At 52.8% G+C, this 66,126-nt stretch overlaps 2 protein-coding genes across 7 annotated transcripts; one reads left to right on the forward strand and one right to left on the reverse strand.

Moving 5' to 3' along the window:
* Positions 1-2,019: 2,019 nt before the first annotated feature.
* Positions 2,020-20,022, reverse strand: DCAKD (dephospho-CoA kinase domain containing). 6 transcript variants are annotated; one of them, XM_044999320.1, is made up of 7 exons: positions 18,725-19,112; positions 16,511-16,609; positions 16,247-16,307; positions 13,726-13,843; positions 10,401-10,604; positions 3,849-3,936; positions 2,020-2,947 (listed from the first exon to the last, which is right to left on the reverse strand). In XM_044999320.1, exons 4-7 carry the CDS (start codon positions 13,835-13,837, stop codon positions 2,662-2,664), a joined length of 690 nt encoding a protein of 229 aa, XP_044855255.1. In that variant the 5' UTR covers positions 13,838-13,843; positions 16,247-16,307; positions 16,511-16,609; positions 18,725-19,112; the 3' UTR covers positions 2,020-2,661. The 6 variants fall into 6 exon arrangements, with proteins under 6 accessions (XP_044855255.1, XP_044855254.1, XP_044855257.1 ...); XM_044999319.1 differs by lacking the exon at positions 16,511-16,609; XM_044999322.1 differs by lacking the exons at positions 16,247-16,307; positions 16,511-16,609; positions 18,725-19,112 and adding an exon at positions 20,000-20,022.
* Positions 20,023-22,041: 2,019 nt separating this feature from the next.
* On the forward strand, positions 22,042-58,128 carry NMT1 (N-myristoyltransferase 1). Its single transcript, XM_044999318.1, has 12 exons — positions 22,042-22,231; positions 35,811-35,925; positions 37,712-37,853; positions 41,727-41,845; positions 43,281-43,372; positions 50,416-50,532; positions 51,408-51,578; positions 52,489-52,597; positions 54,111-54,281; positions 54,722-54,889; positions 55,345-55,482; positions 57,790-58,128. The coding sequence occupies exons 1-12, from the start codon at positions 22,104-22,106 to the stop codon at positions 57,808-57,810; spliced, it is 1,491 nt and encodes a 496-aa protein (XP_044855253.1). The 5' UTR covers positions 22,042-22,103; the 3' UTR covers positions 57,811-58,128.
* The last annotated feature ends 7,998 nt before the right edge of the window (positions 58,129-66,126 follow it).

Here is a 66,126-nt window from a genome sequence, read left to right on the forward strand (position 1 = left end):
TAAAGGGACTAGTAAGAAAGTCAGGAAAATGGAGCAGTACAAATAAAAGCCTTGCCGAGTTTCCTTAAGGAGACTAGACTGACTGAAAGGACATTTTAAAAACTGGTTAAAAAGGACTGAGGGAAGTGGCAGTGATAACCTCACAGCATGAGGCTGCTGTGCCAACAAACAAACAAAGACAAAGCTGGCTGCAGGGAGGGAGTTTGCAGTCACTCTTCGGGAAAGGGGGGCCGGGGGGAGAACCTAGGAGGGAGAATAAAGCCTGGAATCCTAGTCTATAAGGCCAGAAGGGACCATCATTATCTAGTCTGACCTGAAAGAAGGGTCAACCCAGGGGAGTTGTGGGGAAAAAAGCCTGAGAGCAGGCTGGGTAGGAAGAAGCCCAGATAAACAGCAGCAAGGAGTAGGATGGTGCAGACCGTGACCGCAGGGTACAGGGTCTGTAGGCTGGAGCCAGTGTGGACAAAGGGCCTGAGTTCCCCTACCAGCCACTGAAAAGCCCCCCTGACACAAGGGGATTAGGATAATTCAAAGCCTGCAGGGCCACAATGACCACTGGGCCCAGAGACCTGACACAAGGTCTTCGAATTATTAATTGGACTTTTGTTTGAACACTGTTACCCCAAAAGGGATGGACCTGAATATTGTGACCTGGCTGGAGGGCCAAGTTACAAAGACAGCCATGTAGTGACAGTCGGCAGAGGGCCCCGAGTGAGAGACCACTGCTACGCCTCGCCACGAGGCTCTCTCCTGCTGCGAGTGAACCCCTTTCCACATCCAGACACTGCCATGCTCAGGAACATAACACCGTTCATAAACTCTGCCTCTGAGCAGCCAGCTTTATAGCACAGCCATGCACTGGGGTAAAAAGGACCAGACGGCAGCGTGTGCAGCAACAGCTCTTCCTGTACAAAGAACAAAAGAACTACAGGAGGTGTTCAGCTTTTTATCACTTATTGAAAGAAATACCAGCCACCCCACGTTCTCCTTGCCTCCACCTCTCTGCTCTGGGGCCACTTGGTTAACTTTGGTAAAGGTGGAGCTAAATATTAAGGAATCCATTTCATAACGTAGCATCGTGTGTCTCCCCTCCTAGATCCCCCACATACATGTTGGTGCCATGAAGATTCCTCAGTGTTGCCCACAACTTGTGTCACCAGCATCAACCTCTGTGCCTGAGAAAGACGCAGGCTGGGAAGCAGAGCTCACGGGACAAGGAACTGACCCTGGAGCTGTGCAGTGTCACTACAGTCTTTAGGCCAGCCCTGGCACACTGTCTCTCCTCTGCAAATCCTGCTGAAGAGGGTATCTAGCTCCTGGAAATGCTCTGAAGCTAGCGTGGGACTGCAATACTGATGAGGCAATGTTAAAACAGGAGTAAGGAACCTTTTGCCTCGGGGATCACTGTGGGAGTGTGGTAGAGAGACCCCGGAATAAATCCGAGAACTGCACAAGCACGTGGGTGCACAGAGATTTTTCTGAGGTGTCAGTTACTGGCCACTCCACAAGGCAGGACACAGTCCAAAGATCCAACCTGGTTCAATACATCCTCTGGGCATGTAAATCGTGCCCTGCTGATTTGCCAGGCCTGTCTCAAGCTGGAGGATTATGAATTCTTGTGGAATTAGGGACCCTGCACTAAACCTGAACAGACAGATTTGGGGCAGGGAGAATGTTCCTGCTCAGGCCATAGAACTACAGGAGAGCCCCTCTGCAGACGCTATTATAACCCTGAAGCTGCAGGAGCTCCTGCTGCTGTGGTCTCTCCCACCACCACCACCACCACCACGTGCACTGGCCAAGATGGACACACCACTGAAGAGCACAGTTATACTGAACACACACAGGTCTCAGACAGGCAAAGGCACGCTCATGCCTTGCAGCATCCTGAGCCTTACATGTGGCTGCTTTAACTGCAGCCTTGCCCACTTGACTCACAGGTAACATTACAATATTTCTTAGACTCTGAAGCCTGGAAATTGCAAGCACAGGTAAAACAAAGCACCTTGGACAATGACAGCAGGAGATGGACGTTTTTATAGTAACTCTTGCAATTTTACAACGTCCCGCATTGGTGGGGTTTAAGGCACTTTGCAAACATTCATTAAATCTCACAACCAGGAAACAGAAGTGAAATTACTTGTCTAGAGTCAAAGTGAACCATTTAGGGCCAACTCTTGGTAGCTGAGGATGCTGGGAAGTGGGGGGGGGGGGGGAAGAGAACCCCATAGTCCAGATCCCCACTCCTGGACCAGACTGCTGTGAGACATGTTAAGTAATCGTATTCCACCTGGGGTTAAATTGAAGGAAAGATTCCTTTCACCCTGTAGACTAGCACTCCAATGAGTTGGCCTAACACGGCCATCCTAACCGTGTAATTACTTCATACCTGAATGTCTGGGGGCCTCCATCCATTACAGCTGCCCCTCACCCTCTCCTGCAGCAGTTGCTGATTAATAACAGGACTAAAAAGTTAAAAGAAAGGAGCTGAGTCAGTGCATTGGCAAGGAATCCATGCTTCACCTTGAGAAGTTTACAAGGAGACTCTGCTCATCTTGTCGTCTGTATTCAGACGGCAAAGCCATTAAGGCTCATGACCTTTCATTGCCCTTTGCAAACTTGAAATTCCAGGCAGAGTTTTGGTCCCTTAAAAAAAGTGAATTATGAGAGAAAATGCCTGAGGAGAAAGCACACCAGCCCACCAATTCCAGCAACTGCTGTGACTGCCACCAAGCGCACCAAGAGGAAATCCAGAGAGTCCTCCAGCCGAGAGTGCAGTCTCAGGACCTGCCTCCGCGTGCTCTCCCAGTCCCCGGAGTTGTCAATCACGTGGTCAGCTAATTTGCGCTTCTCATCAAGCGGCAGCTGGGAGGCGATGCGGGCTTCTGCCTCTGCCTGGGCCAGGCCATTCCTCTTCATCAGTCGTGACAGCTGTGTCTGCGGATCACTACCGGGATGGGAATGAGAGACTCAGCATCAGAGATGTCTGGAAAGGAGTGAGGCCCCTAATGCTTCCACATTGCAATTACAGGACACCAAGCATGGCCAGTGCTCCAGAGAACAGGATCCCCTCACCCCTATCCCAGCCAACACACCTGGTGGGGAGCAATCCCTTCCCACTCCCCAATCAGAGACTACTTCAGCTCAGCACACGTGAGCCAGAACCTCCCTCGGTAAACATCTCCTTTCATACGGAACCTGCAAAACCAGCAGGATCCAAGGAACTGACCAGTTTTTTCTCAAAAGCCAGTTGAGCCAGCTCTCGTTGCATGGTGGGGTCACCACTGCTAGAGGGGGGAGATTATACAGAACCACCTCCAACACAAGGGGCAACCAGACAACATGGCATCAGCACCACCCCAGCTAGCTGGGGGGAGTACGTCAGATCCCCTAGCCCAGATGACAGGTTTCCAGAGTCCCACAGAAAGTGATTTTTGTCCATTATGAATTAGCACTATTTAGTATTTGTGTACTACACCTCACAGCCTACTAGCACCAAGGCCCTACTGGAGATCAGGGCCCCATTGTGCTGGGGGCTGCAAAGACACCTAGCAAGACAGTCCCTGCCCTGAACAGCTCACAGTCTGATTAGACAAGACAAAGAGTAAGAGAGGAAATGGAGACAGACTCTGCAGGATTTTCTCCCTACAGACTATGGTCACCCTCCCTGTTAGTATCTCTTTAATTCTTAATGCTGGCTCTGGATCTAGTCAGTCAATATCCACGGGGATTGATTTGCTGAGTTTTAATATATTCCTGCTATTTGCATGCAACTAAAAGGCTGCATTAACAAGGGCTGCCAAAATGACACTCGTTCTCCAGTTTCCTTGGCCCTCCGTGGCACTTACCTGTAAACCAGGACTGTGTGTTTCATGAACTTGGTTAGCGTGTTGGTCTCAAACAGCAGAGGAATGTCCAGAATCACATAGCGGTAGCCTGGATGAACAAACCAACCCCCCGCCAAAAACAATAGGTGTATATAAAATGGAAATATTACTACTTATAAGGTTTTCTTACCACACACACACACACACACTCTCCATTAAAAATATGGACAGAGAATTGTCTAGCTGCACAGCTGCACCTGGGGAAAGTGTAGCACTTTCACTTTCCTCTTCCTCAGAAAGAGATGAAGTGTTTTTGTTCAAACTATCCAAAAGGTTTCCAAGCCTGGAAACTTTCAGACCAGGTGAAAGCTTCAGAAAGTTGTGAGTGGCTGGAAACAGGAGGTTAGAATGGAAACCCTGATGCACCGTATGACTAGAGCAGGCACTGCCACTTTGCTACATTGTTAGGTGGAGCTGGCTGTGCTGTGTTGCCCAACACTTCCCAAATGGGCTGGAATTTCCCATGCTGGGTGTCTGCCTCCAGCCAATTTTTTGGAAAGTTTTAGCAAAAATGGTTCAGCTGTTTCTGAGAATAAGGCCAGGGGGAAATTTTTAAAAAAAATATTCACAGCTGTTTTGCTGAGAAGCTGCAGTGCCTCCATGCTTTGGCACAGGGACTGAAGATTGGGTGAGGTCACCCTGGGGTCAGGGATGTGCCCTTTCCTGTCCTCATGAAAATCTGCCATTTTCAGACTTACAGCCTGACCAATTTGGGCAGTTTGCACATGCTCAGTAGAGCTTTACTAAACACCCCTATTCTCCCAACATTCGGTCTGCACTGAAATTGCTCTATCCCCTCTGTTGCTAGGTGCTAACCAGACAGAGCATGTTCCATCCAGGGCTGCAGGAGTGAGACATCTCCTGAAATTGCTCCTCTTGGTTACTGCAGGTGCAGGGTTATGGATGAGAACTCAGAGCAGGAAGACGGGACATGGGTACACAGCAGCTTCCTAGCATGGGCACACAGATGTGCGAGCTCTACTCCAGCTCGCAGCATGGCCATGGCAGCCCAGGCTAGCCCCCAGAGTGCAATCCCACCCGACTGCCTCGGTACATACTTGGGCCGCCACGGTCGCACTGCTGGTTTTAGTGCACTACCAGTCCACCCCTGCTGGGAAGCACCCTGCCAGCTGCCATTTAGACACACCCAGTCTCTCAGTACCCCCTGCTGGTGTAACGCCAACAGACCCCGGTCATTGGCCAGCAGGATCGAACCGGGGACTGCTGGAGCTTAGTGCACGAGTCTCTACAGCATGAGCTAAAGCCGACTAGCTCATCGCTAAGGCTGTAGAGCAGACTCACTTTCTCTCGCGCGCTCTACGTGGTGTCAGTGCCACTAGATGGGCCAGCCCCACCCCCAGGTGGGGTATGGGTTACACTGGCACCAAGGCAGCATGGAGGAGAAGGAAGAAATATCCTAACTTGCTTTAAAGCAGCAGGGTGAAGAGTGGGGAGGAAGAGCCCAGGCACCAGCTGGAATGGAAAGGGGCCTGCCACAGAGTGGGGCTGATGGGAGCCATGGCAGGGACACGGCCTTTTACAACCTGAAACTGAACCGTCCCAACGTTCCTTTGCTGTCAGCCAATAACTGTGAAACCCACCAGCAGACTGTCTTGCTCATCCCCCTCTATAATGGCTGGTTCACGTGGAGGATACCAACTTACTACTGCTACCAGTGACATTAACTCAAGGGGCAGAGGCCTATGCTAAGGATCTGAAGGTTCCAGCCCTGCTGATAATGCACAGGATATTTCAGAGGTGGTTGGTTTTCTTAAACTTAGGAAGTCAAGTCCTTAAAAGTTAAGAAATGGCAGAATTTAAGATTAGCTGTGCATTACTCCTCTTGTGCCTCCGTCCTCCCTGCCTCTGCCGGTCTGTCCCCACCACAGCCAATGGATATAAATTGGCAGTCGGGAAGTTTAGGCTTGAAATTAGACGAAGGTTTCTAACCATCAGGGGAGTGAAATTCTGGAACAGCCTACCGAGGGAAACAGTGGGGGCGAAGGACCTCTCTGGCTTTAAGATTAAGCTTGATAAGTTTATGGAGGGGATGGTATGATAGGATAACGTGATTTAGTCAATAGGTCAATAACGTGCAACCACTGGTAATTAGTACCGAGGGTCAATGTTGGGATATTGAAAGTCTTTTTCCTGAGTGTCTGGCTGGAGAGCCTTGCCCGCATGCTCGGGGTTCAGCTGATCGCCATATTTGGCGTCGGGAAGGAATTTTCCTCCAGGGTAGATTGGCAGTGGCCCTGGAGGTTTTTCGCCTTCCTCCGCAGCATGGGGCAGGGGTCGCTTGCTGGAGGATTATCTGCTACTTGAAGTCTTTAAATCAGGATTTGGGGACTTCAACAGCTGAGTCAAGGGAGAGAATTATTTCAGGAGTGGGTGAGTCAGCTTTTGTGGCCTGCATCTTGCGGGAGGTCAGACTAGATTATCATAATGGTCCCTTCTGATCTTAAGTTCTATGATTCTCCCGCTGCCCACTCCTCAAGCCTGCCCCTCCTCCTGTTATTCCCTCCCTAGCCTGTCCATGCCCCCGCCTTGCCCTTGACCCATTCTGTCCCTCATTCAAAATCAGTGGCTTTGTCTTTCTCCTCCAGGCTGCCTGGATGCCAGCAGGGAGGGAATGAAAGCACAGGGGAGAGAGTGTCTCCTTGCTCTCAGTTCTGGTGCCCAGCACCACAGTGACCCCCAGCATCTGGAAAGAGCACCTTCAAGACAAAGCTAGTTCAGCCACAGGCCGGAGCATGCTCAGTGAACTCCGTGGAGCTGGCAGACGCTCAGTAAGGAGGGAATGTTTAGAGGCTGGCAGCAAAATTCTCTAACAAAGTTCTGCTGAGAATTGGCAACTGGCAATTTTCAGAGGTTTATAGCTCAGCCAAACTTGGACGGATTTTCAGAGAGACAAAAAAGGCGCCTCTCTGACCCCTGCCAAATTTCAAGTGTCTGCTTCAAAACAGGGAGGGTGCAGGAGCCCCTTAAAGCATTTGTAAGAATTTAACATGAGTACCACGGTGTATTTTTCCTTAACCTTACTGTTGGAAGTTCTGCACCATTTCTGCTGAAACTTTAAATTCCAGCCTGAGTCAGAAATCAGCATGGAAAACTGCATCCCAAATGATTAAAGTTGGCAAAGTTATAAGCAACCAACCATAGGGACTTGTTATGGTCTGTTAACATGTCCCATTATAATACATATCCCTGCCAGTTCCACCTTAAATAGAGACAAACTCAAGGTGGCAATTTCCACATGCCCAACTGTATTTATTTTATACCTTCGAACGCTTCTCCTGTACTCTGCTCACTCACCTGTCTCCTCCACGATTATTAACACTCCGAACCTCAGAGCAGCTTCCAAGAGCCACCTTTTCTATTTCTTAGAAGAAACAACCTGCCACAAAAGTGTTTCCTTATTTCCTTCCAGATGCCCCTGACCATTCCATCATTACCCTCCAACCCTGAAATATACACTGGTCTGAGGAGAAGCAGGGGCCCCATCCCAGACTAGTGACAGGTTTAAGGTCCTCTTGAATCATCAGGGCTAGAGTTGAGAACTTGACCCCTTGAAGAGCAGGGAATCCCCTTTGCCCAGTGGGAGACAGGACTTATAGAACCACACGGTTAGAAGGGACTGCAAGATCATCTAGTCCAGTGGTCACCAACCGGTCGATCGCGATCGACTGGCAGAGGCTCCAGGATTGACCAGTTGATTGTGATCTCCAGCCAACGGCGCAGTGGGGCTCAGGCAGGCTGCATGCCTGTCCTGGCCCCATGCCACTCCCGGAAGTGGCTGGCTGCTAGCACGTCTCTGCAACACCTCGGGGGGAAGGGGTGTGCGATGCGGCTCAATAGGAGCTGCGGGGGCAGTGCTCGCGGGCAAGGGCACCGCCCAGAGACCCGCTGCCCCCTCTCCCCCCAGGGGCTGCAGAGACGTGCCAGCAGCCAGGCGCTTCTGGGAGTGATGTGGGGCCAGGACAGGCATGCAGCCTGCCTGAACCCAGCTGTTCTGCTGACCAAGAGCCACCAGTGGTAAGCGCCTCCTGGCCAGAGCCTGCACCCCTCACCCCTTCCTGCACCAGCCTGCAGCCCCCTCCTGCACTCAAACTCCCTCCCAGAGCTTGCACCTAAACCCCCTGCCCCAGGCTCAGCCCAGAGCCCCCCTCCCACAATCTGAACCCCTCAGCCCCAGCCCAGAGCCTGCATCCCCTCCCACAGCCCAATCTCCTGCCCGGTGAAAGTGAGTGAGGGTGGGGGGAATGGAGTGAGCAGGGTGGAACCGCAAGGAATGGGCAGGATAGATCCTGGGTTGATCTTAAAGTCAAAAAGTGATCTTGTGCGTAAAGAGGTTGAAGGCCACTGATCTAGTCTAACCCCCTGCCAATATGCAGGATTTCTAGCCATGCCTGGTTGCTGCATTAACATCTGCTGTCTTGCAACTTTAATTTACAGACAAGCTATTTTAGATGCTTCTCAAATAATGAGTGTTGCCACCTGGTTGTCTAGCCAGTGCCCCCTTGTGGCCTATTAAACACGACTCACCCTGCCGCAGGTCCCCTGCCCTCGGGTGTCACCCCTCACAGATCCAGCACCATGGTACCTTAGCCCTCTGTCTATGGCACACAGGAGTCTCCCCACGCGCGGTATTAGAGTCCCAAACAAAACGGAAAACAGATGGAGCAGATTCATCGGCAGGACCCTTCTGCTCTGGCCTTGCCTCTACGCGGCTAGTCCCTTTTGCCAATCTTCCTGGGTCCAGTCGTCCCACCCAGCAAATGGCTCGTTCAGGTAGCCAGCTGCCTCAGGCTCTGGGCTGCAACCAGGCTTCTGTCAGCAAAGTAGCAGCAGAGCTCTGCTCTCCTTCCTGGTCACCCTCACCTGGGCCTGTCAACTCCTCTCTCCAATCACTGATGTTGGTTGCAGGATCACCTGGGTCCACAGGAACTTCCTTAACCCCACCACAGTGAGTTTAACTTTTTCCTCCTTCTAGGGCCTGTATAGTGGGACCCATGGTACTAAGCCACCTGGCTTTACAGGAGGAAACATTTAATAAAAAAATAAAATTAAAATTAAAAAAAACAAAAGAGAGAGAAGCCCTGTGCCAGCGTGGGGTGGACCAAAGGGTTATTAGCCCTGTATGGGTTGTGTGTATCTCATTCCATGTGAGGGTCTATAAACCCTTCATGCCATAACAAGCTCTCATCATCTGTAGATGCTACTGCATGGTACAGAAAAACCTCAAGAAGAGGTTTGGGTTTTTTGTTTTAAAATAAAGCATCTAAATGGAGGAATCTGTTTTATGTATTTCTCCACCTAGATGCTGTTTTATATCCACTCTATCTACAGAGCAGGGTGGTTTTGTTACCCAGGGCAGAGAAATAAAAAAAAAGAACAGTCTAAAAATGATCTAAAATAGCTTTTCTATGCAAAAAAAGTCATGGCTTTAAACTCTGATCTCGGAGGGCAGAAGTAAGGACTGTGTATTCATTGGAAAACCCTCTCCAACAGTATAAATGCTCCTTTTTCCAGCTCTGCAAGACTGCAACTTATAAAGCTTTAAATTCATCAGCCGCTACAGGACTGGGTTTCAGACCAGTGGAACCTGGGGGCAGGGAAGGGATTCCATATGTGCACAAACCCAAAACCTTAGCTAAAGCCATTTGGCCTAAGTCACCAAAAATAAATACCCCGAGTCAGTTACTGCAAACTAATTAAGACAAAATCATTTGCAAAATGATAGCTGGAGCCGTGGGTAAGGCTCCCCCGATGGCTTCATGAGCTCATAGATCCCCTCATTTCCTTTGTCTATTTCTCCAGTTTTCTTTCTTGTCACCTTCCTTCATTGGCTTACTTTCTCCCCCTGCATCTCTCTCAGGAGAGCTTGGCTTCTTCAGCTCCCTAGCAAAAGGCTATTCAGCTGTCACATAGCTCACCCTTGATAAGCTCGGCAAACTAGGCTGACTCTATTAAGACATCCCTCTGTCTACACGGAGACCTCCAAAACAGCTGGTGATCTTATCTGGCATTTGATTAGACCAAGTCTGACAGCTGTATTTGTTATATTTATCAGAGGGAAAAGCAGAACTCCGGAAACCACAGATGTCAACCCATTTTTCACCTTATCGAGTTTAAGAGAGCTTTATGGCTTTTAGTGAAGCAGGGGGTGGAGGGGAATAATATTAGAACATTTCAGAAGGGGTGACATTATCTCAGGAGGAATCTCAGAAGAAGCCATACAATGCTTCCTTCAGACCCTACAGATATACTTTAAACCATAGACAGGAGAAAATGTGAAGGGCAAAACTGAAAGGCAGGAGTCTCTGAACAGGAACAATGGAAGGATGCCACATTGCTAAAGGCCGCTAGTGACACAGCACAAAGCAGTCAGTCAACATTTTAGCTCCCTTTCTCTGCTAAAGGGAAAAAACAACCAAACACATATAGCTGGTCGCCAGTGTGACCAGAAACCTCGATGTCCTAGGAGTCCATAACAATCGCTTAGTTTCTTACCTAGCACAAAGTATTTAAAGATCTGTTTCAGCATCTCTTTCTGGATCTTAGGGTGAGTGATGGCGTTCAGCAGCTGCCGTTTTTCTGGGTGGGAGAAGATAATGTTTCCCAGAGCCTCCCGGTTTATCTCCCCACTCTCCAAGAGGATTTCACTTCCAAAGTTATGCACTATCTGCTGATAGGCCAAGAAGCGGGGCTGAACCACTGATAAAATAAACAGCTGGAGGTTAGTGCCAATTCTGCACAACAGGAAGTGCTTATGTCAGTGAAGGGTCTAAAATGAATCTTATTCATTGAAGGACTGAGGTGTATTCCTTTCAAGGGAGAACACATCTGACCGGCATGCACTGAAGCAAGGCTGTGGAACATCTCATCCTAGGGGTCTAAAAGCTACATGAGAACCAACTTTGAATTTCGTGCTGCAGAAACATATTTGCTAAACTTTTGTTCCAACAACACTTAAATTTCTACAGTTCCAGGTACCCAAACATTTGCAAACATTAATTAGCCTCATCATTCTCCTAAGAGGAAGCATTATCCCAATTTTATAGATCAGTAAACTGGGAGAAAGGACTTGCCCCAGGTTACACAGCAAGTCAGTAGCAGAGCTGGGAAAAAACCTACAGAATCATCATGATTCCTCACTCCTTTCTCCAATAACTAGGTCTCTGAGGATTCTCTATTAGACGGTTCTAAGGACAGAGGCCGTGTTTCTACCTGAAACATTAGGAGTGCTCAGTAATAATAAATGTTATTTCTGTTTGTTTCTTTTTGAAAAGGGAAAACACTGCAGTGAGCATAGTTGTAATAAAAACTTTATACCGCATAGTTATCAAGGGCCAGTTTACATTTTGAAGGACCTTTCTACACACACGTCCCTAGAGGGGCATAGAAGAACATTCGGGGGGATGGGGGGGAAGCAATGCCAGGTGGCTCAGGCCAGCGCCACCTCCTCCCTGACTCACCTCAGCAGGCCACCCAGCCTGTAGGTCAATGTGCTACCACACCGATTTCTGCATCCGTGCCCAGCGCTGAGTCCACCCCAGAGACAGTTGCACATGCCTTCCCCCCCAGAAAACCTGAGGGAGGAGGGGCAGAGGGGCACGTATTGGCCCTGCCCTAGTGGTGCAGCCTGGCTGCAAGATAGAAGCTGCCTGCTGCTGAGGAAGCCTTGGCGGTGCAGTAATGCCGGGGGGGGAGGGGCGCGGCAGGGGGGAACTGGAAAAGTTTGCACACTGCTGCCTTAAGAGAGGACGTCTGATGGCCATAGATTTGTCCAATTCCAATTAGGCATTGAGTGGGGAGATTCAGCTTGTTCTAACTGAAAACTCCTGTGCTGGATGAACAGCGTAGCTGGGCTCCCACAAGGGAGTAGTGGGTTACTAAATATCAAAGAGGGCTGAATATTAATAGGCTTAAGGTTTCCAATGTCATCAGAATCAAGCCATAAGGGCTTGTGTAGAATACAACGCGAGATTCTTTATGATAAATTGCACATGAAAGCCTGTAGGAGGCCAATTCTCAAGAGCTGTTTGCAGCTTATTATAGACTAGTGTGATGTAAGGAAAGTATGTCATTTTAAAAAGTCATCGAAATTGCCACCCAGAGGATAGAATAATAAAAAAAGTAATTGGGAGAAGGCTGGGGATAAACTGAAGTGAAAAAAAAAAATCAGTGTGTATTCTATTTTCCCTCTAATGATGCAGACCTTTCCACTTGATTGAGGCTCAGAGCAAGTTAGAAAGAAAGACATTTTTACTAAGATGAATTTCTTACTTGGGGAATTGTAATGTCTAATTCAGGGAGTTTCAGTTAAAAGGAAATCCAAGTAGTAAATATAACAACAAAAAAGCAATTGAAGAAAAATAAATTGCTTGGTGGAAAATTGGCATTGAACACGTACAGTGGTTCTAAGTGGCATCCTGGCCTTTCAGAGGACGGTTGGCAGCTCTAGCAGGCTTTCTGCCCCTCGAGAGGCAGTACATTCAGGGCCGGCTCTAAGCAGTGTGCCAAATTGCCACCATGGATGGCGGGGGCAGTCCGTGTGCCGTTAGGGTGGCACGCACGTTTCTGCCACGGCGGCAATTCAGAGGCAGCTTCTGTCTTCAGACAGAAGCTGCACCACCGTGGACAGCTGAACATAGAAGCTGCCGCCGAATTGCCGCCGCCATGGAAACGCACGTGCCGGCCTAACGGCACACGGACGGCCTCCACCGTCCGTGGCAGCAATTCGGTGTGCTGCTTGAGGGCAAAAACACACGGACTGCTGCCCCTTGTAGATTGCCACCCCAAGCACCTGCTTGGAATGCTGGTGCCTGGAGCCGGCTCCGAGTACATTGCAACAAAACGTAAAAATATCACAGCTTTAACATGGCCACTGAATAAGTTCTTCAATGACCAGAAAAACTGAGGTACTTAAAAAATGAAACCACCCAAGTGACATTGGTTTCTAATTAATAATCCTTTGTACATCTGCAGTGCTAGTCATTGGCTGGCCTAAAAGGGATGTACAAAAATTAAACCCCACATGACCCTGATGAGGTAAGTCCTATCCCCATTTTACAGAGGGAACGGAAAAAAGGGTTTCAGCCAAGCCACCAGATCCCCTGAATCCTAGTCCCCAGCTCTCATGCACTGGACCTTGTTTTGTGGGTTGTTTCCATATCAAGAGCAGAAACACCCTGCCAGTGTTACAGATTCCCAGGCATGTGCATTTTGGTGCAGCACAAAATAAAACTGTGGTTTGAGTATAACTATAGCCTTCACTGGAGGCTGATTCTGGTCTGTTATTAGGGTGCATTTTTAAGGTGAGAATTACATTTTCGGGGTCTAACTATTTGGGATCTTAACAAAAAAGCACCCACCAAACAAATATGAATGAAGGCTGAAATTCTCTTCTGGGGGTATTGGTAACATTCACCAGTCACTGAAGCTCCACCAGCCCCTGACAGATACAGAGTTGAGTCATGGTAAATTTGGTGGTGGCTGGAGGGAGAGAGTCACAGATTTGCAAAGAGAACTTTGTTCCACTCCTTTACAGACAGTTGCTCTACAAAGCAGTGTTCACTGCACTATGTGCTAGGAGTACAACACCCAGAGTGAAATCTCTTCGCAGTGTGGGTCATTAAGATGTGACGTGATCCTGTTTCCAATCCCCAAGACAGCCAGTCCACACATGTCTAGTCTTAAATTGGGGAAGCAAAAATTAACAGTTATTGACTGAACACAGAGCACCCTCTGCTGTCTAAACTCCAAAGCAGCAGCAGCGATTGACTCCAGATTGTCACGGAAATGTAAGAAAAGAGATCAACTACGCAAAACTAACCCTGTCTGGCAATAACATCAGCATCAATCACTGCACAGCCCAGTTCCCGGAATACTGCCACTACTGTGCTTTTTCCTGAAGCAATTCCACCGGACAGTCCGACCAGGAACATCCTGCTCTGGAAAAGAAAGAAAACAAAGCACAACAAAATAAGACTGGGTTTCATTAATTCTGTACATGCACATATCTGTCCTAATTCAAAGAGGATCAGACTTGTATTTCTATGGCATATTTTCATTAGAGAGCTCAAAGCACTTTATGAACATTAATTAAGCCTCACCCTCTTTGAACTACATAACCTCATTTTACACACTGGGGAATGGAGACAAAAATTAAGGCCAAGATCTTTTAACGTCTGCTAGTTCTGAATGCACAATCTGAGTCTAGCAGCGTCTAATTTTCAGAAGAGCTGCAGAGCCAGTTAGCCAACTAGAAGTGCTGAGCATCCAGAATTCCAGAAGTTAGGCCCTAAGTCTCAAATGATGTCTACCAAATTAGTAGACACATCTGAAGATTTCAGCTGAAGTGACTTGTCCAAGATTATAACAAAAAGCAGTGACAAATGGAAGAGAATTTAGCCCATCCCCACTCAACATCCAACCCCCAGATGATGAACTTTGTGGATGGTCAGGGAGAGCATCTCAGGTGGGATGCACCAGCAGAGAGGCTGCCTCTAACATACCCAGCACCCACACCACACTGCGCCTTATCAACATATGAAATTACACCAGCAAAGTAACGTCAAGTCAGTGCTCACTGTGGCAGATGTGCAGTGTGCTCTATGCAAAAGGCAATAGGAAGGTAGCAGGCTGCCATGTTCTACACTAACTGAAGGTTCCACATGTCTCAAAGGGTAACTATGGAGAGATTATTGTAGTAATTTGCTCAGGACTACAAATCTCACCAGCACCCATGTTACTTTGCTAACCCATTAAACATTCAAAGATTTAGTTTGTTTGTTGCAAGTTAAGATTAATTTAATACACAACTCCGTTCTGATCACCTCGTCCAACTGCCTGTCTAGCACAGACCAGAGAATTTCACCCACTGATTCATGCATCAAGCCCATTTCTTTTAGTTGAACTAGAGCATTTTTCTTTAAAAAACATCCAGTCTTGATTTTAAGGGATGGAGAATCCACCATACCCCTAAATTCTAACGACTAATTACACTCACTGTTAATAACGTGCGCCTTATTTTTAGTCTGAATTGTCTAGCTTCATCTTCCACTGGATCTTCTTGTCTTCCACATTAAAGAATCACCTACTCTCAAATATTCTTCCCTCTAGGTCTCTATGGATTATGATTCAAGCCACCTTGTAACTTTCGCTTGCTCAATATATTTGGCTTATTGCTCTTCTCCAGTCTCTCAACATAAAGCATACTTTCCAGAGTCATTCTTGCAGCTCTTTTCTGAATGCTTTTCAATCTTTCAACATCCTTTTTGGAGCAGAGACACCAGAACTGGACCCAATATTCCAGGAATGATCTCCCCAGTGCCCTATACAGAGGTCACGGTTTTTTTCTGATGAAAAAATACAGCAAGTTTCCCCTATTCTGGAGAGTTTGTTCTGACTTATAAACAATCCAACCCTTCAACATTAGAGCTCCCTTTTTCCAGTAAAGAAAACTCTTGTGCTGAATGCAGAGTATTGGGGGAAAAGAGTAAGTGAATCTCAGTCCAACAGAGTTTTGCCATCTGCTCATTTTTAGCTCCTCTGCACTTGTTTGTTCAAAGGACTTTAAATTCCTCTCAGCGCAGAAATAGTAAAATACACTAAGTTTGATAAATAGGGAGGAAACGGCATCAATGTGGATGTGTACCATAACTCATCACCACACTGGATCACTAAATCACAGGACCCCCACCCCAAATACAGGCAGCAGAAAGAATACAAATATATTATTTCTAGTAAGTGATAAGCATTCTTTGTGCTGTGTACTGTGGTTATTCTTTGAAATTATTACAGGGAAGCAGCTATTTAGACTAGAAGGATCCTCAACTCTACCCCAAATAACTCTCCATTGAACAACAAACACATAGTTAATGCCCAGTAACTTCCAATTACTGTAGAACAGCGGTTCTCAAACTGTGGGTCCCGCCGCTCTTTGAACATGGTCGCCAGGGCTGGCTTAGACTCGCTGGGGCCGAAGCCAAAGCCCGGGGGCTTCAGCCCTGGACAATAAGACTCAGGTTGCAGGCCCCCTGCCTGGGGCTGAAGCTCTTGAGCTTCAGCTTTGGCCCCCCTGCCCGGAACAGTGGGGCTTGGGGCTCCCCAACCAGGGCAGTGGGGCTTGGGTGGCCTCAGGCTTCAGGCCCCTCTCCTGGGGGTGTGCAGTAATTTTTGTTGACAGAAGGGGACCGTGATGCAATGAAGTTTGAGACCCCGCACTGTATAAGGATGATGCTTGAAGTGGGGTTAGTTGTCCACTAGAGGTCACTCTTCCCTCCATTAAAAAGCAAGTGAAGCTCTGCCTATAAACCAGTGGTTCATCTCATCTGCAAATCTCGGCTACTTACCTATTAAAGGGTGGCACTGGATGTGCTTCTCTTCCTTTTAGCTGGTGATCTGTATGTGTATCTATCAGAGAGAGAGAATTTCATAGTCCTGTAAATGGGACATATAGAGGCAGGCTGTGAGCTAGTGATGTCAGAGGCTTGATGGGAGGGTTCCAGAAGATTCTGTAGCAATTGGAGGCAACTCAAAGGGGGAAACTGTGCCAGGCTGTGACATGAAGGAAGCCAATAGCAGACGCCCTGCATAACTACTGCACTGAAACTCACTAGTGCTGCTGCTGTCGGTACCCAAGAAGGTGCCCATGTATCCTGGTACTGCTCGGAACGAGAGGCAAGTGCATGTTGCTACTTGTTCTTCCCAAAAGCCTAGGAAAGCAGACTGGGTCAGGCAGCCATTAGGGCCTAAATTCTCCATTCCCTTGAACCTAGGTCATCACTTACACCACGGGTGGGCAAACTTCTTGGCTCAAGGGCCACATTTGGGTATGGAAATTGTGTGGCGGGCCATGAATGCTCATGAAATTGGGGGCAAGTCCCTCTCCCCCCCCACCCCACCCCCCAAGAACAAATTTAAACAAACTAGCATCTAAGAAATCTCAGAGAAAACAGCTTCTATCTTAATCATATAGTGCAGTTGTAGCCATGTCAGTTCCAAGATATTAGACAAGGTGAGAGAGGTAATATCTTTTAGTAGAACAACTTCTGTTGGTGACAGCTTGCGTCTCTCATCAACAGAAGTTGGTCCACTAAAAGATATTTACCTCACCCACCTTTTATCTTATGCAGTCAATTGACAAAAATGTAACAATCAATCAATTTCTATCACAGCTATCACGGTTTTAGTGAATGCCAGATCTGACCTCTATATGTAACCTGGAACACTAAGGAAACATTTTTTAAGACAAAGTTCAGGCAGTGTGTGTTGGACTGGACACTTGGTCTAAGAAGAATCATAGGGCTGGGGATGAGAGGAAAATCTTGACATGAAGAGCACAGAACTATTGGCCTTACCCTTGGTGTTCAGTTGAATAAGCACAGGGTGATAATTGCAGATGGGTTTTAATGGGCATGGGTATTACTACAAGTTTTCATTTATCTAAAACAAAATATCCTTTGCTCCTATGGTACCAGGACTTTCACCTTAATTGCTGCATCACTTTCAAATTCATTTCAAGTTTGGCTGATAATGGACTGTCAACCTTTTAGACTTCCTTGCTTGATTTAATCCTGCTTGGTGTTCTGATTAAAAATTAACACCATACAAAAAACAACAGAGGCCAGTGGTTCTCAAATTTCTGTATCGGTGACCCCTTTCACACAGCAAGCCTCAGAGTGCAACCCCTGTTATGAATTAAAGGCACTTTTAAAATATTTAACACTATTATAAATGCTGGAGGGAAAGCATGGTTTATAGATGGAGGCTGACAGCTCGCAACCCCCCCCCCCACCCCATGTAATAACCTTGTGATCCTCTGAGGGGTCACAACCCCCAATTTGAGAACCCCGATGTAGGCCATATTAAATGGATTAAAAACTGGTTAACTGAAGAAATTGATTATGGGGAATCAAAGTCCTACAGGATGTTTCCAGTAGGGTCCTGCAGGGATCTGTTCTCAGCACAATGCTATTCAATACATTTCTAAAAAGATCTGCTCTAGGAATTATTCTGGGGAAGTTCTCTAGCCTTTGTTATGCAGGAGGTGGGAGGATCACAACTGTCCCTTTCTGGCCTGGGAATCTATGAATATATTAATTATCTAGAAGAAAACATAAAATCATTGCTAATCAAATGCACAAATGGCAAAATTGGGAGTCGGGTAAATAATGATAGGGACAGGTCAGTTACACATACTAATTTGGATTGTTTGATGAGATGGTGGGCTCGGATGAACAGCATGTTTTAATACAGTCAAATGTAAGGACATATGCTGAGGAACAAAGAGTGTAGGTCACACTTATAAGATGGGGGACTGTATCCTGGAATGTAGTGACACTGGAAAGGACGTAGGGGTTATGGTATAAAACCAACTGAAAAGAAGCTCCCAGTCCAATGCTGTGGCCTAGAGGACACACATGATACTTGGATTCTTAAGCAGGAGAATACAGGTTAGCAGCCCTGCACAGCATTGCTAAGGACTTTATTGGAAGGCTGTATCCGTTTCTTGTGCCCACACTTTAAAGAGATTGTTGAAAACAGGAAAAGGTTTAGAAGAGAGCTACTAGAATGATGTGAGGCCTGGAAAGCCTGCCTTATAGCAAGAGGCTAAAGAAGCTCAATCTATTTAACATATCCAAGAGATGACCTGACCATGGTCTCTAGGAGTACACCACTGGGGAAGAGATTCCTGAACATAAACAACTTTTTAATCTACCAGAAAAAAGCATAAAAAGATCCTATGGCTGGAAGCTGAAGCTAAGCAATTCAGACTATAAATAAGGCAGTTTTAACAGTGAAGGTAGTTAGTCATTGGTGCCACTTACCTAGGAATGCACTGGATTCTCCATCACTTGAAGTCTTTACCCGTTGATTATATATATTTCTAAAAATATATCAATGCTATAGCTCAAACAGAAGTTACGCACTTCATGCAGAACTTACAAGGTGAGATGACCTGAATTAACACAGGCCATAACAGCTTAAGAGGATCATAACCATAGAAAGGGATAATCATAATCCCTTCTGATCTGAAAAAAAACACCCCAAATCTAGGAATTGGTGACTATTGATTCCATGGTCCCTTATCACACAATGCATGGTCCACTCTAGGGATGGGCCCAAACCAAAATGTTTGATCTTAACTTGTGAGCAGTTCAATATTAAAACTTTTAAAGGCCAGCCCATCTCTATATCGCTCAGCCCATTTTATTTTTAAAGGGAACATTCTGATGGGATTGTCTACCTGGCCTCTGAACTGGGAGGGGGGGCAGAAGCACCAGTGAATGGAGAGATGGATGAACAGGAGGGGGAGTTTCAAGGTGAGCAGGGGCAGCTGGCACCAGGGTGGGAAGGAACATCCCAGTAGTTTCTACTTCCATAGTGATGGTAGTTCCTTGGCAGCTGGTGCCCAGTCCCATCCCCAACCTGGGGGGCTTGCACCCAATGCATCCCCCATCCCCTCCCCTGGCAGCTGGGGTGCACGTGCTCCACCCCTGCCCAGGGCCTGGGATTGCCATTGGGACCCTTGGGGGCTGGCAGGAGGAACTAGGCAAGGCCACTCCCTGGTAGCCAGCCCAATGGTGTGCACCACGGCGGCCAGGCCAGCCCCTCCGCGGGGTCCTGCTCGCCTCCGCACCCCCGCTCACCGGCACAGCCAGGGCCTGCTCGCCCCGCTACAGAGACTGTGGGGACAATCCCCGCTCTGCTGCGGGGCTGCGGGGCTGCGAGCCTCCCCCCCCCCCAACCCCTGACAGCAGCAATGGGGGGCAGGGCCCAGCCGGGGCCGGTACAGCACAGCGGGTCCCCACGCGCCTCCGCAGGCAGAGCCCCCCCCCCGGCGGCTGCGGGCGGGCGGTCTGCCCGGGGAGGGGGGGGCAGGCCAGCGCCCCTCGCCCCCCGCCGAGCAGGCCGCAGCGGCCCCGCAGCCCGGGCCGAGGGGAGCGGTAGGGACCGGGCAGCGCGTGAGCAGCCCGGGATCGGTCCGCCCAGGCCCCGCCGGCCACGGGCCAGTCGCCTTCCCGCTCCCGGGCCAGACCCCGCCGAGACCCGCTCCCGGGCCCCTCAGCGCTGGACGCCGCCCCCACCTCAGCGCCCCTCACCGGCCGCTCGCTCTTCCCGGACCCTAGGCCCAGCTCCAGCCCCGCCACTGCCCCGCCCTTTCATTGGCCGAGAGGAACCCGGCTCTCCCGGCTCAGCCAATCACTGCTGCTCTTACTCGGCTCGCCCCGCCCCCCGGCGCCCAGGGCGGGGCGGGGCGGCGGGGTTGGGGGGCGTGTCAATAGGGCCGCGGGGTCTGTGCGGTACAGGGGGTGAGTAGGGTCAGAACGAGGCTCAGAGCGGGGGGTTGTGGGTATAGCCAGGACCTACAGTTTATAGGGCCCCTGGTTCAGATTTGGATCCACAGGGACCTGCACCTCTGCAGAGCCTGGTGGCCCAGGAGGCTGCAGGGACCTGCAGGGGTCTGTCTACACGGATCTGATTGCAAGGGAGAGGTTTTTAAAACCAATCTGTTACTTTATACCCAGCCAGCATATAGAACACAGGGCAGGCATGATGACTGCCGGCTCTCTGCTCAGTGCACAAGTGAGCTATGGCCATCCACGCAAGCTGCATTTGACAGAGCTGCCCTGAAAGAAGAAAAATGCAATATTGGATCCATACAGGCACAAGACTGTGTTGCCTTTGTACATCTGTTTGGGGACAAATAAAGCATGCAGCTTACATAAATGATATAACCAAAGTAGATATCTTGATACCATACATGATACAAGGTTTTCCATATTAAGGGCGTCAGAAGTGATGCCACAAGTAATTCCTTAGCAGATTTCTCCTTCTGCCTCTGAATAGGTCCCCTCAACAATTGAAAACCTGAAGGAGGAGATTGAAAACCTTCTCAGATGGGTTGAGGGTGAGATAGTTCTGATACTGGTCCAGTACCTCACCTCCTGCTAACTGCAGCAAGCAGTCTTAGTCTGATAGTCCATCTTTTACTACGCCACTTTAAATAATTTGTCCAACTAGTCTAGTGTCCAGTTCATTATCTCCATTCATTGCACAGCATCGTGAGGTTCTTTATAGAACTCATGAAAAACAGGATTCTGTCTGAAAAGCTTGAGGCCCTGTGCAATGCAGTACATGGTGGTGGGACTGGGTTTCCCTCTTGACCATTGAGACCTTCCATAATCCACCTGGCCTACTGCACATGAGCTATGCCCAGCTCATGAGACAGCTTGTGGTGTCCGACACTATAAGCCGCAGGCGTGCCTGCGGAGGGTGCACTGCTCCTGCGGCTCAGGTGGACCTCCCGCAGGCATGACTGCGGAAGCTCCGCTGGAGCCGCCTGCTGCCCTGCCAGCACACCCTCCGCAGGCGCGTCTGGAAGAGGTCCCCCGGAGCTGCGGGACCGGCAGCACGCCCCCTGTGTGCTTGGGGCGGCCGAATTCCTAGAGCTGCCTCTGCATGGAACACATCACGGGACACCACCAGTACCAGGTTGAATAACCAAGAACGCCGACCAGGGAAATAACCCACTTCCTTCTCTGATAAACCGAAGGATGCACTCCACCCATGTACTTATTCTCTACACCACTGCTGACTTGGACTCTTAATACATTCCATGGGTGGCGTACCTGAGCCCCCTTAACCACCGGCGCTTTAAAAACTCCCACACCCCAATCTGGATCTGTGCTGGTTATGTGATATGTATGTACCTCGTGAAGCTTGTAACCGATACTTGCAACCCCCCATAACCCAAGCCCAACCCCAGATGTACAGTATCTTCCCTCTTAACTTGTGTAAATTTGATTTTAAACATTAACTTCTGTTCCCCTCTGAGACTCTGAGATCCAGTCACCTGTGTCTTAGCCTTCATAGTTCTAAGGCTCATTATTGGTCAAAAATTGATAGCTTCTGCACATAGCAGCTAAGGCCAACTTAAGGTCACAATTCCTAGCCCCTCTGTTCAATAAGCGACTACTAAAAAGAATACTACACATCCCAGCATGCCCCGGTCATGACCAGGCTTGTCTACCACGGCAGCCTCCTCCCAAAGGATTATGGGAATTGTAGTCCCTTTCGCTTTAACAGGCTCTTCCGCGTTCATCTCATTGCAGACTACAAATTCCAGCATGCTCCACGCGGCGCCGCCCAATCGCGGCTCGCCTGGCGGTGGGGGCGCGGCAGCCGGCGAGGCCCTGTTTCAAGATGGCGGACGACGGTGAGACAGCGGTGAAGCGGCCGCCGTCGAGGCCCCAGCGATCGTCCGGGGAGGAGAACGATCACGAGCACTGCAGCGACTGCGAGAACGAGGACGAGCACAGCTACAACCGGGGGTAAGAGGGGCCCCGGGCTCCGCAGAGCGGAGCCGGCCCGTCCCATTGAGCGAGGCGGCGGCCGGGAAGTGCGCCTCGCTCCGCCACTCGCGCCTCCTGATTGGCTGCAGGAGAGTATTCCACACTGTGAATGGCCAGCTGCTGTGCCAGTCAAAAGGGGAGGGCCCCCTGGGCTGCAGCAGCATGTCTCGCAAGCTAAGCAGGGTCAGGCCTTAGCAGGGCGTGGATGGGAGACTTCCCCGGGGCAGCCTCCAGGGAGCGGGGTCATCTGGGGAGGGAGCTGCCGGCGATGCCAGTGCCCTGGTATGAGGGCTGTGGTGTTGCCCCTGCTGGTGCTTGGGTAGTGCCACCCTTAGCTATGGTGCCTGGGAGAGGCACCTGCTGGAGGGCCCAGGAAAGGGAGGCTGAGCAGTCATGGTCACTGATGATCCATGCAACAGAGTTAAACCCAGGGCTCTGGCCAGGTTTCAGCTGGGGTAAGTTCATTTCCCTGCCCTGCGAATTCACCTGCAGTTTCTAGCTGAGGTTTTAACTCCCAAACTGCTGCATCTCACTGGTGGGTGAAATGACTCCTGTGCCCAGCCAGCATATAATGTCATGCATCTCATGTAAATATCAGTGAAAGGGTCCACATAGATATGACTTGCATCTGATCTTACTAGCCAGGTGCTTTGCGTTCTGCATGCTGGAAGGTGTTAAAGAACAAATTCCAATATTGTGTATTACTGTAAAGTGGTTACAGTGTAAAACAGAAGTTTTGTAAACAGCGAGAAATCAAAGGGATCAGGGGTTTTGCAAAATATGTGTGTGTCATGGGGCAGCAAAACTGTCAGTGCTGTAAGAACATAGAGCACCTACAGCAAGAAAAGAGGTGATGGATCCATGCTCCGGACAAGACTCTGGTTGTAGGTGGATCCTGTCTTTGCAGTAGAGCAGGATGTTCCCAAACTGAGTAACTCCATATTGCTTACCTGGCAGCAATCGTCAGAGGCATTCCTTCCCACTGCCCCAAACGGGCGAGGGTACTTATTATCCGCACAGAGCCTGACTCCTCAGTATCCCTTTCCTGACATACCGGCTCCTCCGCTCTCCATGTTAGCGAGCACGTAGCACACTCCTTGGCTCTGGAGATAAAACAGGAATACGTCATCAGAGTTTCATCCCGAGGTTTTATTCTCATCCTCGGGCTGTTGACTAACCTCGGTGTAAGAAAGGCAGTGTCTTTGGGACCTGTATTTGAAACTTGATTTTTTTTTAGGCCCTGTGTACACTGTGAGAGGAATTGTAGTACCTACGGTCAAGGATTAAACAGGATTTTAGCATGGTTTTCCTGATTAGCGTGAGCCAGGATTTTTTTTTCCCTGTGAAGTATGATGCTGACTAACTCCTTGGGCCTTGTTTAGTCACATAGATCAGGGAAACAAGGCCAGACTTGTGCTACACCAGCTGTGTCTAAACACATTTGTAGATAGCATGCTTCTGATTCCAGATGTGATCTGATTCCAGTTTCTTGTCTAATCTATTGCGGTTTTGTAATGACCTGGTTTTTTATGGAATATTTATGATGGAGATTTTGTCCTACCCAACCTGTCTTTGCTATTTTGGTGCCTAAATAACAGCTTGAGGAAGCTGGGTCATGGATAGAATCATTCTGTTTTGCTCTTTCATATTGGGGATCTGGTTTTGACAGTTCTGGTGTGAAATGCAATTGTAGTGTCCCAGGTATAAGGCTGCTTATGGCACCCATGTTAAGGATCTGCTCTCCACCATCTTCTTATTGCTGCCTACAGTAGGATACAGAAAACGTCTGTGATGTGGGCCGCTTAAAGGAGAGACACCCCCCACACACCCCCATTAAACCCACTGTGCGTGCATTTTAGTTTACACACTGGAGCTGATAGTCACATGTATGACCTCATTTTTCCAGAGGTTCCTGGCTTGTGCTGTGCAAATCTGAGCTTCAGTTGAGTGTGTTTCATATCCTTGACCCCATTTGGTGGTTGGTGCACTATGAAATTTAGAGACCATCAGCTGAAGAGCAGTCTCTCTTTGTCAGCAGCTTTTCTTAGGCAATATCACTTGTGAAGAAACCAAAGTTAATAAAAGACCAGACTGGAAATATTGAAGACGCTTTCTTGTGTCGACACAGCCTTGAAGTAATATTTCATTTGCCTCATGGGTGGTGCCCTGCATCTTAATTTAATAGGGTTAGCTCTGCTGTGGGCTTGGAAGCTGTAATTTCCTTCTCTGACATGATTTGGTTTGTAAGACCAGATCCAAGCAGAAATGAGAAGCAGGGCTTCATCATGACTGCTGACTCTGCTTTGTGCTTTCTAATGATATTTCCCAGTCAAACTGAGTTTTCAACTCTCAGGCCTTGTATTCAGTAGGGAAGAAAGTCTATTTTTAACCTATTTAGCATCCTAGTGTGGACAAAGCAAGTGATAGTTTAAACCCTAACATGCGGAAGCTATAATTACCTTGTCTTCGCTAGAATTTGACAATGAACAGATGAAGTCCTGGTCTACACCTGAAACTTAAGTCAGCCTAGCTACATTGCTCAGGTCTGTGAAAAATTTTGCATCCCGATTGCCATAGTTAGCTCGGCCTGACCCCTGAGATAGACGTAGCTAGGTGGACAGAAGGATTCTTCAGTTGATGTAGCTATCGGCTCTCGGAGCTGGTGGATTAACAACACTGACGGCAAAACCCTTCCATTGATGTAAAATGTGTCTACATTTCAGCAGTAGTGTGGGCATAGCCTGACACATGTCAAACGTTTGCCATGTGGAGCAGAGATCGGGGGCGTCCAGACTAGACTTCGCAAAGGTGTTTGAAAGTTTAAAACTCACTTTGAGTGGCAATGAAGTTAGAAAGCAGAGTCCGTAGTGTGGAAGACAACAAGTCCTCACTCTGCGTTTGTTAGTATCAAGTCAGAGACAGTTTATTACGAGCAATTGCAAGGGAAGACTGCAGTCGGACAGGGGGTCCCCCTGACCTAGGCAGATCTTCCTCCTACAAGCAGTATAAGACAAGTATTTATACAAACTCTCTCCAGACACTACCTTAACTCGAGGTTTCTGCTTAAACCAGCATTCCATCCTTCTCAACTAAAAGCCAGGCGAGAAGCGAGGCGAAAAAACAGCTTCTCTTACAACTCTCGCGTGGTTAGGGTTAGGGCTACCTTTCACTCTAGCCTTAAATTGACCAAGACATTTACCCTGCTTTAATTCTGCTTCCACACTAGATATACGGATATTGAATACGTGCCTTGAAGACTCACCCAAACCCCCTTCCCCCACAATCAAAGGACTCTGAAAGAGAAAAGACCAAAGAGGAAGAAAATGAAAAATTCTGGAACCCCATCTGAGCGGTTTCATTGTTGGTGATTTCTCATGCTCGTATTACACTGACATGCACACAACTCATTTATCTAGTTACTCGAGCTGCCCACAGTTCGTGCGATCAAACAACAAATTGGGGTGGGGAGAAGCATTTTGAAATTCAGCCTTAATATACCACCTGTCATGCAACTGTTTGCTAAATGGACTTGCAAAACGATTCGGGGAGTTCTCCCTCCCCTCAGTGCCCTGTTCCCCGTCAAAGAGCCTTTGTGTTTTTGTCACAAGACTGAAAAAATCCAGGTCTAACTTTATCATTAGCAATAGTGCTGACTGTTTGGTTTTTTAAGGGTAGGAAGGAGGTGAACTGAGGCATCTCTGATTTGCTGGTGTATCAGTGTATCAATGTAGAATCACCACAGGCGGCAGCACAATGAGCAACTGTTGTGAGTGTGAAAAGCAGGGGTGTTGCTGCGCTGGCTGTGGGGAAGGGGAAGCATTACACCACTCCCTTGTGCTGTCTGTACAGGCGGGACCACAACTGCACCATGAAGGGACGTGTTATGGAAATCCCCCATCAGTGGAACTCCATGGAGTTTAGTTTCTAAATGGTATGGAGCAGCGTATCTCAACCTCTTCGATACCAGCGACTGGCTTGCTGCCTTCCGAAAAGGTGTCAGGGAGATGCCCGGCCCGGCCCTTGAGAAACACTGGTATAGAGCACAATAGCACTTAATGCTGTATTTGTCTTGCTTTCTGCTCCACAACATGTAATTCGCCATCTGGACAGCCTCTTAAAAATCCCATTCAGCCTTCCTTCTCCCGGCCCTCTGGATTCTAATGAGATTACCTGTGATTAGCAGTGCGTTTGCCAGGAAGATTTTCAGGCATCTAAATATGGGACAGAAAGTGATCTCACTGGCTGATGTTTGGGATCTTTTTGAGCAGGGAGCTCAGCTCTGCAGGGGGGAGTTTATGTAGGTCCTTCAATCTGGTATGTGAGCATCTACGACTACATTTCAAGCTTTCGGGGGCTGGGGGGCGCTGGAGGAGAACTGAAAGGATTTGGTGCCATTTTCTTTCCTTTATTCTCTGAATTTTTTCTCTCTCTCTTTTTGAGTAACAACACTCCTGTGACTTGGGTTTGCATTTCAGGTTATGGTCAGAAAAGTGACTATTAAAAAAATAGCTCCTTGTTACCCAGGGTCTCTCTCCCATCTGTGTCAGAGTCACACCTGATGCCTTAACTGATGCAAAGTGTTTCTCCTGGTAGCAGCTGATAAAATCAAGGGAGAACATGCTGGAGTCTGCTCTGCTTCATCAGAAGTGTCAGCTAAGCGCTGACTGATTCTGAGGCAGCAGGACTCCGCCAACCCAGCTTGAATTGGCAGTGCTGGCAGTTGGAAAGATTCTGTCCCCACCACATGCTCTTGAAAACGAAGGGTGTTGGATCTGAAGTCACACGGGGAATAAACGAGGAGTCTCGTGATGTTACTGTCCTGACTTTATAACCAGGGATTTCGGTGACTGTGTGTTTCTAGATTTTGGCTTCGTTTGACATTTCAGTCAGTTTTCAGATAAGGTTGATTATGCTCTTTGCAGTGAAGGCCTCCACATCCAGGTAAAATCTAGTCTGGAACCTGCCTGGATAGTTGACTTAAATAATATCCCTGCTTCGTTCGAATGTCAGTTCCAAGGTGGAGATTTCAGCTCCCTTCCCTGTCCCTGCCATGCGCCCGAGATGCTATCCATGGCAAACGGCGGGAGGGAGGGAGGGGTGATTCACCAGCTCTTTCACCATGCAACCTTTGCGGCACTTCCCATTGCCTAGAACATGCAATAACCAGATTCATTTCCAGGCAGCGAGCTTAAACGCCTGGATGGGAGTGAATTCAGTTCATTGGGAGGAGGGGTGGCTTCTGCTTAGATCCTCTGGGCAATCTGGAAAGTTACGAGAAATGTCCTGCACGAACATGATGACAACATGCTTCCCACCCACCCCATCTGGCAGAGTCTCAGGGTTTCAAGGTGATTTGAGGAAATGGAACCCTGTGAGCACTGCTGGGAAGATCCCATTACTTCAGACTGACACTTGATAAGGGCAGATTTGCCCCGTGGCCAAGCCGGCACTGTTCTAGCCCACTGGAGTGGGTTCCGGGAGCTCTCGAGAAGCTGCCGGTGTGCTGTGGTACCATAGGAAAGCAGGCACAGCGGCGACCTCCAGCTGCATTGGCACTGAAAGGGCCTTTGGCACCAGTCTGCTGCCTGGAGCGCATCTGAGTGTGGGCGTGAAGGGCCTTGTCTGTGCACATGGTGAGCACATGGGTCTGAAGATGTTAAATGTCGCTCGTGTAGACAAGGCCGGTGTTTGTTCTCCAGCACCCGAGTGGAGAAAGAAGAGCCATGGGGTTTTACATAGCAAGGGAAAGAACAAGTAAATTCTGAGACGGATCAGGATTCCTGTTTGATTGTCCTGCTTCCCCCTTGGCCTACGAGACCTGTGTCTCTATTACCAAGGCTGCAGTGTGAAGGTCTCGAAGGTCCCATCTGCCTCGTAGGGCGATTCTCCCTTTGAACATCAGTGCAGACATTTCTGTCGTCCAGGAGCATGCATTGCCCCGTAGTGCAGGTAGCCTCGTTGGGCCACAGTAAGTATTGACCTAGAAATGGCAGGTCTCTAGTTATTCTCCCTGGGTGCCTCCATATCGCAGCTGCTCCATTTGCAGATCAGGACAGGATTCTTTTAACTGCTTCCCCTCCAAAACCCAGCCTGGCAGCCGGAAAATCAAGCGGTTGTGTTTCTGCTTCATACGTCTGCCAGCCACCACCAGCAATAGGCATTGCAGAGTCCGCACTCACCCAGTGGTTTGATTCATGAGCCCAGCCTGCTCTTCCGTGCAGGCGCTGATGGGAAACAGGCCGAGATGCACAGAGTAGGTCTGGGGAGGAGCAAGGAGCTGCTTTAGAGGCTCTGGGGTAGAAGATCACTCGACATAATATCAGCCCTCAGTGGTGTGAAGAATTCAACCCCTGAGCACAGTAGCTATGCTGGCCTCAGCCAGCGAAGTGACTGGAAGAATGTCCCTGTCACTTGAGGAGGTGATGTTCCTACACAGACAGAAAAGGCCCTTTGTCGCTGTGCTACGCGACAGGGTTACATCTGCGTAATACAGCAGCTCAGCCGTGCGCGTGGAGTCCCTGTCGCACAGGCACAGTCCAAGACATCCATGGTTTATAGTAACCGTGGGTGAATCAAGTGCACGTTACTGGTCCTGCGCTGTGTAGTAGAAAGGTGACTCCTTACTGCTCGGTCTGAAGGTGCGTTCAAACATCCTTTGCGGCAAATACACCGAGGCCTGTGACCAGATCTGTCACTGGAATTCTCTGTGAGCAGGTTGGGGGAAATTCACTGTGCACATTTTAAAATCACTTTTTATTTTTTTTAAATTGGGCATAACCTGCAGCTGTGCCCCTCTCTGGCTGGGATCTCGGGGCTTGCACAATAAGCAGAGATGTAGGAGAACTCCAAGGAATATTTGAACTGCTGTAGGAAGTGGCGTTGATTACTTTCCTCATAGTCCGCACCGCGGCACTGCCCCAGAACACCGTGCGGCTCCTATGTTTCTGGAGGTGGCATCTTGCAGCTGAGACCTGTACTACACAGCATTTGTAGGTCCAGTGAGGCAGGTGAACTACGTTCCCATTGTACCGATGGTGAAACTGAGGCACATGGCGGTGAAGTGACTTGCCCAAGGTCACCCAGCAAGCACTGGCAGAGTTCAGGACTTTGGCTTTTCAGTCCCCTCTTAAACCTCCAGATCAAAACACCCCTGAACCTGGGCTCCTCTCACTGGTCGTTATTAAAGGTACCAATGAATAAGTTTTGCAGGAGTTGGGCAGGTACCCCCTGTGTCTTGGCAAACTCGCAGTGCTCTCGTTCTGTCTCCTCTAAATGCTGCTGTGTTGCCTGGATGGTTTTAAGCTATTAAGTGCGGTTCCACTTTGCAAAGTGACCATACAAATGGTCTGGTGGGTGGGGCCCACGTTTTGTCTGGATCATTTCTGCATAAAAGGTGCTGTTTGCAAAGGAAAAGATCCCCCCCACCCCCACTCTTGGCCTAGCAACCTGCTTTCAAACCTGCCGAGCTGCTCAGAAAAGAAATGAGCAAGAGCCTCCAGCCTGGGCTTTGAGAGCCCATGAGGAGCAGAGATCCTCCAGGCCAGGTTAGTGTAACCGAGTAGGAATCTTTCCCAGGCGAATGCCGTCAAGGTCTGCCGGCTGCAGGCTTTCGTTAGGGAGCTGCTTTTTGGCTGTGACGACATGGTGCAGACGCGCACTGATGCAGCAATGTCTTCCCAAGGCTGCAGGGCTCCAGTGCGGCTGCCGGAGACTTGCCCAGCTGCGGTAGTGACAGCTGATTAGTCTTGTCAGGTTTCACTGCCCTGTGGGCAGCCCTGAAACCGACAAGAGTTGGGTCAGGTTCGCTCCGGAGAGAGTCTGAATGCAGCTGGGTGCTGTATTGACTTGAATGTACTTTCGACCCGCTCTCCTCTTTTAAAACTGTAACTTCCTGCATCTCTCCAGCGTTTGTTAAACCTTCTCCTGCCTGGGTTCTAGTGTGTCTCGGTGCTCTGCCCTGCTCCGTCCACTTGTCTCTTGCGGCGCGTCAGCTCCTCGGTTTACCCCAGTCCCGCGCTGAGCTGCGCCTGCACGGCCCTGTTGTGGTCAGTGGGGCCCGTGGGGGGGCAGGCGGCTTGGTGCGGAATCACAGCCTTAGCCTGACAGCAGTGACCGCTCATCGCTCTAAGTGCAGGGACTCGGTGAGCATCCCCAAGGGCGCTATCAAATGATGGAGTCAGTTTCTCCATCTTCCCACCCCAGCCGCCACTCAGCTCTTTGCCCCACGTACAGAACTACCAGCCCTAGTAGCCGGAGGAGTGAAGGGAGCTGCGCTCTCAGGAGCAATGCACAGGGCAGAAGCCAGGCGCTGGAAAGGAAGGATGGCTGCGTGTTCGGCACTAGCCTGGGACGCAAGAGACCTGGGTTCAGTTTCCGCTGTGCCACAGGCTCCCTGCGTGACCTTGGGCAGACAGTCAGTCTCGCTGCCTTACAGTAGGGACAGTAGCACTGCACTGCCCCCAGGTGTGTGAGGGCCTCCCAAGCCTATGGCAGTGGGAGCAGGAGAAGTATCTGAGGCAGAGGTGGGCAAACTACGGCCCGCGGGCCACGTCCGGCCTACGGGGCCGTCCTGCCCGGCCCCCGAGCTCCTGGCCCCTCCCCTGCTGTCGCCCCTCCTGCGCAGCCTCCGCTGGCGCAGTGCTCCGGGCAGCGGGGCTGTGAGCTCCGGGGGCAGCGCAGCTGCAGGGCCCGGCCTGGCCCGATCTCTGAGCTGCCTGGTGGTGGCGACGTGGTGCTCCAGGCAGTGCAGTAAGGGGGCAGGGAGTAGGGGGGGGCTGGATAGAGGGCAGGGCAGTTCGGGGTGGTGGTCAGTGGGGGTGTGGATAGGGGTCGGGGTGCTGGGGGGGAAATGGGGGCGGGGGGGCAGTCAGGAAGAAGGGGGAGTTGGATGGGATGGCAGGGGGCAGTCAGGGGCAGGGGTTCTGGGGGCACTCAGGGAACAGGGGGTGGGGTGTGTAGATGGGGCAGAGGTCCCAGGGGGGCTGTCAGGAATGAGAGTGGGGATTGGATGGGGCAGGGGGGTGGGGTGGATGGGGCAGGAGTCACGGGGCGGGGGGCAGATAGGAGGTGGGAGCCGGGCCACAACCCCCTCCCCTAACCGGCCCTCCATACAATTTCCGAAACTCGATGTGGCCCTCAGGCCAAAAAATTTGCCCGCCCCGATCTAAGGGCTTGGCTACACTGGCAGATGTAGAGCGCTGGGAGTTAAACCCGCCTTCGGAGAGCGCAGCAGGGAAAGCGCTGCCGAGTGTTCACACTGTCTGCTGCCAGCGCACTGGCGTGGCAGTGCCACAGAGAGCCGTGCATTGTGGTAGCTATCCCAGCATGCAAGTGGCTGCAACCTGCTTTTCAAATGAGGGCGGGGTGGAGTGTGACAGGGAGTGTGTTGGGTGTATGTGGGGGGAGAGAGGGGGTTTGGGGTGCTGAGTGGCAGCATGCTGTCTTGTAAGGTCAGACCCCCCTCTCCCCCACCCCCACACTCACAGCAAGCAGCATTCCACAGTAATGGTTGCTTTGTCCCGGAGCAGCTAAGCAGCCGGCTGTCAGAAACGGAGCTTTCACAGGGCATATCCGCATGCAAACAATGACAGGAGGGGCCACTTGGCTTCAGGGGCTTATGGGACCTTTCCGGAGGCTGATCAGAGCGCAGCAATGCAGCACCTCGTGCACACTGACGCCCGGCGTTTCAGCCCATGCGCACCAGGTGTTCACCTCGCCGAGGTGGAGAACCAGCAGCGCTGTAGCCGTGGAGTCAGAGCGCTCTACGTGCCTTGCCAGCGTGGACGGGGAGTGAGCTAGGGCGCCCGGGGCTGCTTTAATGCGCTCTAACTCGCAAGTGTAGCCGTGCCCTCAGATAGGCAGGGAAGAGGACAGGAAAAGGAGCCCACTCCTTGGCCCCGGAGCCCCCTGATTGCTGGGGGGGTGGTGGGGGCCCTGCTGAGCATCGTTTCCCTCTGTCCCCCGTTTTCGTTCTGCTGGCTCAGTGAATAGCTCCAGCGCCGCCTGCCGCTGTTTCACTTCCTGGCTCAGCAAAGCCAGGTGCGACGCTCAGCTCGGTGGTGTCTGTCTCTTGAACGCTGTATCTGATCAATTCCAAAGTGTCGGGAATGTCCTAGGCACCAGGGGGGCGAAACCCTAGTGATTTAGATGCAAACCAAAAATGGGGGACCCGTGAAGCCCCTGGCGTCTGATTAGTAGACCAAGCGGCTTCACTCAACTCTGGAGCTGAGTGTAAATCAAAGACTGGTTGATGGCAGCCATTTACACCTTCCAGCGTAACACCACCCCCATCTCAGCTCTGCCTTTGCTCCCAGAAGAGTTAAAATACTGACACCCTGAATGACTCAGGGCTTATCTCCATATGGAGTTATTCAGGAACAGCTATTCCTGTGACGGACACTCTAACCTGCTTAGTTTAACCCTACCGAGTGCCCCTGGAATGGGAGGGGAGAATGGCCTGGCACACAGACCCCCCCGGCATTGGGAGAACGGGTGACGCACAGCCCCTGGCATGCGGGAGAACAGAGGATCCTACTATGGGGGGAAGGAGGGCTGGGAGATACCTGGAGCCTCTGAAATGGGGGGACACAGAGCCCCGGCTGTGGAGGCTTGGTGGAGGTGCAGTGGGTCCCTGGTGGCACGCCAGGGCAGTGTGGAGGGATGCCAGGAGCCCTGGTGAGTGCAGTCAGTTTGGCTACAGCAGCTGGGAAGTGTTTAAATTCTAGTTTTTACCCTGGCTGGTGAGCTCAGTTCGTCAGCTCGAAAGTGCCAGTACGTTTTCCAGGCCCTGGTATTATGTTGCTGGTTGTTCTTGGTTAGTTCTGCGTTCCCGGGATTGGCCGCGTAGCCCTTAGATACACGTAGAGTCCGACTCTGCGAGGTGCTGAGCGCTGGGGCTCCCGCGGCAGACGGGGGAGCTGAGGGCAGTTCGCAGAGCTAGGCCCTGGAGATGAGGCCCCTCAGGACCTTAGACAGGATTGGGAACGGTCACAAAATCTCTCCTTGGGCAGGTCTTGCCCAGTGCAGAGAATAGGCAGTTTGTGATGCTCTGTGTTCTGGTGTCTGCAAACCAGCTTGGGCCTCCCTGGGATTCTCCGCTCTGGGTGCGATTCTGGGGCTGGAGGTCAGAGGGCTGCTGGCTGAGTGTGCGGCCGAGGTGCCTCTTCTCCCCATGTGCTGCAAAACATCCCCCTGCTGGCTTCCTCCGGGGTCTGGCTGGGCCTGTGCTGCACGACTTCTGGCACCCGGCCTGCCTAGCAGTGCTGTGTGATTGGGTTATTTTGTGTCTGACCTTCCGAAGGGGCCGGCTGGTTCCCCGGGGACAGTAAAGCATTTCAAGAGGAGCTGGTGGGCATGTGTCACCTGACGTCTTGCTCTCCGTGAAGGGTCCTACCAAATTCACGGGTCATTCTGATCAAGGTCACGGTCCTAGGATTTGGAAAATCATGAATTTCATGATTTCAGATATTTAAGTCTGAATGTTCAGGGTGTTGTAACTGTAGGAGTCCTGACCCAAAAGGGGGTGGGGGGATCACAAGGTTATTGTAAGAGGGTCGTGGTATTGCCACCCTTGTTTCTGTGCTGCAAGCAGCGGCTGCTGGCCAGGAGCCCAGCTCTGAAGGCAGAGCCGCACCAGCAGCGCAGAAGTAAAGATGGCATGGGATGGTATTGCCACCCTGCTGTGCCGCCGCCTTCACAGCTGGGCCCTCGGCCAGCAGCCGCCGCTCTCCAGCCTCCCAGCTCTGAAGGCAGCAGCGCAGCAGTAAAGATGGCATGGGATGGCATTGCCACCCTTATTTCTGCGCTGCTGCTGGCAGGGCGCTGCCTTCAGAACGGGGCGCCCAGTTAGAGCCGCCGCTCTCCGGCCACCCAGCTCTCAAGGCAGCGCAGAAGTAAGAGTGGCAATACCACAACCCCCCTACAATATCCTTGGGGCCCCCCCGTGACCTCCTTTTGGGTCAGGACCCCACTTTGAGAAACGCTGGTCTGCCCTGTGAAATCCGTATAGCGCAGGGTAAACGCGCACAAACCACCAGATTTCATGGGCCGTGACACATTTTTCATGGCCAAGAATTTGGTAGGGCCCTACTCATGTGCCTCCTGTAGCCCTCGTGTTCCAGGTCCCTTTGGTAGAACGTCCTCCCGTCCCAGGCCTGCTAACCTCCCGTCTGGCCTCCCTGACGGCCCAGCCCGCTGCTCAGCTCCCGGGGCGTCGGGATGTGTTGGGGAAGGGCCAGTGATCTGCCTCAAGGGTTCCTGCAGAAAGGTGCGACTCTCGAATTGGCTGCCTCCGACCATGCCTAGTCAGCGTTACACACGCTCTGCACAGGGCGGGACGTCTTTCCTGCTCGTCTACGTTTTGCCCTTTGTGTTTCATTCAGATCCTGCAGGTTAGTCCCTGTGCTTTTGAGGAGCAGCTGAGGGTTAATGTGGTTTTCAGGTGCAGTGGCTGAAGGTCAGTGCTGAAAGTCGTGGGTTCGAGTCTCGTGCTATCTCGCTGAAAGCCCAGCTCCAGTTTACCCAGCTGTAAAATGGGCACCTGATCCTTCAGGTCAGGGCACTCAAAGGCCCTCGGACGTGATGCTGGTCACTCCCTTGGGTACTGTTGGCTATGAAACTGAGGTGCGTTAGCCACATCAGCCCGATGAGCCATTGGCTTGGGGAGCTCTGTGGTTTAAGGATGGGTGTGGAGATTGGCTTGTGACTGAGGGTTCTTAGTTACCAGCATTCCCTGTGCTGCTTGTCTCCCGGGCACCTACTGATTGCCCTGTGCCTGGGTGGGGAGTCTCTGAACCCTCCCCAGAAGCTGTGCCGCTGGTGTGGATGTACCAGTACAGAGTATGAGCCAGATCCATTCACTTCCCCAAGTTGGTGAGATAGAGCAAGAAGAACGGAACATTCCCTCCGTGGTGGGGCAGTTCACAGATTGTCTCCGCTAAGTTAGCGTTCGTTTCGGGCTCTGCACCCCAATCCCCGCCAATACAGCAGGCCCAGGAGAGAGCATGGCAGAGCCGGGGGCAGAACATCCCCCCGAGAGGCAGCTCCCAGAGGAGTCTAGATGAATCCAGAGTCTGAGCAGCCTCAGGAAACGCTGTGATACCGTCCTCTGATGAGGCTTTTCCCTCCGAACTGGAACAGTGTTCACAGCGTCAGCCATTCCCACCCCCGTACCCCACGGAGCACGTTCCTTTCCCGGGGGGGGACCCCCAGCCTCTGCCCCCTAGGAACTTCCTCTCGCCAGTCTGGGTCAGGCAGGAGTTGCTCAGATCCTGCAGCGCTGGGCAGCGGGACCAGCCTGAAGAAGGATGAATATTTTTAACCTTCCTTTATTGGAGGCTTTGTCTGGGAAGTGCCGTGGCTAAGAAAGGGGCTTGGAACTAGCCCATGAACTGCACTCTGGGCTGCATTCCTCGTTCGGGTTAGTCAGGCTCCCGGAGCAGGTGTGATGCATCTTCGGGTCCGACTTAGAACAGGGAGCCCTTTATTCTCTCTCTAGCGCAGCACAGGCTGTATAAACGCCCTCAGGAAAAGCTCCAGTGATGTTTCCTTTGTTCCCTAGTGGCTTAAGTCCAGTGGATGACAGTGGAGCCAAAAAGAAGAAAAAGAAACAGAAACGGAAGAAAGAGAAAGGAGGAGGAGAACAACTTGATGCGGCTCAGGATCAGCCAGTAAAGGTAAACGGCCCCCTGAGCATCGGGCTGGTGGCTCCCTCAGATGAGAGAATATAGCCCACGTGCGTCTCTCCAGCGTGACTCGTGGGTGGGGAAGGAGGCTACCGATGCAGAGACCTGCCCGTGGCATTCTGCTACTCGGAGCTCGAGCCCAGATCCAGGGGCCAGAACTCCCACTAATGCTGGCAGACGTTTGTGGGCAGATCTCGGCCTGGACATGGGCCTCTGCTAGGAAATCCAAGCTAGTGCTGGTGCTGCAGTAAACATGCCCAGGCTGGCACTGGTGGCCAGTCAGCTGCCGCCTTGCTGTGAGGTGGCCAGGAGCGGCTCGCTGGTCTCAGCGCCAGCCAGACCCTTCCACCGCCTGCCAGTGTCCCTCCCTTGCCTGCACTGGAGCCAGGGCCAGTATTTTCTGCTTTTTGGACAACATCTGAACCTGATTTGCTCAATTCGGGGTCTTCAAACTGTCTGCACTCCAAACCCCAAAGCAGTGAACCCCATCCCACAAGCAAATGAAATTGCAGCAGGGGCGGTTTAAGTTGGAGTTAGGGAAATCGTCCTACCTGTCAGGGTGGCTAAGCACTGGAATAAATTGCCCAGGGAGGTGGTGGAATCTCCCTCATTGGAGATTTTTACGAGCAGGTTAGACAAACACCTGTCAGGGATGCTCTAGATAATCCTTAGTCCTGCCTTGGGTGCAGGGGACTGGACTGGAGACCTCTCGGGGTCCCTTCCAATTCTGTGAGTCTATTATTCGAACCCTTTGGGTCCCCCCAGGGACTGTGGGTGCGTGGAGCGTGGCGGGGGTGAGCAGGGTGCTGCTGGCTGGGCTGCGCTCTCCCTCCCCTGGGCCTGTGCTGGGCAGCGCTGCTGGGGAGGAGCTGGGGAAGCAGCAGGGGCTTTGTGTTTAAGGCAGCCGACTCCTCGCAGCAGCACTGGATGGGGGGGCAGCTGCGGGGTAGGTGGCTAGGAAGGGGAAGGGGGAGAAACTGCCATAAGACACACTGTGGCCTGGTGTGTAGGGCACTGACTGGGGCTCTGGGAATCCCGGGTTCTGTTCCCGGCTCTGTCACTGACTGGGCAAGTAACAGCCCCTCTGGGGGGCCTTTGGGCTTTGCATGTCCTGTGTGCGGACAGCTCTGAGCCAGTGGGCTCCTGATCTCGGCTGGAGCCCCTGGGCCCTATCCTGCGTCACTAGAGAGGAGGTGCGGGGGCAGGGCAAGAGGAGGAGAGACAGGACCATGCTGCTCTCGTTTCCCGTGCCCCTAAAGGCCGTGGGGTTTTGCTGCTGTTTGCATCAGCTGGCGGCCACGATTCCCCGTGTGCAAAGCCCTGGCTGAGTAGGAGGTGAAAGATGGGGCCGAAGCGGCTCTCGCCATGACAGCCAGGGTTGGTGTGTGTCTGCTGGCTGCTCTTCCAGCCCAAAGGGAGGCCTTGAGGATGGCTCGCTTCCCTGGTCCTGCTGGCCCCTGGGCTCCCCTGCCTGCCCTTGATGGTTTCTCAATACAGACGTGCCTTGGACGCCGCTAACGTCCTGGAGCCGGGGGTGCGTGTTGATGTCATTCCACAGAGCATTGTGGGAGAGACACGAGCAGGACGGGCAATGGTCTCCTTTGTGCGCCCTGCACCTCCTAATTCCCCGTCCCCCTCAGTCAAATGCCCGGAGCAAGTCCAGGCACAGGTGGCAGGACCTGCCTTGTCTGGTTTAGACTCGGACGCCTGGAGCCGACAGAGTCTGGTAGCGTGGCTCACTGCTCTGCCTTCTTGTGCCCCCGTCTCTGCTACTCAGGTGAAGCTGCCAGCCGAGAGGATCCAGGAGATTCAGAAAGCCATTGAATTGTTCTCTGTGGGCCAGGGACCTGCCAAGACCATGGAGGAGGCCAGCAAGCGCAGCTACCAGTTCTGGGACACACAGCCGGTCCCCAAACTAGGTATGTACCTTATGGGCATCCTTCCTATGCTTGCGTGTCCTGGATCCCTTCACCCCGCCCATGGCTGTGTCACTGTGTCCTGGGTGGTGGTAAACCCCAAACTTCTGCATCCGGAGTCTACCTAGCCCAGCCTTGCCTTGGTTGGTCAATATTTATCGTTCTCTTTTTATCTTGATACTCATCTGTCTCTCATCACTATAACTGGATTCTATCCTCCCAGCACCCATGTGAGATAGGGAAACCTTATCTCTGTTTTACAGATGGGAGAAACTGAGATGCAGGGAGACTAAAGGACTGGCCCAAGGTCACACTGGGAGTCTCTGGCAGAGTCAGGAAGTGAACCCAGGTGTTCTGAGTCCCATTCTAGTGCCTGATCCACTAGGCTGTTTCCTTCCATTGTTTTTCACTACTGTCATGGTGGAGATAGGCGACTCAGACTTGTGCCAGGGCCAGTACATTATCATGACTAACTCGCAAGGCCCTCTGTCAAGATTCTTCTTTTGGACCCATCGCCTTAGTATTTGGGCTGGCCTAGGTGGGTTTCCTTCATTTTGTTGTTCCATAATAACACCACCACCCGGACCAACCCAAGCACAGTAAGGCTGTCAGGGAGACCCGATATTTGAAACATAAATTGCCAAGATCCCAAAGGCCCCTTCATTTAACTTATTTCAAATCCCCTCTTCTCCTATTCGAGTACTTGAATAAGGAAGTGTTATTTACCCCTTCATATCACAATGAACCAGGGGTCACCCAACAAAATTAATAGTCAGCAGGTTTAAAATAAACAAAAGGAAGAACCTTTTCATATAACACACAGTCAGCCTGTGGAACTCATTGCCGGGGAAGTTGTAAAGGCCAAAAGTATAACTGGGTTTAAAAAAGACTTAGACAAGTTCATGGAGGACAGGTCCATCAATGGCTGTTAGCCAAGATGGCCAGGGACACAACCCCACGCTCTGGGTGTCCCTAGACCTCTGGCTGCCAGAGGCTGGGAGTGGCCGACAGGGAATGGATCACTCAGTCAACTCCCCTGTTCTGTTCACTCCTGTGAAGCTTCTGGCACCAGCCCCTGTCGGAAGACAGGACACTGGGCTAGAAGGACCATTGGTCTAACCCAGTAATGGTGCCATTACAACTGGGGGAGTCAGTGATGGGAGCGGGACTCAGGGCAGTGTGTGTGTTTTCAATCCCTTGCACGGAAAGGGGCCTGCTGAGCCTGAACCAGCTCACGCTGCTGAGCCACAAGTCTGCAGTGCTGCCCTTGGAGCCTGGGTAGGGTGCAGGACTGTGGCCCCCTGTCGTTTAGGAGATGAGCTGTAGTGGGACTGGTCACCACACGCCGCATCCCCCTGCTGGTGCCGTGGATGAGCGAGTGTCTGCACCCTCCCAGAGTCGTGCTTCCTGGCCTAGCTGGCCCAGTGGTCAGCCGGCAGGTGTCCAGCTGCAGTGTTTGCAGGCGCTGCACGTTTTGCTGGCCAGGTGAAGGAGCCTTGCTAGAAATGTACGAATATAGCAGCAGTTTGGGCCTCTGAAAGTGCTGGGATCTCCAAGCGCTTTGTACGTACTCGTTAATCTGCGTCCCTGTTCGACAGCGGGGACAGTGAGACACAGACTTTGCACCAGTGTCACAGCAACGCTGGCAGAGCTGGTAATCGAATCCAGGAATCCTGACGCCCACTAGTCTGCTCTCAGTCTCTCGACGTAAGGGAAAAGCGGTAAATCTCCTCAGCAGGGCGGGGTCGTGCCAAGAAGTCTGATCTGCTCATAGTTCAGCTGGCCAACCTGGCTGGGCCATTATCTCTGGAGTTGTTCTTTGGAAAAGCATCAGCTTCCCCTGGTAAAACTTGTGCTGACCCTGTTCGGAGGGGGATTTCTGGGTCACTTGCACACTAAGAACTGTCTGAGACTTGGTGTGCACTGATGTGATGCTGTGCAGTAATAAGCCATTCCTCTGTCCTGGCCAGAACGCTCAGCTGACGAATGGCTTTGAAAGGAGGAGAAGCTCTTTGATGTACAGAGCCGTGTCTCTGGAAGGACTTTGCGTCCTAGAGGAATCGGAACAGATCTCTGCAGAAACTCCCCTGGTGTCTGTGTGATTGCATTGCTGCCTCTTTCTGCCCCGGCAACTCTCACCCTAGTCCAAACTGAGCTGAGAAGAGCTTTAAATCACAATGGCCAAATTGTTAGTTTTCTTAAGTGACCCAGGGTTTGTTCCTCCTTGTGGTGACTGGGAAATTGGCTCTTTTCCGCAACTCCTTTGAAGAAGTCTCTGTCTGATCCCCTTTGTGCCCATGTCATGTCTGGCTAGCTCTGTATCCATTTGTCAGCACTGGCACCTTACCAATTCTTTATCTGGCTTCCTGGAAGGGCTGTTCTGTGGAAGGGTATGAGCTCCCAGGTAGTCTGGCCCCAGACTCGGGCCTTGTTCTGTTGTCTGGATGGTTACTAACATACCAGTGCGCTGTAGGTGTCATAGGGGGTAGGAATCAGATCCTATAGCGGGTGAGGATCCCAAGGGGCTTTGTAAACCTCACAAACCCCTGTAAAGCAGGTGGTGTCTCCATTTCACAGATGGGAAACGAGGCACAGAATGATCAGGGGCCTTGTCCAGAGACCAGATCAGTGGTAGTGTTGGGGCCAGAGCTCAGGACTGACTGAAAGGCCCCCACCCCCAGCTCTCCATACTACACCATGCTGTCTCCCCAGGTGTTTGGTTAAAGGGCAGTATCAGGCACCCAGCATGACCTGTCCAGTGCCGCTTACAATCTGGTAAACAAAAGTCGTCTGGGTTTGAGGGGCCAGATTTTCTAGCGCTCCCCATCCATTGAGAGCGATGGGAGCTGCTCCAGGTGAGCACTCTGGCACTGAGGTGCTGGGGTAATTCATTCTCTGTGTTCTTGTTTGGATCTTAAATTCACCTCTCCATTGCCTAGAATTTTTTTTTAATCTTTGTCTTCATGCCTCCCATTAAAAAAAAAAAAACGTGTTGTACTTTCTTTTCAGTGGCACTTAATTAGCACTTCCTGGGCTTTGCTAACCTCCCGGTACGGCTGGTGCCCAGTCGAGATCTCTTGGCTTGATAAAGTGCTTTAGGAGTCACAGCAATTAAACAATAGTAGCCTTGTTAATTTCAACTGCATTTAAAGCACAGTGGATGGGAAATCCTGACGTTTGCCAAATGGCAAAGGCTGGAGCTGGCAGGGAGAAACGCTCCTTTGGAAGCTTCCAGGAGGGTATTGCAGACAACGGGGGAGTTTCGGGAAAGGGCTGGCTGGTAGGCCAAGGACTATGATGGTGCAAATCCATGAAGAGAAAGATCTGCTGTTTGTGGCCTCCAGCTAATACCATCTCGGGCTGGGACTTTGAGATCTGAGCCGCTAAGGAGGTTGGGTTTTGTCAGTAATGAAGTGGGAAACTGAGGAAGAATTAGCATCTGCAGGGAGCAGTTAATGACTCCATGGAGGCACCCTTCCCTCGGAGTACGAAATAAACCAGTACCAGAGAGCAGCAGGCGGCTGGTGTGGAAGCGTCGCCTTCTAAGTGAGGCATGAAGCCAGTGCCTGTCCACTTCTTAGCCCTGGGCCCAGTCAGAGCCCAACTCTGCTCCCCTAAACCTGCCCTGCCGTTTCAGTGGAATGAGCTGGTCAGTTCCCCAGATCCACGGCGTAGTGTTGCTGTGCACTGTTAGACAGCTGTTGTGCTCCACCTGGGAGCTGGCTGCTTTTCAATAGCGGGGGACTGAGCCCTGTATACACAGCTGTGAAATGTGTCGGGGTGAAGGGTGCTCTCAGAACGTCAGAGCATGTTACTGGAATGCAGGTGGCTCCCAGAGGCCGAGGGACCGTTTGATTGTTCCTGTCTCTTTCCCAGGAGAAGTGGTGAACACTCACGGGCCGGTGGAACCAGACAAAGACAATATCCGCCAGGAGCCTTACACCTTGCCTCCAAGCTTCACCTGGGACGCCCTGGACTTGGGGGACCGAGGCGTGGTAAGGAGGCAGGACAAGCCGGGTGGGACGGGGTCTCTAGTGTAGAGCCCCTACTGTGGGCCCCGAGCACCGAGCTGCCGGAGTTGTTCATGGAGCTGTAGAATTCATCCTCTGTCCCACTTCCCCAGCTCCCCGGCTCAGGCTAGCAACGGGGCTGCTCTCTCCTTAAGGCAAGACGGGCCTCTGCCCGTTTTTAGCTTCAGTGTCATCAGTGCCCCTACCAGACCAAGCCTGCTGTGCTCCGAGCTCCCGGCAGGAGATGGAAATTCCCACACGTCTCTGGAGCTCGGGGTTGGGTGACCCAGCAGGCCTCTTCCTAGGAATCTAACCCTGCCTCCTGGAGATGAAGTGAGCCTGACAAAGAGGAACAGAGCAGGAGTGTCTGTTCCCCCCCCCACCCTCCGCTCCAGGGCCAGGGTTGCACCCACAGCTGAGTTGAGAGCTGAGTTTCTCCTATATCGAGACGAGGGCACGTGGCAGCAGTGGGCACAGGTGGCCAAGGACTGCTCCTGCAGCAGCGATGACTGGTCCAGTTACTGTTGCACTGGGTTGCTCCTGGGGAATTCTGCGCCAAAAAATAAAAAAATTTCGCACCCAAAAAATTAAAATTCTGCACAAACTATTTTAAAATTCAGCAAAATTCTGTATATTTTATTTGTCAAAATAACACAATATAATCAGGCCAGTTTCAGTTATTTTGGTAATTTATTTCAGAATAGCTGTCAGCAGGTATGTCTGTGATAATACAGACCAAAAACAGATGCTGGTAATTTTTGTAATAAATAGATTTCTTACTAGGCATATTAATAGAGAACATTGAGTAATTCATTTAAATTCCAATACAGACCTGCATTTCCTGCACCTCTCAGAAGCAGTGCGAAGGCTTGGGGGAGTCGGGGGTAATGGAGGAGCTGAGGGAGGGGGAAGAAGCTGAGAGTGAACCTGGAGGGTTGTTAGGGCCGGGTGGGAGAAGTATGGAACAGGTGTTTTTTCCGGGGCGGGGGGTGTTGTTGTAAGGGAGTTGGGGAGCCTCCCCTCATCCCCATGTGTCCAAGCTCAGTGCTGTCACCCTACTAGCTCCTGCGTCCGTGCCCCAGTCTGTCCCCCCCCTGGCCATTCTGAACCCCAGTCTGTGACCCCCAGCAGCCCAGTGTGTCCCACTCTGGCCTAACCTGGCTCCACGGGCAGGTTCTGAACGTCTGCTCTTGGCGCGTCCCAGGAATGGGGAACGGGTGCTTGGGCAGAGTTTGAGGGACATGCGTCATGGTAGTCAGGCAGCAGCCGGTCCAGCGGAGCACCCGCCTTAGCCTGGCCTTTCCCCACAGCAAATGGGATTTGTCCTTGTCGCTGCTGCTGTCCGGTCAGGGCGCCGGCTGAGGGGGGCTGTTACTGACTAGCCGGCTTTGCCTCCTCAGCCCACTGCTCTCTCCCCTAGCTCAAAGAGCTGTACACGCTCCTCAACGAGAACTACGTGGAAGACGACGACAACATGTTCCGGTTTGATTACTCACCCGAGTTCCTGCTGTGGTGAGTAGCGGCTCTCCCCAGCCTCGGGAGCGGGGGCCAGGGCGCAGGGGGGTGGGGGCCCGGCAGACCTGGCTCTCCTGGGCTGGTGCTGCAGCTGCCTGTCGATTCTCCTGCCTCCTTCCCTCCAAATCTCTCCTCACCCACTGCCGTCCCCATCCCGCCACGTGCCCAGTGGTGGGGGAAGGTGTGACCCCAGGTGTCCTGCAGGAGAGATTCGGACACGTGGCTCTTCCTGCCCTGAACTCCTCTGAGCCTTGGGAGGGCAGCGCACCCCAGCTCCGAGCTTGTCCCCGACCCTGCTGTGCTGTTCCCTAGAGCACCGTTAGCTCAGGAGCTCCCCAGCCGGGCCTGAGCCCCGCTGCCCTGGAACTGCAGTATGAAGACTGGTGACCAACAATATAAACTTGCTATTAATTGGCTGATACGGCCAAGATGGCATTTCTGTGGATGGCATCTCCTGTCTTGGGCTTCAGAGGGCTTTTACAATGCCAGGGAACGTAGCCTCAGCCCTGTGCCATGGGTAAACGTTAGCTGTGATCACAGAGGAGGGCAGGTTGTCGCATGCCTGGTCCCCTGCTGCACCGGCTTGGACCCCCGTTCTGGGATGCCTCCTGATGTATTGGGATTGACTGAGCCCGCCTGCTCCACTAGCCTGGGCTCCCTCTCCTGTTTTGCTGAGTCGGGCTCTCCGGCCTCTGGCAGCACAGCCACAGGTAGGGGGCACCAGCTGCAGAGTCACGCAGCGGCTGCAAACCGCGCTCTGTGGGAAGGTTCAGCTCGGAAATGGCCCAGCACTCAAGTGCAGCTTCCCGCTGGAAAGTAAACCCAAGATACTATTGTCTTGCGCTGTAGAGAAAGATCTGCACAGCGCGAGCTCATGAAAATTCACCCTCTCCCTCAATGTGGAGAGAGAGAGACACACAACTCCTCCCCCCCCCCCCGTAATAAATTACAGAAACTGGGTTATGTTATAAACAAGAAAAAAGTTTATTAACTATAAAAGGTAAATTTGAAGTGATTCTAAGAGAACACAGCAGATTACTAAGCAAATAAAACAAAACGCGCCCACACAGTTTGATTCACTAAAGAAACAGGTTACGAAATACACAGGAGGACTTGTGGCACCTTAGAGACTAACAAATTTATTTGAGCATAAGCTTTCATGAGCTACAGCTCCCTTCTTCGGATGCGTAGATTGGAACATACAGTAAGAAGATATTTATACATACAGAGAACATGAAAAGGTGGAAGTAGCCATGCCAACTGTAAGAGGCTAATTAATTAAGAGAAGCTATTATCAACAGGGGAGAAAAACTTTTGAAGTGATAATCAGGATGGCCCATTTCGGACAGTTGACATGAGGATACTTTAACATGGGGAAATAGATTCAATGTGTGTAATGACCGAAATTACAAAATGCAATTTCTCACCCTTGGGCAGGAGTTTCTGTAGATTAGATTTCCAGTTATTTCTCTTTCCAGACTAGACTCCTCTGTCTCACTCTGGACTCAGCCCTGGCCTTGCCTTGCTTAGTTCTTCTGGCTGGTCAGGTACTTTGAGCAATCTCCCTTCGTGGGTGGGAAGGGAGAGTGCTGATGGCCTTGCCTCCTGCCATAAATAGAATTTACATGAGGCGGGAAGCCTTTGTTTCCAGTGGAAAAGAACCAAGGTGGTATCTTGCATCAGGTGACCTTGTAGTGTCAATGCAGCATTCCAGTAAACTTCTCAGGAAGGAGTGAGATTAGCATTGTCAAAGTTCTATTGTTCTCCTTAATGGCTTGTCCAGGCTGATTGCTTACTGTCCGGTGGGCGTTCCCCAAGAACACACCCAGTTGTAATTGTTACCTAGTCAATATTTCTAACTTCAGATACAGAAATGATACCTGGATACAATGTGGATAATTACATTCAGTAAATTATAACCTATCCAATGATCTCTTGCAAGACCCATCTGCATAAACTATATCTTAGGCCATATTCCTATCATAACAGTATTTCTATGAAGAATATGGAGTGTCATTCCACACCAGGTTCCTCCTCTTAGAAGTTCCAACAAATCCCCAGGCTCTGTGCAATCTCTTTGGAGAGGGAATGATATGCACAGTCACTTTCTGGCCTGGCAAGATACCAGTGGTGCCTTCAGCGTTGTACGTCTTGGTCACCTGTGAATGATGGTTACTCTAACCCATTCCCTACCCAATAACGCAGGAGTAGGCAACCTATGGCACACGTGCCGAAGGCGGCACACGAGCTGATTGTCAGTGGCACTCACAGAGCCCGGGTCCTGGCCACCGGTCTGGAGGGCTCTGCATTTTAATTTAATTCTAAAGGAAGCTTCTTAAACATTTTAAAATCCTTATTTACTTTACATACAACAATAGTTTGGTTATATATTATAGACATATAGAAAGACCTTCTAAAAACATTAAAATGTATTACTGTCACGCGAAACCTTAAATTAGAGTGAATAAATGAACACTGGGCACATCACTTCTGAAAGGTTGCCGACTCCTGCGAGAACACTTGCATGCTGTGTAGCACAGCCAGGCGAAGGAAAGGCCTTGCTATGGATTAACGAAGGGTGATTAGACAGAACTAAATTGTCCACCCTGCCCACAGCAGCTGCAATCACGGGCCCTTTCTCATGGGCTGGGGCTGGCCATCTCTGTCGCTTGCTGTGGTTGTGTTTGCCGCGTGCTTGTCTCCTTGTTCAGCACTGCAGTCACGTTACCCGCCTCCTCCAGGACCCCGGTTCCTTCACCCTCTTCCAGTCACTTATTGCATCTACTTCAGACTGTTGATGTCCCCTTGCTGGTCCTGCAGACTCCTTGCACGGAGCCCTATATCTCTGCTGCTCTTTCTAGAATCTGTATCCCTTTTTATGCTGCATGGGAATGCTTGGAATAGTCCCCCCTCCTCTCCCAGATGTACCTGCCTTGGCCTCCTGCTCCTTGTAGGCAGCACACCTCCTTCACCTGAACAGTGCTCCTCAGGCCAGGGGCCAGCTCTTGCTAAGAGGCAGTTAAAGCACCTGGGACTGTGCCAGTGTGATATAAATAACCCATGGAAGCCACTCAGCATTCATAAGCTCTTGCTCACTGAGTAGCCTTGGGAGGAAGCTACTTATTCAGTGATTCTTAGATTTCAAGGCCATAAGGGACTATCATGATCATTCAGTCCAACCCCTGTATAGCACAGGCCAGAGAACCTCACCCGGGGATTCCTGCAACCAGCCCACAGTCTGCTGGTTACTGTAGGCTGGTGGCATGGTGGGGTCTCTTGGGCCATAGCCAGTACGGCTTTAAACCTGAGTCTTTGGGCTAAGCTCTTGTTCCACTCCAGAAAACAGCAATAACATTCATGAACTCCACAGCGGAGGGCTGCCAGGTTGTGAAGTAGTTCGAAATCCTGGGGTAAAAGGTGCTTTATATGTGCAATTGATTAATTAATGCTAATTAACCTGTCTACCATTCCCATGGTTGTGAAGAACCCCTAGTGTTTTACAAGTGATGTATCACAGTAGCTGTGCACAGCGATAACCCATATAGCTATTGTGACAGACCCAGGTGTCACGGAGTGTGGGGGAGCCAGGCCCTGCACCCCCGGCCTCCCTGCCGATTCACCAGGACTCTCAGCCAGCCAGTAAAGCAGAAGGTTTATTTAGACGACAGGAACACAGTCCAACACAGGTCTTGCAGGCACAGATAACCGGATCTCCCCGGTTAGGTCCATCTTGGGGGCCTCCCAGCCCCCTCGGGGATCAGAGCCCGGTCTCTCTGCCTCTCCTCTGTTCTCCAGCCAACTCCAATCTGCCCAGCCCCCCTCCGGCCCCTCCTCCCTGCTCTGCCTCTTTCCCCGGGCCAGGAGGTCACCTGACCCCTTTGTCTCCAACACCTCTAGCCCGCACCTTTGCAGGGATGGGCCCGGCCATCAGTTGCTAGGAGACAGAGCTTCAGGCATTTGCTGCATGGACTTTTGCTGCTAGATACTTAGGAACTGTACCCAGCCCCCAGTGCGACCAGTCCCACTTCGTCACGAACCCCTGGTGTTTTAGAAGTGATGTATCACAGTAGCTGTGCACAGCGATAACCCATATAGCTATTGTGACAGACCCAGGCCAGTGGGGTCCAGGAGTCTGGTAGAGGGCACATATACTGGTCACTGGCTGAGTAGTTTTCTGTTCCCTGAGTGACCAGAGCAGGGGCTGCACTAGAGTAATCAGGAACCTGCTAGAACCAATTCAGGCCGACAGGCTGATTAGATCACCTGCAGCCAGTCAAGGCAGCTAATCAGGGCACCTGGGTTTAAAAAGGAGCTCACTCCAGTCAGGTGAGGAGGAGCCAGAGGAGAGGAAGTGCATGTGAGGAGCTGGGAGCAAGATGCACAAGGAGCTGAGAGGGAGAGGATGTGCTGCTGGAAGACTGAGGAGTACAAGCGTTATCAGACATCAGGAGGAAGGTCCTGTGGTGAGGATAAAGAAGGTGTTTGAAGGAGGCCATGGGGAAGTAGTCCAGGGAGTTGTAGCTGTCATGCAGCTGTTCCAGGAGGCACTATAGACAGCTGCAATCCACAGGGCCCTGGGCTGGAACCCGGAGTAGAGGGTGGGCCCGAGTTCCCCCCAAACCTCCCAACTCCTGATCAGACACAGGAGGAGTTGACCCAGACTGTGGGGAAGATCACTGAGGTGAGCAAATCTGCCAATAAGCGCAGGACCCACCAAGGTAGAGGAGGAACTTTGTCACACTATGTACAGTACAGTGATTGATAAACCCCTACAGCTGTAACCCTGCAGCTGTGTACTGTACAGTGTGATAATCCGTACAGCTGTGCACAACTGCAGGACTATCGCTGTGCACAGTACAGTGTGATAACCCTGCAGCTGTGCACGGTATAGTGTGATAACCCTGCAACTGTGTACAGTACAGTGTGATAACTTGTACAGCTGTGTACAGTGTAGTGATTGATAACCCATACAGCTGTAACCCTGCAGCTGTGTACTGTACAGTGTGATAACCCGTACAGCTGTGCACAACTGCAGGACTATCGCTGTGCACGGTACAGTGTGATAACCCTGCAGCTGTGCACGGTATAGTGTGATAACCCTGCAACTGTGTACAGTACAGTGTGATAACCTGTACAGCCTAGTGTGATTGATAACCCATACAGCTGTAACCCTGCAGCTGTGTACTGTACAGTGTGATAACCTGTCAGCTGTGTACGGTACAGTGTGATAACCTGTACAGCTGTGTACAGTGTAGTGATTGATAACCCGTACAGCTGTAACCCTGCAGCTGTGTACTGTACAGTGTGATAACCCGTACAGCTGTGCACAACTGCAGGACTATCGCTGTGCACAGTACAGTGTGATAACCCTGCAGCTGTGTACGGTATAGTGTGATAACCCTGCAACTGTGTACAGTACAGTGTGATAACTTGTACAGCATAGTGTGATTGATAACCCATACAGCTGTAACCCTGCAGCTGTGTACTGTACAGTGTGATAACCCGTCAGCTGAGTACAGTACAGTGTGATAACTCATACAGTTGTGCATAGCGATAATCCTACAGCTGTGTATGGTACAGTGTGATATCCCGTACAGCTGTGCACCGTGATAACCGTACAGCTGTGTACAATAGTGTGATATACCGTACAGCTGTGCACCGTGATATCCCGTACAGCTGTGCACAGTACAGTGTGATAACCCATACAGCTGTGCACTGATAACCCATACAGCTGTGCACAGTACAGTGTGATAACCCGTACAGCTGTGCACCGTGATAACCCGTACAGCTGTGCACCGTGATAACCCGTACAGCTGTGCACAGTACAGTGTGATAACCCTGTGCACAGCGATAACCCGGACAGCTGGTGACAGTACGGTGTGATACCCATACAGCTGTGCACCGTGATAACCCGTACAGCTGTGCACAGTACAGTGTGATAACCCTGTGCACAGCTATAATCCGGACAGCTGGTGACAGTACGGTGTGATACCCATACAGCTGTGCACAGCGATAACCCGGACAGCTGGTGACAGTACGGTGTGATACCCATACAGCTGTGCACAGCGATAACCCGGACAGCTGGTGACAGTACGGTGTGATACCCATACAGCTGTGCACAGCGATAACCCGGACAGCTGTGTACAGTAATAGCTCTGCCTCCTGGCTGCCATGCCTGTGTCGTCTCCCTGCCCTGGCTCGGGACACTGCTCTCCTCGAGTTCACTTCTAGTCAGCTGTGAGACGGCCGTTGGTTCCCCCCAGGGTGTCTGTCTCTCCCAGCCCGGGGGGCTCAGTGCCATGGCAGGGGCTCTGATGTGCCGCTGGGTGCTGTGGTGGGGGTGTCTGGGGGAACTGTCGCTGGGCTCAGAGCAGGGGTTCGCCCTTCGCACAAACAGCCGTAAAATATTAATTCTCTTCACAAGCGAGTCAGGCCGAGAACTCTGCGCTGGGGTCTCTGCTGGGCTCCTGTCTGGCCTCGCTGCTCTCCTTGAGAACAGTGGGGGTTGGAGCACTGGCCTTCAGGGAACACGGTGCTAGGCCATCGCTGAGCACTGGCGAGACGCTCACTCTCAGCTCTCCTAGGGTGAGCGTGGGTTGCCCATGGCACGGAGGGAATCCCAGGTAGTCGTGCTCTCTGCTCTCCACCTCTCAGACTTCTCTTTGGTGACCCATGTGAAGCAAACCTACATCTCGCTGAGGGCCCTGGGCGAAATGTCTCCCTGTCCCAGAAACGCACCTGGGCTTTGTCCCCGGGGCTGCACGGTTCTGTGGGAGGTCCCAGGATCGCCTGGCCCACGGAGGCTGAACTCCCTGTCCTCATCTAGCTGGGCTCCCCGCTCCGGGCCGAGGCTGAAGCACCGCCATTGGGCCCATGCTGTCCAAGGACAGGGCTGCACGCTCCACACTGGTCCCTGGTGCCCGCACTAGAGTCTGCAGGACGTTGTGGGGAGGCAGGGCCAGTTGCAGAGAAAAACGGGTGCCCTGGGGCCTCTGGTGCAGGCATGTGCCAGGACTAACAAAGGCTTGTCCATTCTCCAGGGCTTTGCGTCCCCCCGGCTGGCTGCCCCAGTGGCACTGTGGGGTCCGAGTCATCTCTAGCAAGAAGCTGGTTGGATTCATCAGTGCAATTCCAGCCACGATCCACATCTACGATTCGTAAGTGCCTCGATCTCCGTTCTTCCCCACTGTGGGGTCGGATGCTCCTGGACGGGGGTCTGAGGCGTCTCGGCCGCTTTGATCCTTGTGGGGGCGGGCCTGGCGTGCACCACTCTGGCTCTAGGAGTCCCCGTGATTCGCAGGGAAAGGGGGGTTAGTTAAGCTGGGCAGCTCTTGTAAGAGGAAGTCTCGCATACAAGAACCTCAGACACTAGCTTCGTTAGTGCTTCTTAATGAGGCCAGCACACAGCTCTGGCTGTAGGAAAGGGACATCGTGTGGAAATTCTCCGGAGCACGTTGGTCCTTGGACAACTGTTGTGTTGTCCTTGTTGTGCTCAGAGGAAAGTTCTCAAAAGCGCCTAAGCAACTTGGGATCCTGTGTCCCCGTCCGTGGGTGGGTGCCATGGATAATGAGACCCTCTGACTTCCCTATGTCAGTGTGTTGCTATTTACGCAGCATCGAGGTTGGACCAGCGATGATTCTTAGTGCGTGAGACGCACAAACCCAACCGGTGTGACTTACCGAACACTGGTAGTGGAGGGCTCCCGTCCGAGAGGCCAGGCAGCTCTGCTCTCCAATTGCTTCGCTGTGTAGCTAGATGAATGCAGCCCAGGAGTGGGGCATGGAGTGGTTTGGGGGATTAACTGGTGACAGGTGATGACCCGGAACGGGGAAGTCGGGAAACCTCCCGCTCCCCTGGCCTGGCTTCTTATGCTAGGGATGTCCCATCTCCCTTCTGCAGAGCAGGGAGGGGTGACTCCCACCGGCCCCCTCCCTCCCCAGGCGAGGCCATGCTCTGAGCCTGGGGAATTGGCGTAACCCTGCCAAGACAACTCTGTGACTCTCCCCTGGGCTTGTTCTCTGTCCTTTCAAGAGAGAAGAAGATGGTGGAGATAAACTTCCTGTGCGTCCACAAGAAGCTGCGCTCTAAACGGGTGGCCCCGGTTCTGATCCGGGAGATCACCCGGCGGGTTCACCTGGAGGGGATTTTTCAGGCTGTTTACACTGCGGGGGTGGTGTTGCCAAAACCCGTCGGAACTTGTAGGTAAGTGACGCTGCGAGAAGCAGTGGAGACTTGGCCTTTAAGAGACCTTTCTTCCCAAGGCCTGTTAGCAGAGCACTCTGATTTACCCACGATCCCGCTGGGCCGAGCGGATCAGGTACATCCTGGCGCTTCCTCCTCCTAGCAGTGTCCTTCCGGGAGTCGGCCGGACAGCTCTGGGTCTCCTCAGGGGGAGCTACTGGCTCTTTGAAGGCCATGAAGCAACAGCGTATCGAGGACTCCTCCAGCACGGTCACCCGTTGCCCTAGCGTGTCTCCCTGGGAGCCGCTGGGTGTGAGTTACCATAGCCCCAGAGGCCCCAGGCATGGACCACGGCTCCAGGGTCTAGGCACTGCGCAGACGCAGAACAACAGACAGTCCCTGCCCCAAAGGCTTTATAATCCAAGTTTAAAACAGGAGACAGCAGGTGGCTAGAGCCAGAGGGGAGCCCAAGGAAACAGTGCTAGAGGATTGGCCCACGTGCCGGGCAGTGGTCTCAGCGCACCAGCTGTCCGCGGGTCTCTGTGGGCAGCACGGCGAAGGAGGGCGTTGAAGGTGGGTGCTGAGTTAGTTTGGGGATGTTTACAGGAGCTCGCCCAAGCATGGGAGAGTTGCAAAGGGACCTGTTTGACAATTTAGCAAGTGGGCAATGGAGGCTGGCGTGCTGGGCCAATCAGAGAGAGGCAAGTGCTGACAGCGGCCAATGGGACGATAGGTGGGGCGGGGCCGGCCGTGGAGGGCTTGAAAGTGAAGACAGACTGATGCATGGAGAGGTTTCTGCCTTGCTAATGAGCCTGGTGTCTTGTGCTCTTGCTTGCCCCCTTCTGGCACTTCAAGGACTCACATGCTCTTTCCAGCCTTCTCCTCCCTGGCGAGCGTCCTGCCCGTGTGACCGAGACTTGTGTTTCCGCAGATACTGGCATCGGTCCCTGAATCCTCGGAAACTCATTGAAGTCAAGTTCTCCCACCTGAGCAGGAACATGACTATGCAACGCACCATGAAGCTCTACCGGCTGCCGGAGGTGTGTGCGTGGGGATGTAGTAGCTGCTGCCTCTCTCGGTTCCCTGCAGAGTGCAAACGGCTCGCTCCTGAGCTGGCCGTGGAGGGAGGTGAATTGCCGAGCGGGGGTTCCGAGTTCCTCCCGGGTGTGGTCAGTGTAGCAGACAGGGCCCGGACGGCCACCGCTAGCTGCCTAGCGCGGAGCTCATGCTGCCCGAGTCCCTGCGCTGCTCTTTGAACGTGTGCAGCTGTGGGCCCTGAGTTCTCGCGAACGCCGACCCCTGCCCGTCGCGCCCGGGCTTGGCAGCCATTGCAGAGGGATTTGCTTTAGCAGCCAACCTGTGTAGTCATCCCCTGCAGTGCGCTGGGGTGGCCGCTGCCCGAGTGCAGTGACAGCCAGGAAAATGGCAGTGCCTGCCTGGCTTTGCTGCTCCCTCTGGCAAGTCGGAGTCGCTGCTTCCTACTCCAAAGCCAGCCCAGCTCGCGGGGAGCTAGCAGCCGGCCTGCCTCACTCCTGAGCAGCTGCTGACTAAAGAGTGTTCTTCCTTCTTTAAGGAGTATTTAGGATGCCCGTCGCCATAGCAACCAATCACTTATTTGCAACAGAAACTGAAAAGCAGCCCTGGGTCTGGCCAGACACTGCTGCTCCATGGGGCGGGAATCGGCTCAGACTGGAAACAAACCCCAGCACAACCCAGGCCTCCTGCTCGGCTCTGGGCTGGCCAGGCCATTGTGCGCCAGATGCAGCTCAATTTGTCAGCGCGCAGGCTGAGCGTGCAGCCCCCGCAGTTCAGAGAAGCCACCTTTGGAGGTATAAACGGAGCACGATGCTCTGGACGTCACTTAGAGCAGCGCAAGGAGCTGCTGCGTCCTTGGGCAAGATCCCAGAGCACTTGGTAAACTCATAAATGAGCTGCATCCTGGCATCGCCGCCTGGGCTCAATTGTGCCACTGTGACGAGCGGGGGCAGGGCCTTAAGCTGGCACCTCTGGTGCACTTGGGCACCATGGTAGGGTGTAGGCTCAGTGCCAAGCCAGGGAAGCTGCCACTTACTGGGTCACCAGCCTCATTTCCTGCAGCACCTGCGTATTTCTTAGCAGTCTCTTGCCCAGCCTGGCCCACTCAGCATGTGTGGGACATGAGACCAGAGCAGGGGCACCATGGCTGCAAGCCTGGCATGACTCTGCAGCTCTACAACACCACGCGTTATTGTAGGGCATGGGTGGCCGGAAGCCTCTTTGCATGCGGCAGACCCCCAAGCATGGGATTCCGGGACCCCTGTGCAGGTGGTCTTGGCCGCTCTCTGCAGGGCGTCGGTTAAAGGAAGTCAGGTGGGCAGGTGTCTGCGGCTGGGCTGAGGTGTGTGGGGCCTGAGCAGAAAAGAGCAGTGTGGGGATGCCCTGTAGCCAGCTGCTGTGGGCGGGTCCCTCTTCGTTACTCATCATTAGCAATCCTGGCCCTTCGGGTGCTGAAAACATCTGCTCGAGCCAAGATGCTCTCGAGTCGGCGCGGACAGTTTCTCTCCCTCTCTTCAGACTCCGAAGACGTCCAGCCTGCGGGCAATGGAGCACAGAGACATTGCTGCCGTGCACAAGCTTCTGACCGAGTACCTGAAGCAGTTCCACCTGACCCCAGTCATGAGTCGCGAGGAGGTGGAGCACTGGTTCTTCCCTCAGGAGAATATCATCGACACCTTCGTGGTGGAGGTGAGCCGGCAGGGCCGAGAGAAAATGTCACCTGGGCCCCACTCACTTTGGAAGGCTCAGCTGGTTCTCTGCCTGCTGAGCGTCGGTAGCCTCCTCCCCGGCTCAGACGGGGGTCGCTGGCCCAGAGCCGTGGGAGGGGATGGCTCCCACGTGCTTCGGAAGAGGGGTGGGGCGGGCAGTGCCTGCGTTGGGCTCCACGGGGCAGGCCTCGAGGTGCAGTAGAGGCTGGATTATTGCAAGTGTCGCCGTGCTGCCTTGGCACCAGCCTCGGCGCTGCCCTGAGGCACTGGCCTTGCCCTGTGCCCAGCCTGCGGGCAAGGCAGCCAGCTTGCGGCCTGGCCTTGTTAGCTCCCGAGCGGCCTCCGATGGTTCTTGCTTGTTGCTCTGTCCTGTCTCGGCCTGGCTCAGGCCGTACCTACGCTGCTGCCGTTTGCTTTCAGAGCCCCACCGGCGAGGTGACAGACTTCCTGAGCTTCTACACGCTGCCTTCCACCATCATGAACCACCCCACTCACAAGAGCCTGAAAGCCGCCTACTCCTTCTACAACGTGCACACCAAGACTCCCCTCCTCGACCTCATGAGCGACGCCCTCATCCTCGCCAAGTCGGTGAGCAGGCCTGGAGCCCCTTTGCCCCGGGAGCCTGAGACCTGTGACTGCAGCCGCCTCCTCACCAGCCGCATGGGGCCCTTGAGATCTGGGGGGCCGCAGACGTGGGCCCCACCCACCTTTAAAAGAAAGCGTGAATGATGAAACCTCGTTTTAGGGCAGTGAGGAGCATGTGCTTTGCCCATCCTGGTCTCCCAGAACGACCCTGGCCTGACAGCCCCGGAGCCAGAACCCCTGGGTTTATAGCAGGGGCAGCAGCTGAGCCCCCATCCCCTAGAGAGGGGGAGTCAATCCAGGGCCTTTCCATTGGGGTGATCAGCTAAAGGCCATGTGGCAGGTTGGGGGGGGCTTTCGGGGAGGGCAGTGCCTGGGGGCGGAGCAGCACCGCACGGCTGGAGAGGCTGGCCCGGGGGGAGGTTTGCTGATGACCTCTCTCTCTCCCCTGTCCCGTGCAGAAGGGGTTTGATGTGTTCAATGCACTGGATCTCATGGAAAACAAAACCTTCCTGGAGAAGCTGAAGTTTGGGATCGGGGACGGGAATCTGCAGTATTATCTTTACAATTGGAAATGCCCCAGCATGGGGGCAGAGAAGGTGAGTGCCTCGCTCAGCACAGGGGTCGCCCTGGGGGGGGCTGTGCGGTGGGTTTTCTGGTTTGGTGGCTGGAATGGTTTCTTCCAAGAGCTCTCGCCAGTGCACTGCTGAGTCAGATCACCAGCCACAGAGCTGGCAACAGCCCACATGCGACGCTTCAGCAGAGCAGCTTGTAATGCGCTTGTCAAGGGGAATGCCAGGGACGTCTTCCTGAGCCCAGCCCAGCCGGCTCCTGCAGCCTCTGTGCCGCTGGGAATTAGCACCTGGATACCACAGGCTTTGCTCTTTGCCTGTGTGGGACGGTTTCCTTGGGCTGAGTCGCTGCCCTGCTACCAGGGGCCAGGCAACTAGAAGCCCTCGCCCAAAGGCTCCGTCCGGCAGCCTCCCCCAGACCCTGGCGGCGGCTGGCTACACCACCTGTGTCTTAGCAAAGCCACCTTTCTGTCCCCTTGGAGCATAGGCTGAGGTAGCAGCCCCTGAGCCTTAATGGTTTGGCTACTGACTCCTCTGTCACCATAGGGAAACCGAGGCAGGGCAGCGGTGCCCTGCCCATCTGTAAAATGGAGCTAGGACGCAGGGCTGGGGAGAGTTGGTGTTGGAAAGTGCTTTGCAGATGCAGAGCACTCCATGAGCGCGAGGGCTAAGCCCCTGCCTAGCCATCAGGAGCCTTCCTTTGCGGGTGCTTAGGAACGAGGCAGCGTCTGGCAGGAGGTCTGTCCTGTGCAGGGCTGCGTGCGGGAATGGGCAGGACCCACAGACACAGGACCTGTGAGTGCCGCCCGTCAGCCTTTTCTCGGGTCTTTAAAACCCGACACTCGGCTGTTTCGCCACCTGCCCGATGTCGTGGTGCCCGCTGGACCACGCCTGTGTAAGGAACACGCTTGGTGGAGAGAATCCAGCCCGTGTCCTGTCCGTGTCTCAGGGCTCCTGCAGCGAGGCCGGCCAGCCGCTGGTGGGTGGCTTCACGCCTGCCCCGTGGGTTCCAAATACCCGGACTGCTTGGAATTGCCATTTCCCAGGCTGGGCTCCCACTCTCCCAGCTTGGGCACCGGGACCCGGGGGTCTTTGCCTCTGTACGAGCAGGTGTTCTGTCCTGGAGGCCTTGACCCCAGCTTCCCGTCCCTTCGTGCTGGCTTGCCCATTTGTCCACCACTTCCGCACCCCAGAGGTGGCAGCATTTCAGTAAATTGCCTTGGATGGAAGTTGCACTAAAATTATAAAATGTTCCTGTTACCTAGCGGCGCACGTGTGCTCTGGGCTGGGCAGGAGATACGGTGTCCAGGCTGGCTGGAGTGACAGGACCTGCCACGCTGGTCCCACAGCACTGGAGCGTCTGCTGCCGTCTTGGGCGGTGGCCAGTCTCTGTTGCAGGTTCACAGGACGCACCAGGCCACGTTTGCATTGCTGCTTGTGGCAGTGGGAGAAAATGGCTCTGGCCATTGGGATTCTACCCTAATCCGGCCATGGTGCCCCTTGCAGCCGTGAATTCCCCAGCAGTTACCTGGGGGCAGTGCCCCGGCACGGAGTCAGAACCAGACCAGGCTTTTCTCACTTGCCGTTCCAGAGCAGCCAGTCGGTCGCTAATCCATCACTGAGCGCACCGCTTGGAACGGCTGCACTGGGGACCTGTGCTGCTGCTGTTACCCAGGAAGGCGCTGAGTACGAACCCCCGGGGCCTGAGCCCAGCTGTGCACTGGGCAGCGCTGGCCCTTCCCCAGCACCTCCCGTCAGCAAATCTGAGCAATTCCCAACCCAGAAATGACCCATCACACAACAGCTGGCACCAGGGAACCCCCGAGAGTGGCTGGCTCCTTCGGAAGAGGATCCCCGTGCAGAAAACTGGCTTCTAAACTAAAAGGCACTAACTTAGCCAGGGAAAAACCTGACCATAAATACAAATCACCCCCAATTGCCCAAATCTTGCACTGGCAGGGACCTCTCCAGTGCGCACTGGGGCAGTCCGTATCACCCCCGTCTCCCCCAAGGCACGGGGTAAGTATCTGCCCCAGGTCACGCAGAGCAGGGTAGGCCCCATGGGTCTTGACTCCTAGCCCTATACTCTAGCACGGGACCACCACTGTGAGCAGGGGGCGCTCTTTCTCCAGCACCTTCAGGCCTTTGCCACGGGTTCCCTTGGGGCTGTGACGCGTTGCTGGCCTGTTAGAGGCCACGGCTGGACTCCCACGTGCGGCTCAGATTGCTGCTGCGCGCTGGAGAACATGTGCCAGGTGTCCAGAGCTGGGGTCTGAAGCAGAGAAGATCTGTCACGTTAACACTTCCTAACCTGTTTCCCATTGGCTCTCTCAGGTTGGACTGGTGTTGCAGTAACCAATCCCCAGAGAGGGGCAGCAACGTCTCTGAGAAGTTGGGCCAGGAAGCGAAAGTTGCCACTGGCTGTTGGGATTTCCGTGGAAGCAAGACCCTCCCGCAGAGGAGCTGGGACTGAACCATCACCTGATTTTAATGATTGTCACAGGATGCCAGCTGCCACGCGCTGGGCGGCAGCATCGGTCTCCTTTGTTTCAATTAATTGCATCCTCGTACAGACGTGATCAAGGGAATGTAACTGCTGCAGACTAGCTCATGATTGGCAAATACTGGAGTTAACGGGTGAATAATAAAAGTATATATTATATATATTTTAAATCTTTCCTCTTGCAGACTGACCCAGCTGACCACTTCCCCAGCTCTGCATGTTGCCTTTTCTCAGCAAAAAGCTGGGTCTAAAATGGGACAGCTGCTTGCTGCCTTGGCCTCTGCAGGTCCGGGTTCAAATCTCGGCATGGGTCACAAGCGTGGATGAGTTTGGTGGCTTCCTCACCACCAAGGAAACTGCTGATCAGCACGTGCATGCTAGAGACTGGGCCAAGAACAGTGGGGCAGGGTGGAGGGCGCTGCTCTGGGATGACTGCAGGGCCCAGGACCGAGGCTTGTTGGAGGAGTTGCCTGGCTGTCTCTGGGGTTCTCCCCTCATTTTCCTGAGCTCCAGATTCATTAACAATGTGATGCGGCAGGATGGGCGTCCATCTGTGTCCTGGACCCCGCGGGTGACAAAAGCCAAGGGCTGGAGAAGTCACTTCCTGCTGGAAGGCCCAACCATTGAGAGGAGCTGCCATGAGACCGCTTTTCCGGCTAGCCCCTGCCTGGTGCCTGGATGGCCCTGCCGGCCTGCCAAGAAGGAAATCGCTATTCACAGCTAAGGACTATCTGGGTCTGATCAAGGCAGACCTGGGGCTTCAGCCTCCCCCGCACCTTTGAGACATGGCCCCTCCCTGCTGGGTTCGATGAGCTGAACCGACCCTCGCTATGCTCTGGAGAAGCAGCTGTTCATGAAGCGCCCCAAGGAACCCGGCTTTCGGACTCTCGGTGGTGCAAATCCGTAACCACAGCACTGAGTCACCCAAACTCCTCTCTGTCCCCGGCAGCCCATGCCACGTAGCTGCAGTAACCACGCCGGCCAGGCCAGAATCCGTTCTCCAACCCCGTCGCTCTGGGAAAGGCAGGGGTCTAGTGCACCTTGGCTTGTTTCATGTCTCTCTATAAATCCGGTACACCCACATCTGGAATACTGTGTGCAGATGTAGTTACCCCATCTCAAAAAAAGATCTATTGGAATTGGAAAAGGTTCAGAAAAGGGCAACAAAAATGATTAGGGGTATGGAACGGCTTCTGTATGAGGAGAGATTAATAAGACTGGGACTTTTCAGCTTGGAAAAGAGACGACTAAGGGGGGGATATGAGCGAGGTCTATAAAATCATGACTGGTGTGGAGAAAGCAAATAAGGAAGTGTTATTTACTCCTTCTCATAACACAAGAACCAGGGTCACCAAATGAAAGTAATAGGCAGCAAATTTAAAACAAACAAAAGGAAGTATTTTTTCACATAATGCACAGTCAACCCGTGGAACTCCTTGCTAGAGGATGTTAAGGCCAAGACTATAACAGGGCTCAAAAAAGAACTAGAGAAGTTCATGGAGGATGGGTCCATCAATGGCTATGAGCCAGGATGGGCAGGGATGGTGGCCGTAGCCTCTGTTTACCAGAAGCTGGGAATGGGCGACAGGGGATGGATCACTTGATGATTCCCTGTTCTGTTCATTCCCTCTGGGGCACCTGGCATTGGCCGCTGTCAGCAGACAGGATACTGGGCTAGATGGACCTTTGGTCTGACCCAGTGTGGCCGTTCTTATGTTCTGGTTTCTAAAGTGGCCTGTGCAATGATCGGAACATCCCAAATGACTGTTTCCCCCGTTGTCTGCGTAAGAGCATCCCTTCTCCTAGATTTTTATCCTGGGAAACCACCCCAGAGCCCCTCCTTCACCAGGTTCACGTTCTCTTCTTTTAGTGGCCCTCTCACTGCCTGGGCAGGGGACTAGACCTTGAGAACAATCTGTGAAGGGCGGGGGAGGGGATTTGCCATTACAGGACTTATTTAATCTTGAGAGTGGACGTTTGGCTCTAGTTCAGCCAGGAGTTCAGGGAAGTCCTGGGGCCGGTGCATACAGGGGGTCAGATTAGATGATCACAGTGGGTCCCGTAGGGCCCTATAATTCTAATCCAAGACCAGGCCACCCCTTCTCTGCTGCTGTTGGCAAAAGCTGTTTCTAATTGTGTGACGAGCCTCGCTGGGGGAAGCGTTTCTGCCTGTACATTGAGAGAAGCGTGTGAGCTCCCACAAGGAAATCTACACAGACCTTGGAGGGCGCTTCCTACACGGTTGGAAATCTCTGACCCAGCTTGGCGCACAGTCCGGCGGGTGGTGGAAGAGACGCCGTAGTGGGCAAGTCTTGAGGCTTAGTGCCCCATTGGTTTTTCACATCCCTGTGGCAGTACAATGCCCTGCCGGTGCAATGGGGCTCCCACAGAAACAAACTGAGCAGGAGCAAAGGCCTCAGCAGGTTCCTGATGTACAGGCCAATGTGTGCATGAAAACCCTCCAGCCCAGGCGCCCACTGGCCAGTCTGCAAGGCAGGGAGAGAGCCCCGGACTGCTCACCAAGCCAGAGGAAAGACCAGTAATGTGCCCTGATGGGAAGGTCCCTGTCCCGGTCTGTGTGGTGGGCTTATGCCTACGGCCTGCACTGCTGACTCGGTGCGACAGGATGTGGGAGGGCAGGAAAACCCTGCTGCAGTGAGCCTTTTCCCTGCATCCCGCTCCAGGCAGGGCAGGGAGTGTTTGCTTTGGTTGGCCTGGATGTCACTGGGCCTTGAGGCGGCAGCAGCAGGGGGTGGCTGCAACAGCAGCTCCACCCAACCAATGGCTACGCCCAGAACTTCGTGGCCTGCGATCCTTCTGCGTCTGATCCCAGGGGGGCGAGTGTGGGAATTGTGCCAACCCGATCAGAGCAGAACGGCCGCTCGTCCTGTGTCACGTGCACGTATCGTAACCCCGCGTCGGCACGGCTAGCAGCCGGAGCACCTGATGCAGGAGGACACCGAGTTCGAGCGTTCCCGCCGACTCTGCTACTGGACAGACTGGATGGGGTTGAAGCTCATGCGTAGCCCAGTGCAGACCATCCGGAAGGTGTGTGTGTGGAGGCAGCTGGATTCCTGGGGTGCGGAGCCGAGGGCAGTGCGGTTCGTACTCGCTAGAACTCCATTGGGCTGGAATACGAGTATCCAGCCCCACTCTGCAACGCAGCGCTGCCCGATGAGACGCTGACGGGTGCTTCGCATCGAACGTCGGCTGGCAGGAGAACTGAGCCAGCGCATGGCTGATGGGATGGAACCGGAAATGATCCTCCACTTGAGGGTAGGAAGATCGGGTGGGGCTTGCTGGCTGGATTTCAGTGGGGAATTGCATTAGAGCATTACCAGCACGTGCCAAGGACTCCTCCAGGCTCAGCCACTGCTCGCGTTGTCTGTGCCTTCTACGTCCCGTTGGAAACCTCACTTCCTAGAACGGTGTCTTATGGCCGGCTCCACAGCGTGCACCACAGTGACAGTGTCCTAGGGCAGAGCCAGGAGACAGCGGTTGGATCTTCCCATCACTAGCCAAAGAGAGAAACGGGGGTGTCTGGGAGGGGCCTGGCCTGGGAGTAGGGAGGGACCCACTCACCCTGTCTCTCACTGGGCCCTGGGTTTAACGATTCCTTAGACCCTTCTTTTGTATTGACCCTCCAGGGCTTGACTGTTGTCACTTGCAGTGAGGGTGGGGCCCAGCGTGGTTGACAGTTGAAAGCACAGGGCTTTATTTATGCTCTTTAGATAGGGCCTGTGCAGGACGCCCTCAGTGTTTGTTTGAAATCCAGTGGTGGCCAACTCCTGTCGAGTCGCCTGGGGCCTGTGGATTCTGGTCACTCCGCTGCCTGCTGAGATGGTTTGCTGCTGCTTCGGCCATAAGGAGATTTAAACTTCTCCCCCAAAGACGTTTCCAAAGCACCATGTGTGGCTGACTCTCTGGCAGGACGTTGTCAGGCCTTGCCCCGGCTGTGCTGACAGAATAACTGCCTGGTGCATCTTGATGGACAGAAGTGACACCCCCCCCCCATTGCATGGAGCCATCCCACCCCCCAGCCCTGCTGTTTCCCAGGGAGGGGCTGTGGGTGCTGCAGTTTCCCAGCTGCTCCTGCAATGAGAACAGGGGGTCTCGGGCGTGGGCCCAGGTTCTCTGCTACCAGAGCCTGCTGGGGAAGTGTAGGACAGCCATCTTGGAATGCAATGCCAGCTGCATGCAGTAGGGGGTGCCGCTGCCACATAACCGCTGAAAAGCGCTGCTGCGGGAACCGAAGCTGCATCCAAGGAACAACCCAGCTCTCCAGCAGAGGGTGCTCAAAGCCACAGGCCATCAGCCTGCACCGGTTCTTGGAGCGCTTGCTGGTATCGATTCCAATCAGGCGTGCGCGCTGTGTGCACAGGCGCCGGAAGGTGTTTCCCTAGCAGTACCCGTTGGGTCGGCTGTGGAGCCCCCTGGAGTCGCGCTTTCATGGCACCGCATACAGGACCCTGCCGACCTGCCGCCTCTCCAGTTCCTTCTTACTGCCCGTGACGGTCGTTGGAACGTTCCCTCTCTCGCTTGTCGAGTGATCCCCCCAGTAGCTTTCGCTGAAAATGTCTTGCAAATAGTTTAGACGTTTGTTTATAGTTGTAGTTTAGAGAGAGAAGTTTTAGTGGTTATTGGGGGTTCTCCCCATTTCCTTTCCCTTCCCTGGGGCCGGGCCATGCCTCGGTCCCAGGAGTTCAAACCGTGTGGGGTCTGCCCAGAAACCGATGCCCAAAGGCCACCCACACGCACCTGTCTTACGTGCCCGGGTGAGTCCCACCAAAGACGGGCAAGAGCGGTGGGAGTTTTAGTCCCCGCACTAAGAAAGGGACCATAGATTAAATGGAGGCAGCCCTGCGACCGCAATCAGAGTCCAGCCCTGGGGATCCGGCACCAGGCTCCTCTGGGTCAGGCTGCAGCTCAGCGGCTTCACTTAGGGAGGCACAGAAAGACTGACAGGGGCGCTCCCGCCCTCGAGCGCCGGAGTGTGACAGTAAGGGAGTGCGACCCGGGCCGGTCACTCCTCTCCAGCGGTGCAACAAGCAGCACCGTCTACTACTGGTCCACAAGCGGGCCCATCGAGTCCGGTGCCGGTGGAAGAGGGACAGGAGGAAGACCTGGACCTTCCTTCTACCCCAGAGACTTTCGAGCCGGCCCAGGACCTTATAGCCCTGACAGACCCGCATTCGCCAGTGCCCACTTCTGAAGGTTTGTAGTCGGGGGACTCACTACCAATTTGCAGTCCTCCCGTTCGGCCTATCAGCAGCACCTCGGGTGTTCACCAGATGTGTGTCAGTCGTGGCCGCCTCCCTGCGGAAAAGACACGTCCAGGTATTCCCGTACCTCGACGACTGGCTAGTGAACGGCTGGTGCAGGACACACGTGGATCAACTGGTCACCCAGATAAGATCCACCTTCGACTCTTTGGGCCTTCTCCTAAACACTCAAAAGTCAACACACACACACAGACACACACACACACACACAGACACACACGCGCGTTATCAGAGAATAGAGTTCACAGGGGCGGTGCTAGACATGAGACAGGCCAGAGCATTTCTACCTCAGTCCCGCTTTCAGTCCATACATGACATCTGCCCTCACTCCTCATCCCCAGCCAGCTCCCAACTGAACCCCACCCCCAGCCCTTTGTCTCTTTCCTGGGCCAGGGGGTCACCTGATCTCTTTATTCACCTTTAGCCACCCCCTTGCAGGGGGGAAGGGCCCCGGCCATTTGTTGCCAGGAGACAGAGTTTCAGCCATTTATGCACGCTGGAGACTTAAGAAATGCATAGGGGAAACTGAGGCACCCACACAGTATTCAGAGGAAACATTAAGAACAGTCCCACTTCCTCACACCCCACTCATCCACAAGGTCCTCCTCAAGATCTGGAGTGACAGGGCCTCAGCCTGGTGGCACCAGCTTGGCCCCGCCAACGTTGGTACATCATGTTGCTGGAACTCTCGGTGGAGACGCCAATCACCCTTCCGTTAGTTCCAGATCTCATCACTCAACATCACGGACAGCTCCAGCACCCCAATCTCAAATCTCTCCACCTCATGGCTTGGAAGCTGTGTGACTAAATCCTCTAGAACGCACATGTTCAGACCCCGTTAGAGAAGTCCTTCTTGGTAGTAGAAAGCCTTCAATCAGGGCTACCTGTTTCGCCAAGTGGAAGCGATTCTCAGTTTGGTATTCGCAGAGCCGTATCCCTCTGCCTCAGTCTTCAATTCCCTTTATCTTGGAATACCTGCTTAAGCTGAAACAGCAGAGTCTCACATTCATCGACAAAGGTTCGCCTGGCCTGAAACCGTAACCTGGTGCTCTCAAGGCTGATGGGACCTCCATTCGAGCCCTTAGCGACGTGCTCCCTACTCGATCTATCATCTACTTGATCTATCATCTATTGTGACCAGGCTTTCCTGGTCACAATAACCTCAACCAGAAGGGTGTCTGAGCTAAAGGCCCTCACATCTGACCCTCCTTATACCACCTTTTACAAGGACAAGGTGCAGCTCCAACCACATCCAGAGTTCCTCCCGAAGGTGGTCTCCAACTTCCATGCCAACCAAGACACAATCCTTCCGGTCTTTTTCCCGAAGCTTCATGCCAACAGCTGTGAGCAGAGGCTCCACTCCCTGGACGTTGGCCGGGCCTTGGCTTTTCATATTGAATGGACATAACAGTTCCGCAAGTCAAACCAGCTGTTTGTGGTGGACAGGATGATGGGTGTCCTCCCAGAAGCAATCCTCTTGGATCACATCCTGTATCTGGGTGTGCTATGACCTTGCCAAGGTTCCTGCCCCTGCTCTGACAGCACACTCTACCAGAGCTCAGGTATATTTGGCGGCCCTTCTGGTCCAGGTCCCGCTTCAGGGTCCTCAGTGCACACGTTCACTTCCCATTACGCCAGCACCCCAGGGATGATGCAGCATTCAGCAGTAGAGCTGTGCTTCAATCAGCCATTCCTTGAACTCCGACTCCGCTTGCTAGGTAAGGCTTGGGAGTAACCTCATTGGAATCGACATGAGCAAGTACTCGAAGAAGAAGAAACGGCTACTCACCTCATAACTGTTCTTCCAAACCCACCCACCTTCCCCTCCCTCAGAGTAATCCGGCAAGAAGGAACTGGAGAGGCGGCAGGTCGGCAGGGCCCTATATGCAGCACCATGAAGGTGTGACTCCGGGGGGCCCCATAGCCGACCCAATGGGTGCTGCTAGGGGAAAAACCTTCCAGCGACTGCACATGGTGCACACCTAATGGGAATGGACGTGAGCAACACATCTCAGACAACAGTTACGAGAAGGTAGGGAACCGTTGCTTTCTGCAGGCACTGACACTAGCTGATGCACACTCTCGTCTGCACTGAGCATGCTCTGGTCTGGGTACCTCCCCTGCCCTGGTAATCCACCTGCTGCACCTCGTCATTCCCCTACAGCAGCTGCAGCTCCAGGGCACAGATTGTCCATCTGTCTGTGCTGTGCAGCGCGCAGGGCTCGAGGTGCTATTGTCACCCAAGTGTCAGCACTTCCCAAGCATCAGAGGGAGGTCTAGATCCTAGCTACAGCCCAGGACAATTACTGACAGCAAACAGGGGAGGGGTCCTGGGGACAAGGGTGAGTGTAAACCCCCACCCCCTGGCCAGGGCAGCCCTCGATGTTACGCGGCCCTAGAGCTGGTGGGAGGATGGAGGATTTTTTCCACAGAAAAATTTGACTTTTCAGCAAAAAATAAAAATCTGAACTCTTTAGATTCAGAACTGCAGCTGCAGCACCACCAGGGACTGGTAGTTTGGTGCCTCAATAGTTCCCAGTCTCCATTAGCCAGGCTCCCCGGTCCGACTACATCCCCCATGGTGCTCCACTGTCCTGGAGCTGTGGTGCATTCTGGGAGGTGTAGTGCAGCTGGTGAAGGAAGCCCATAGAGGAGACTGGAGGCAAGAGGCAGCTGAACTACCCCATCCTGGAGGCGCTGCAGTGACCTAACAATAGAACTGGGGGGTTGAACTGGGTTTCCCAGAGGCAGGTACTTTTCATGAAAAATGTAGTTCAGGCAGAACCCCACTTTCCGTATCTGTCCCAGCCCTTGACTGCCCGTCCCGGTCGTGCAGCCTGCCGATTTCCACACATCATCTCCCCCGAGCCCCCCGTCCCCACAGAC

Source organism: Mauremys mutica, chromosome 25 (genome assembly GCF_020497125.1).
Source record: "Mauremys mutica isolate MM-2020 ecotype Southern chromosome 25, ASM2049712v1, whole genome shotgun sequence".
Taxonomy (NCBI): Eukaryota; Metazoa; Chordata; order Testudines; family Geoemydidae; genus Mauremys; species Mauremys mutica.

Bases quoted from the DNA above. Each gene is read 5' to 3' on its own strand.
- DCAKD (XM_044999322.1), bottom strand. From the start codon at position 13,837: ATGTTCCTGGTCGGACTGTCCGGTGGAATTGCTTCAGGAAAAAGCACA. The intron at 3,937-10,400 runs GTAAGAAACTAA...TTGTTCATCCAG, and splicing joins CTTTAAATACTTTGTGCTAG to GCTACCGCTATGTGATTCTG. The intron at 2,948-3,848 runs GTAAGTGCCACG...CCATCCCGGTAG, and splicing joins CACACAGTCCTGGTTTACAG to TGATCCGCAGACACAGCTGT.
- NMT1 (XM_044999318.1), top strand. From the start codon at position 22,104: ATGGCGGACGACGGTGAGACAGCGGTGAAGCGGCCGCCGTCGAGGCCC. The intron at 37,854-41,726 runs GTATGTACCTTA...TCTCTTTCCCAG, and splicing joins ACAGCCGGTCCCCAAACTAG to GAGAAGTGGTGAACACTCAC. The intron at 51,579-52,488 runs GTAAGTGACGCT...GTGTTTCCGCAG, and splicing joins AAACCCGTCGGAACTTGTAG to ATACTGGCATCGGTCCCTGA.